General features: G+C 36.3%; 1 pseudogene; it reads right to left on the bottom strand.

The window, feature by feature from the left end:
* Positions 1-48,458: 48,458 nt before the first annotated feature.
* On the bottom strand, positions 48,459-69,558 carry LOC132639763 (uncharacterized; annotated as a pseudogene).
* Between the last annotated feature and the right edge of the window lie 2,531 nt (positions 69,559-72,089).

Genomic DNA, 72,089 nt, shown 5'->3' with positions numbered 1-72,089 from the left:
AAAGATAGGGTTAGAAATAAAGCCGTTTGGCTTTTTAGGCGAGGCCATATTGAGCCAGATGATGCTTTTCTGCCATGATTGATAGACCTGACTGTTGATCTCGCGGTCTTAAGTTCCTGCACTCAAAGGAAAATTCTTAGTTTGGGAGAGGGAAGTTGATTCGTGTTGACTCGAAGCTTGACGTGGTTGGCGCTCCATTCGTCTTGTTTGTTTGGATCTTGTGATCTCCGTTCAAACCTCGGTAGGTGAACAGTAGTGAAACAATTGCAAGAAATTATTTGATTTGAAAGGTAGGTATGTAGGTGTATGTATAAGGAAATGTGACTATATGTATATAAGTTGTGAATATATATATATATATATATGTAAATGTAAATGTATGTATCTAAGGAAAGATATATATGTATGTAATGAAAGATATATATGTAAATATATGTATGTAAGTTGTAAAATATTTCTGCCAACTTCAGATTGTGACACTTCCAAAGTAATCGATCTATAATACTTCCGGTCTAGTAGCCTTAATCTTGTCGATGCACAACTGTTCTTTTGTCTATATCCTTTCAAAATATGCCCCAGTTTTGATTCTGAAGGGTGTACTAAATTTATGTTATGTCGTGACCGAACCTTGTATAGGTTGCCTACGTATCCGCCAAGGAATCAGGTCAGAACGTAGTTCGTGAGTTCATAACAAAAATAGTCTGAAGTTTTCTAATAAAGGGACCGAACCCGATGTGGACTGCCTACGTATCCCACCAAGGGAATCAGGTCAGCGTAGTTCTATTATATAAATGGTAAAAGATTTGTTGGATTTTATCTAGGTGTGACGGATTTGTACGTTAACAGTCTATGAATTCCTCCAGGGAAATCAGGCCCTGTGTGGTTTTCTTTGTGTAAGGATTTTTTTGGATTTTTCTGTTATAGCGCAATCGAACCCTATGTGGGCTGCCTACGTATCTCACCATGAGAATCAGGTCAGAACGTAGTTCGTACGCATGTAAATGGCAAAAATTCTAACCTAGTATGACCGAGTCCCTATGTGGGCTGCCTACGTATCCACCGAGGAATCAGGTCAAGCGTAGTTCGCACGCAAATGGGAAAAATTCTAACCTAGTATGACCGAGTCCCTATATGGGCTGCCTACGTATCCACTGAGGAATCAGGTCAAGCGTAGTTCGCAGGGTACATAAGAAATTTTTGGATTTTTTGTTGTAAAGCAACCGAACCCTATGTGGGCTGCCTACGTATCCCCCATGGGAATCAGGTCAGCGTAGTTCTACTACGCAATATTTTTTTTTTTTTTTGTTCTAAATGCAACCAAACCCTATGTGGGCTGCCTACGTATCCCCCATGGGAATCAGGTCAGCGTAGTTCGTACCTGGTTGTTAAAGGAAAGGTTGCAAGCTAGGTTGTTTTACCTAATGTCGTCCTTTGATCTCTTCTTGGATTGCTAGCTTTCAGTCTTATGTCATCACCTATCGACTATTTCAATTCTTTTGAGCGGAATCTTGTCTTGTCCCCTAGTTTCTTTGTTACTCTATCGGGATGTATGTTGTTTATTTGTTCATTTCATGTCACAATCGTAGAGTTGGCAGATTTGATAATTATAGTAGAAAATAACAATAACAGATGATTAAGGAAAATTAGAAATGCATTCATAGTTTTCACGATTAAGTTTCAAAAAGATGAAGCAAAGCAAATAAAAGTTTTAAGCATGATTCAAGCCTTTAAAAATAAAAGTTCACTACATGTTCAGTCTACCAAGACTCCTGGAGAATCAGGGACGGAGTACAAGTCCAGTTCTTCAGAGTCTCTCCTGGTTCTGCACCCTGGATGGTTGGTGTCTCAGTAGTTTTAGCAGCAATCTTCACTGGCACTTGTTTTCGGATCATCCCCACAGGCGCAACGAACGTTGATGACATGCCTCTCTCCATCTTTCCCAATTGGCGCAACGACCTCCTTCCGATTCTTAACCTTTCGATAATTATCATGTTCACGTTGGCGTTTTCGTGAGTAGGCAAATGGATGGGGATCCATATCGGGTCGAGCTCCAGTGAGCTGGATCGCTCCTTCCTTAATCAAGGTTTCGATTTTGTTTTTGAGGCCATAGCAATCCTCAGTGGCATGCCCAGGAACTCCAGAATGATATGCACAATGCTTGGAACTATCAAACCATTTTGGGATAGGCTCGGGAATTTTTCCTTCAATCGGTTGTATTATACCTGCTGCTTTCAGTCTTTCAAATAGTTGATCCAAAGGTTCAGCGAACTGAGTGTAACTACAGGTGTTTTTTATGACAGGGTTTGGACGGGCTTTATGTGTGGTATGTGGTCGATTTTGGTAGGTGGGAGCTTGAACAGGTGGGTTTTGATAGTGAGGTGCTCGAGGTTGGCGGTAATTTGCTTGAGTATTGTAGACAGGGTAGGGGAATAGCGGAGCTTGGTAGGGTTCAACATAGTGGTAAGGGTAGAAAGGTTGTTGTGGATGGTCAAAGTATGTAATGACTCGGTTTGGTGGGTTTAGAGGAGTAATTGTAGGTGGTGGGTTAGCGTTGGTGGGTAAAGGAATGTGAGGAGTATTACCTAGTAATTGATTTGGTGGGTTGACGGGTGGTGGATCAGGAGCGGCATAGGTAGTGTAGGTTAGAGGTAAGTTGTTGTTGGTAGGTACAGTGTTTTGCGGAGGAAAATGTTCAAGGACTGGAGATTCAAGTGATGGAAAACGAGGCGGGTTTGGTGCGACGTCCCTAGGTTCAGGAGGTGGACTTTGGAGTGTAACAGATGAGTTGGTCATGTTCCTAACCCGATTCAGTTCTCTACGTAGATCCTCAATTTCTTGAGTTAGGCGGGCGATATGTTCATCCCGTTGGATAGTAGTGCTATGTTCAGAAGTCTCAGGGGGATCATTAGAAACCATGATGTTTTCCGGACCAGTTGAAATAGATGCGGCTGGATCGGACGTAATATTTGCCTTTCCTTGAACAACCCAGCTGCGTTGTGATAACGATGATGTCTTTGACCTTGTGATGTAAGGATGGTCGGCCATTGAGTGTCAACACGAATCAACTCTCTTTGGGATTAAATGAAAAGAAACATAAAGTGTAAACGATGTTAGTCTCACGAACATATCTAGGTAAAGTCATGATCACGTAAAGTTTAGTAAGGCATGTAGCAAATAATTCATCAAATAGAGTCAAACAAGTTGTCAAACAGATGTAAACGATTATATCAAAAAATAATAACGCTTCCTAATATGCATTTGACCTCTTTGTGCCAGAGGTAGGCCTAACGTTTGTTTGAAGGGTAAAGTGTGTCATAATACGTCATCCCATTGCTTTGATTGATTAAACAAATTCTATTTCCCCAAAATAAAGTACAAAAGTAGTGTAATATTTATTACATGTCAAATGAGTACAACATAAAGTGTTTCCTAATCTAAGTAAAGTAAATACAATTTCCTATGTCTAAATTTAAGCTCTGTTTTGTGATGTCATTGATCTTCGTCATTCATTGTACTCCAATGTAAATCCATACCTGTCATAGAAACGTTAGTCATTCCCTCCCTCCTAAAGTTTAATTAATTAGAGCAAATAGTCAATATTTAGGCACAGTTATCCTTCAAACGTGCATATAAAGTATGATTATTGTCGCTTGGGGTCGTGAACACGCTTGGACGTTTGGGTAAAGTCATCTAATGGGCTTAATACACCAAGGGTATTAAACCTCCTAGGTCATGAAAAGTATGCTCCTAATAAAGGTGTTGGTATAGCTCTATCTTAGGCTGACTAAGAGTTGTTTTCCTATGACACAAGGTTCCCCCAAGCGGACAACTTGGGAGTGGAAAGTCTGTGGCCGTCGACTGCACCGCCGATCGACTAAATCCACAAGATCAATCCAACTAAAGGGGTAATTTAGTAGTGAACGGGCGCGAACCGCGAAACCGTTTTAAGTGTGTGAATATGTGTGAGTTTTCCAGAAGTGGAAGAAATATGAACGGAATGACAGTTTATCAAAGCAGTAACACATAAACAGTTTATATCAAAACAAACAGTTTATATCAAACAAACAATTAATAGCATGTAAAAAAATAGTTAACAAGTAAATAAAGTGATTTCAAATAAGCACACAAAGCCTATTTAAACTAAGTCCGTTATGGTTAGAACCTAAGAAATTCCCCAGCAGAGTCGCCAAGCTGTCACACCCCATTTTTACCCGGAGGTTAAATTAGGAGTATGACGTATTGGAGATTCCTGTTTTAGTTTGTTTTTAAGGAGTCGCCACCTAATTATTTATGGTGAATTAGGACACCTAAAGTTTATTAAAGTTATGTTTAAAGTTAACTGTGCTTAAGGTCGAAACTTAAGATTCTAGGTAAGGGTTCAATTAGTCTAAAGGGAAGGTATTAGGCACCCTTTAAGACCCATTCACAATGGTTAACCGACCGGACTTATAATTAATTAGGCTAAGCGTAAATATAGTATTATAGAAAAAGAAAGTAGATTTGTAAGTATGGCTAAAGTTATAAATGGAAATAGAATGTTATTCAAAATAAAACTTGTAGGAAAGTAATAGTTGCATAAAAGAATTTAGTTACTAAAAGAAACGAGATGTGTAATGTTTTTATGTATTTGGAAAAAATGACCAACAAATTTAAAAGCTATTTAATAAAATTTTAAAGGTTGTATAGAATGACTATTAATTCAATGTATATTATGCAAAGACTGTTTTAAACAAAAATGTGTTTTTGAAGTGTTGAAAAATGACTAAAGTGAAAGAGTTATCGGTGAGAGCTAGTTTACCTTTTATTCCCTAGAGTAAGCTAAAGTTAGTATAGGATTTGTGATGTTTTAAATTTTTAAAATGGTAAGCATGAATTATTATTCCCTTAGCCAAAAGATATAATCATGCTATTTTGAAATACGACTTACAAATGTTGTTAAAGTTTTAAGACAGAAGTATAATAACGTTGTTTAAAATAATATTTGTAGAAAATACCAATTGCGTAAAAGAGTTTAGTTAAAAATAAACTAAAAGAAAGCGAGACATGTAATGTTTATATGTGGAGGAAATGACTAAAATTTAAAGTAAAATTTTAAAAGTTGTTCTAGATAAATATGTATTTCAATATGTATTTTTTGAATGTTGCAAAAAAAGAACTTAAAAATGAAAAGGTTGTTTTGTTGAATTAGCTTGCCTTTTTATTTCTCAACTGAGTTAGCATTAGTGTCAAAATATGTAATGTTTTAAATTTCTTAACTAAAATAGGTGGTCATGTTATTTGAAAATCTATTATTCTAATAAAATAGATATTGTAGATATTATGAATAATCTAACAAAAAGAGGATGCAATCTTAAGGAATTAACCATTTGGTATTCTTTGAATTAACCACCCGTTATTCCCGAAACTATCTATACTAATTTTCTTATAATTCATCTAAGCTAAATAGAAACAAGAGTAAGATAAAGTGTTAGTCAAAACAATACAAGTTAAGCATAAAATAAAACTAAAGCACGAAATAAAATTAAATGGGATTAATCCATTTTTTTGGACTGCTGCTACAGTTTGTTTTGCTGGTGGGCTTTAGCCCAAATTTCATTCTTCTATGGGTGCTGCAGGCTGGGCTGACACGGGAGGGGATTTTGTTGGGCTTTTTAGCCCAACGCCAAATGCGGAGAAAAGACGACGAGCCGCTTGGACTCGTATGAGATGTTCATGCGTAAGAACAAAAGAAAATGATTAGTGTATTGTCAATGAATAAGGTTGAGTATATAAAAGGTAAACTAAAACAAAATCAGTAGCTTGTGTATATGGTGTATATGCCATGTATATCGCATAGCTGTAGCATAATAGCAAAGAGGAGGAAGGAGAGTAGAAGGGTTTTGCATTAGTTCAATATCAGTGCACACTTTGACATAATACGAACATTTATCGACGGTGAGAAACTCATGACCAATATAAAAATGACATGCAATGAACCATTTGCCTCGTTTTAGTCATGAAGATGTTTAAGCATGGATAAATTATAGTCTAAACTATCCAAGAGGGAAATGATTCTCTAATCCCTTAAATTGCAGGATGGGATAGCCACAAAATAAGAGGCAACACAAACACTAGCAAATAGGCAAGCTTGCACAGTAATGGCAGTATACTCTATAAAACTAATGGGCTGCATCCCATACCAATGCACAGAAAAGAACTACCAATGAACAATGCAAGAAAACCTGCACAATATGTCATGGCAAGCTGTATCTGTACAGCAGTGTCAATGAACAACATTAACTACAAACATGCCTAGGAGACATCAGCTATTAACAGTGACACCGAACTTCGCAAAATTGACCACGATATTAACCATACAACTTTCAGATAAAAGAAAAGACACCAATGCTTGCTTCTGCCCAACAGCAACTGTCATCATATTTTTTTACTAAGCTAAATTCCCAAAATATCAAGCGACAGAGGGGCAGGACAGAGAGGGCGATATCATTCTTCCATATACACAAATACGCGAACAGTACCAGCAGAATTAATGCGGGGAATCAATTAATTTGGGCTATTAACAGGGCAAAGCACAAGTAACAATTGTATCACTTGAGTTGACAGAAATTTGAGAATACAATATGATCTTAAGTTTAAAGGTTAAACTGTAGCAATCAAACAAAATTTCAGATAGCTCCTACGGTTTGCAACACCTTTAGTCTAGCCTATGTTTAGTTCAGAGGTTTAGAAGGAGACAGATTTGCACAGAGAAAATCCCATTTCAAAACAGAAGAATACCATACACATGTTCAACACTTATACATTAGCATAGTCTTGTAAGTGATCAAAGTAAACTGGAGTACAGGAAAATATTATGTCAAAATTCAGATCCACTCTTATGTATTAAGTATGGATGACATGAGCACCTTAAGAGGAAAGGGAGGGAGGAGGACCCTGGTGCAACAGGAGATAAGTAAAACAAACAACTCATGAGAATTGGGGAGAAGATTCAGCAGTTTGTGTTCAAAGAAACAAGATTGAAGAAGAATCATTGGAGAAAATTTCTAAACATAGGATGCATGATCAAAGCAGGTCATAACACTAAGCAAGATGATTGCACAGAACAAACATAAAAATGTGTCTTAACTAGGACAAGAAGCAGGAGAGGAAAGAATACATAAGGAGACAAGTTTTAAAAAAAATAAGCAGGAGTGTCATGCAAAAATCAGAGGGAAACAGTAGCGCAGAGTATCCTGGGTATGCAGCAGCCAGGATGGAAAAAGGCAGGTAAGTTACAGCATTTTTGAAGGGCAGGAGTTATGCAAAATTCATTCAATGACACATGATGATATATCTAGAACAGGGGAAGTGGTGAATCATAGTCAGTAATGCAGAGTCTAAGGAATAAAACAGGACACTGATAAGGTTTGGTGTTTATGATCAGTAGAGGTGTCTAAAGTGAGATGCAATGCTGCAGTATTCCAAAGGAGGAAACTAACTATGCAAGACTAATGAGAATGCACTATCAATATAGAATTCAAGTAGTCCAAAAACAACTCCTCAAGGTATTATGGGCATACAAAACCAGGCTCATTGCTATGATTATATAGTGGTCACATATGAATTGAGTTGAGAAAGCACTAAATCATATCATGTCACCAAGGCAGTAATTCAAGTAGATATAGTTGAGTATGAAGTTATTAGAGAGGTATTTGAGGTGTGCAAGGCACTTCTCAAACATTAGTAAATTACTAAGCATTATGAATTTGACATAGTTTGAGGCAGCCACACCAAGTTTCATGTACACAATTCTGAAATTCATGTAATCAGTTGAAACTTCATCAATCTAATAGCCATACAATAGGTATCTTATAAGATATCATGTTGGTCTAAGCTTCTCTCACCCCACAACCCCTTTATGACATATGTGATCCTGACACTAATCTAAAACAGGCTTGCATAGCAGATTGTGGTTAGTACGCTAACAAAACATTCACAATACATCCATGGGCAACCAAACAGCAGATTTAACTAACGACTAGATGGACATGGACAGACACAGAGGAAAGTAAATCACCAAATGTTCTCAAACTACATACATATCTTGAGAAACACAGAATTAGACCCAAAGGTATCAAGATACCTAGACAGGTTGCCAAACTTACATATTACACAAATACAGGCAATGCTTCAAGGATACACATCCATTCATATATATTACTCATGGTGTCAACGTACAAAGTCATATAAGATAAACAACCGAGGTCAGGTCATACGCAAGAGATTTAAAGCTGGTAATAGTAATTCAGACTCGATGAACATGATCTTCGATTACCATGAATCCGAACATCCATATAAACATTATTTAACTAATATAGCCAGCAAATAACTCAACAAACATCGTCGACTAAACAAAATTACCACTAAACTAATTACTCAGTTCAAGCCAAATCAAATCAACTTGATAAATATAATTAAACACATTAAGCTTAAACTGATACTGAACTTAGCAATGCATAACTAGAAATCCAATAGAACAATAAACAGATAGGAAATTTACCTCTTGTGGTCGCAGTGAAGTAGGTGTCGATGTCTCGAATCTACACTCGAACGCGACGAACTCGAAATCGATTAAAGAAACTAAAGTTTTCAACCAACAGATAGAGTAATCGTTGGCTGCTTTCTTGGAATCTCCCTATATTTGATGATTAAACTTGGGTTTTGTAGGGAATTTTTTGTGGTTCCACAAAAAAAAAACGTTGATTCGGGTTTCTTGCTAATCAAATCCTCTCTCTTCTAAACAATCTCCTGTCCCCCTAAATGATTCCACCCCGATTCCATTTATAGGTTTTTCTTTTGTATAAAAAAAAAAAAGGGGAGCGTGGGAGAGAGACGAAGGACAAGCGTGGGGGAACAGGGAGGTGTGGAGATGATGATGGATGGCAGAGGCGTGGGGGACAAGGGAACGTGAGATGGCAGGGATGAAGTGGGTGGAACGTGAGGAGAGGAGAGAGGAAGGGGGAGAGGTGCGGCGGTGAGAGTGGGGAGAAGAGAAAGATATGAGGCTGAAGATGAGAGTAAAGAAAGAGAAAGGGAGGAAGGGTTAGGGTAAAGGAAAAGAATAAGTGGGCTGGACCGGGTCGGGTGAAAATGGACTGGACCGGGTAGTTTTGGGCTGGATTGAGAGGGGAAATTATTTGGGCTGGTCTGAAATGTTGGGGTGAATTAAAGTATGGGCTAATAATTCGGGTTGGGTGTAAAAATGTGGGTTGTTTATTTGGATAGGGAAATAATATTGTATTTGTATTTCGGGTCATTAATTTGGCTGAAAATTATTGTTCTTTCCTCTACTATTTTAATTATTTTTTTGGGCTTCTAATTTAATAACTGGTATAATATATATTATGTAAAGACAATAAATAATTAATATGTAGAAGAAATAAATACTTTGTAAAGTGCTGTCTTGTAATTAATTTAACGATTCCAAACCCTAAAAATGAAACGATGACGAACATTAAAAATTTGTGATAAAGTAACGCTCGTAATGTTTAAAAATAAGAGTAGTGAAAATAATAGTAGTGAAAATAAAGTATTTAGTTTGTCAATAAATTTAGAAGCCCGAGTAAATAAAATTGAATAAAGGAGGGACAAAATTGGGTGTCAACACTTAGCGAAAATGAAGACTTCGAAAACATTGAGCACTAATTTTCTTTCAAAATATGCATTAAAAGGCTTCTATGGTTGTGTAGAAATAATGTCCATAAAAAAAATATAATAAGAACACTTCGTGAGATAAAAAAATAAGACATTTTATTATCTCAAGCTACCATCCGTTTTTCTTTTTTATAGATATACTAAAACATTTCGCGAACGGAACTAAAAAAAGAAAGATTTCCATTATTGTGTGAACTAACGTCCCAAGTTAACCCCCACTAAATTAATTATTCTAAAGTAGCTAAATAATAGTCTACAAACATAATTTAAACCAACACATAAGATATACTAAAACGCAACGGCTTTCTCAATCATTTTTAGCCGAATTCTGTGGACCGGGAACACGGAATGGAGCAATGAGATCATTTGATCTCGCGGCGGAATCGAGTCTCATTTGAGACTCCTCGCAACCCCGAATGTCATGCAAAAGAAAAGAAAAAGAAAAGAATTAGAACAATGATATAATTTATAGTGTGCAAGAAAGAGAAACTTAAAGAAATAAGGAAGCAAACCCGAACCAGTAGGCCTAAAAATAAATGGCGGTTTCAATTTTCAGGACAAGACAAACTACATGTTATACGATTATAACATATCGCAGATTATGAGCCCATAAAACTGCGCAGCAGTGGCAAGGAGCATCGCAAAAGTAATTACAAAATATGTTAAGGCACAGAATCTGCGTGGCAGTGGCAGTGAGCTTCATCTAAAACTAACTAAAAAATAGGCTAAGGTACAGACTCTTCATAGCAGTAGCAATAACAGGGATTTGCAAATTATGAATGATTCGTGAATCATTTAATACCACACATGAACATACAACAAACAACGAGCAGGGCTGGATTCCAAATCCCTTTGACAGATAGTTACCCAAAACAAAGATGAAATTAGAATGTATTCGCATGTGATGGAACCAGCAGGTTGTATGTTTCAAGAAACTTTAATCATATATGACTGGATGTTCATGCGGGGCTACAGTTGCCTGACTTAAACATGTCAAGTATTTAACACACAAGACCCAAACAGCCAACATCGGAAACATAGGCAAGTTCACAAAGGAAAGCACCAGCAAACTTTCCACAGATAAGAGCAAAAAATGTGTTCATGTTAACCAAAAATGACGCTGCTAGCATGATCAAGATGAAATGAGCAGTCTTGTTTTTAGACATGCTTTAAAAAAACGAAACTAACACACAACCGAATCCGAACATCTATCACCCCCAATATTCTCAACAAACAACTCCAAAGACATCAAAACCAATCTAGATGACTCAGATCTTACTAGTATTTCAGCATATAGGATCAGGTTCACAACTTGACATTCATCTACCATTGCTACTTGGTCAAATTTCAAGTTTAAATTTAAATGAGACAAAAATATATATAACATTTCTTCTAATCAGCTGATCACTTAGCAAAAAAAAAAAAAAACAGATTCTATACTAGTCTCATGATGGCTCACAACCCCTTTTACTATCATTAATCCAACTTACATAAACTACCAATAACATATACACCACTATCGACCACTATTAATGAATTTAACACAAATAAAGTTTTACAGGAAAAACATACTCTCTAACATGGCCTAAGAGCTACTGGCACCACATTTTTCGCATAATGGGGATTGGTTCATTAAACAAAATGATGGAGAAATGCAGCTAACCAAGATTTTAAACTAATCGATATATGAAGCAAGAGCTAAAACAGGCATAATGCTGATGAAACTAATCATTTAGCATGCTTAAATAAAAAGAAACCTAAACCGATATTAGCATGTAAGTAGGAATTAAAACGCTTTTTAACATGGCTAAAGTTAGCAATTAGGACAACATAACCAACAAGATTAACACTTAGCATATATCTGCCCGATTTGTACTAACACTTATCATAACTAATCAACTTAGTACAGATAAACAAAAACAATTAAAATGCTAAAAATATACTAAAGGAGGGAAGTATGCTGACCTTCTTCGGGTGCAGCGAAGTGAAGCGCGAGGGTTCTCGGATCTACACTCGAATCTAAAGCAAACTTGTATGCGAAAAACAATAGCAAACAGCGAATTCCAGAAAGCAAAAGAAGAGAAGCAGATCAGGAATTTAGTTCCTCTTTTTAGAACACGGGTGGCAACTTCGATTTTTTTTTTTAGAGAGAGATCGAGGCGGCTGAAAACCTCTTTTTTCTTAGGGGGAATTTTTGTGACTCGAAAAAAACCACTCTAAAACGACCACAGAAGACGATTATTTATAGGATTTTGGTTAGGGTTTGGGCTAGGTTTTTTTGAAGTTCAAAGATTTGGGCGGGACTTCTGGTCAAAAAAAAAAAAAAACAAATCGAACGTTAAGGCTTTTCTATTGTTAAATCAGAAACCACGAGGAAAGAAAAAAAAACCATTACAAACTCTTCGTACCCGAAAGTAAAAGGAACGGATAAAAATAATTTGAACTCGCAAAAAATGACAAAACTCATTAAGGGCTGCTCAGATCGAACTGAGAAAGAACGAAGAAGACAAACCTTATATGGTTGAATCTGGATGGGGAGGTACAGGGCATTAAATGTCTTCCCCGAAATGGCCATGGCCGGCCTGGGGAGATTGAAAGACGACTGCGAATTTGTTGTTTTCGTTAAAGGAGAAAAGAGAGAGAGACGAGGAGGAAGAGAGAGGGAGAGGTGAGCGGCTGAAGGAGAAAAGAAACCTAAGGGTTTCATTTGTTTAATAAGTTGGGCCGGGTCGGGTTTAATGGGTAATGGGCTGGGCGGATGAAAAAATATGGACTGGGTATTAAATGTGGGCTAGGTGAAAATAAAAAATAGGCTGGTCCGAATGTTTGGCTAATTGGGCTCAGATTTGGATTCTAAATTAAATAAAAGCCCCTTTTTCAATTAATGTATGCTAAATGTTATTTAGTACGTATTTGCTAGCGCTCGGATAAAATAAGATCATATGATAGTCGTGCAATAATATCCTGAAAATTCAACAATAAATAAACGCTACTATTTAATTGCGCAAAATAAATGCTATGCATATGCGTAAGATGGTAAAATGATTATAATGTGAATTGCAATGATACCGGTAATAATAATAATAATGAATAAAAATAATAATAATAACAATAATAATAATAATAATAATAATAATAATAATAATAATAATAATAATAATAATAATGATGATAATAGAAATTACAATAGCTGGTGAATGCAATGGAATAACGAAACGCCGATTTTAATAAAGCTAATAATTATAGTAAATTATAAATAATTATTTCTTAAATTTCCAAAAATACTAGAAACGTAAATAAATATTTAAGGAAGGCGGGACAAAATTGGGTGTCAACAATTATCCATTAACATAAACTGGTTTAATATCACAGAATATTGAAATTGACAATTTTGAATGAAATCTGATGAAAAATTAACAAGGAACATACAGAAACCAAAAGAAAAAGGATAAATAAAGAGTTGATAAGAGGTTTTGATATTGTTATTATTATATTGAGATAAGGTTGCTTTTTGAATGGGAATCTGAGATATAAGGAATGAAAAAGATTTTGGATAATTTGTGGGACTCCGAAATTCTCCGTGACTCAATTTACCTCTTTTTGTTTTGATTTACTTGTCAACTTTATTTAACTTTCCTTTTCTTTTTTTGGCGGACCCATTTGTTCACCAAGCAATTGCTTGTAGGCTATGTAATTTGGAGATTAGGGTTATAGTGCTCTTTGAATAGTCTATCTATGGTAACAAAAATATTTTTGTTGACAACTGTCTTCTTTCTTGTAGTGTCTCATTTTACCCATAATGAAATGGTCCACAGCCATACAAATATATATGACTTATTTTAGACCACAAGTTTTAAATCCTATCTGTCTTAAATATCGTGGTTAATCAAATTATATCACTTAAACTAAGACAGAGGGAGAATTTGTTTTTGACGAGTTGCACGCATGTAATTTGCATATTTTGTGAGCTTGTGGTGCTTCGAAAGAAAAAGTAGAGTAAATTATATCTCTACCCTCACCTGTCCCTTTTTATGCAGAACAAGATCTTCTACATAAAGTGTCTGCTTGGCTACTTTCTAATTGGTCAAACACACAGAATGCTAAAAATACATTTGAAAATAATGAATAACTCACGTTCTCTCATGCTCAAAGTTTTTTATTTATAGGAACTAAATGTCGAATTATTTTTTAAGTGAACTAGTAGTATTTGCTACCTTAGACAATCATCATTTAAAACTTATTATTCTTATGATTATTTCATTAAATTGCTTTTTAAGGTTGCTTATATAAATATTTTTACAATGATCGAAATGACCAAAAATATTTCGTTCATGAAATTTGTTGATATGAGACCGGGGCGGTTCAATGATGTTGGAGCCTAAAACCAGACTTCAATGAGGGGTCTTAATTTATTTTTATCACAAAAACGAGAATAGACATATCTGTAACCTTGTAACACCATTGCTTTTCATTTCCAACCAAAGAATGTACTCCCTCTGATCCAGAATAATTGAGGATTTAGCGTCTAAAAGTTGATCCAAAATAATTAAGGTTTTAGTATATCAAGAAGGTATTTTATTCTTTTTCCAAATTTATCCTGGACACATTCTTAAATCAGTGAATAAATTTAATGCTTGTTATATAGTTTCGAAGTCCCTCTTGATTAAGGGTATTTTAGTCAATACACCTCTAAATTTTTAGGAGTAAGTGAATTTCTTAATTCATGCGCTCAAGTCTAAAACCTCAAATGTTTTGGACCGGAAAAAGTATGTATGAACATGATCTAAATGAAGGCATCTCTGTTGTCTTTATGTATTCAATTGTCACGACCCAATTTGGGATTGCGCGGGCACCTACCTTTCCGACCTCGGTAGGCGAACCCTCTCATTAATAACACATCAATTAAACAGAATGATTCATTCAAACCATTAGATATTTAGAAATACACCAGAACTCCATAATATATTCAATAAAACTCATGTGTTTATATGATTACAACAATACATGATTACAGACTCGAAACAATTTCCCATGACCTAGTCTAGACTAGTACAAGAGCGACTAATGATTTCAGAATTACCACTACATTCTAAGACTCAACCTCCATCCCAGAATGAAGTAGGAGGAGGCCTTCTAGATAGCCACTGCACATTTCCGCTTCGTATCAAAATCAAATACCTGATACAATTTACACCCGAAAAAAGTGTAGCAAGTGCAATATCAGTACAATCCACGCGTACTAAGTAAGTATCATAGGCCGACAATGGTTAGTAACACATATTGGTAAAAGAATTCACAAACAACCATGATAATCACTAAATCAAGTCATACGTCTATATATCACACATCACAACATCAATACCTTTAGATCAAAACTGCTCCCTAACAACTATAAGTCAAATATCACCAGTGCAAATTCCCAATACATAAATCCTCAGATCGTTCATTTTAGTCTAGGAGTCAACAAATATAAATCATATGTAATCGAACCCAAATACGCATCATCGCTTAGGTAAAACTTCTAATCCTCAACATGTCAAGTTTGAATACATCCAATCCAAATCCAACATCACGAGTACAACACCAATGTTGACACCTAATTTTAGCTCGATGTGCTTAAAATTAACGTTTTAGGGGGGGGGGGGGGGGGGGGCTGATTCGTTAAAGAGCGTGAAATACATTTTTTACACATTTTTACATTTTTCAACAATTTATTGATGATTTTCCTTATTTTAGGAATTTTATCAATTTGTTGTCATTTTTCAAGAATCATTATTTTACACATATACAGCGTAATACTGCCATTTTTATGCAACTAATAATTGTTTCTCTATTTTATAGTAGTACATTTTCATATCTTATACATTAATAATTACATTTTATACTTACACATGTATTAATTAACTATGTTTTAGTACAGTCCGTCAGAGAAAACTGGAGCTATTAATTTTTAACGCAAAGCAACATTCGATCAAGTCAAGGTCTCATCACCTTTTTTAAAGTTGACATTTTGAGGTGATGGATTGGGTTCTTGATCTATTGAATAGTAAATTTTTATACATTGATTAAAAGGGTGAAATACCCATTAAACAATAACCCAAGAATTAAAATGTGCATTAAGGGGACAAGAGGGGAAAGATCATTAATTTTTGGACAAAAGGGAGTGTTTGTTTATATTATAAGAAAAGAAAGGGGGTTAATTTAATTTTCATTCCACACATATCTACACAACACACACAAACACTCAGATTTTTAAAACCTAAACATTTTTTTTTTCTGTCTCCCCTCACACAAACAGCCGCCGCCGCCGCTCCATGCCGGAGCTCCGAGCTCCGGCGAACACCAACCCACACAACCACGAAACCCAGTCACACCCCTCTCCACCAGCAACCACGAACCACCCGCGAAACATCCACCACAACGACGCTCCAACCCACCAACAACATCAACCCCGTCTTCTTCCTCCCATAACTGTCGAAGCTCCGACGAGCTGGTCCATATCCGTCAAACACCATCAACACCACCACCGCGAAATACAGCCCCATTCTCAGTAAATCTTTTCCTTAAGCTTTCTCTTTGTTCTGTTTTTGTTTTTGTTTGTTACATATGCAAATCCCATTCACACCCTTTTGGCATTTCTTTCTCTTCACATCTCCTCTTAATACCCTTTTAACAGGTTCTTGATTTAGTTACAACTGGTGCTTTTTTTTTTTTTTTTTTTTTTGAGTTTTTGTCTTTGCTGGAGAAAGGGAGTTTTTTTCGAAAATGTTGTTGCATATATTAACTGTTTTATCCTTATCTGTGTTTGTTGTGGAGTGCTTGGACCCTGCATTTAATGATGATGTTATGGGTTTAATTGTTTCCAAAGCTGGATTTACTGACACACAATCAAAGCTTACATCTTGGTCTGATGATGATGCTACTCCTTGTAATTGGGTTGGTATAAAATGTGATCCTCAATCCAATAGAGTTTCTCAGATTTTGCTTGATAATTTCTCTCTTTCTGGTCATATAGCTAGAAGCCTTTTGAGGTTACAATTCTTGAAGGTTTTATCTTTGTCTAAGAATAACTTTACAGGCAGTATTCATCCCATTCTTACTCAAATACCTAGCTTGAGGGTTATTGATTTGAGTGAGAATAGTTTATCAGGACCAATCCCTGATGAATTTTTTCGACAATGTTCGTCTTTACAATCTGTTTCCTTTGCCAAGAACAATCTTAATGGCGATAAAAAGTTTCCGTCGATTTCCAAGGCCTCCCATATATAAAAGGCGTGTTTTTTATTTTAAGTTTATTCATTATTTCTTTAATTCATTCGATAGTCATTTATTCTCTTACTAACACTTTTATTAAGTGTTTATACAGGTACCCGGAGATACATCTCGAAGACGATACTCGGAAGGAACTTGAAGACTTCATCGAATCACTGTTTGTATTTACTTTCCGCATTTTTTTATAACTGTACAAAACATAAACTCATAATATAGTGAAAACTTTATTTTTGGAATGACGAGTTGATATATTTATTTACTTGTCGCCTTGTTTGTTAAACTTAAAATTGTCATTCGCTTTAGGCAAGACTTAGGCCGTCAATATTTTCATAACTAGATTAAATTGACTTGGTATAAATATTTTGTTAAATAAATTCACACTTTTGACGATTACGCAAAAATATTAGTCCATCCTTTAATTTAGATTCTTTATACACTCTTAATACAACTTACATTTTATATTGTTTCGTGTACACTAATACATTTTTTAATTAAGTTAAATTCACATTTTGACGCTAGACAAATATTAAGTTGTCCATTTACAAATCTTTTATTCTCTAGAGGCATTACACATTTTCACTCATTTTTTATCCACAATTCCTTATACTTATTTTTTACCAATACTTTTTACAATTATTTTGTTCCTTATTCTTTTGATAGGATATTCATTAAATAAACACTCTTTTTAACTAAACGGTAGAAACAAGTCAAATAAACTTCACTTTTCTAAATAATTTCGTTATATAAAATCTTTACACCAATGAATATTCGTAAATTATTTTTTACATTTTTTATGCACTAATATACCTAGTTATACAATTCTTTATACATTTTAGATTTGGCGTACACTCTTTTACACTTGAAATATGTTCTTTATATGTTTAATATACATACATTCTTTTAATATATATAGACACACATTATATAGACACACATTCTTTATATCCTTGATATATTTATTTTTACATAGTCTTACATTTTTTTATATTCTTAATATAGTTATACACACACACACACACACACACACACACACACACATATATATACACTCTTTGTACTAACAGATATGCTTTTATACTTACGAGGTACATTCTTTTTATACTCATTTATATATTCTTTTTTACAATACATTCTTTATGAATACTTGATACTTGATATAAATATATTTTTTATACACGGTATATACTTAGTATATTATCCCCTAGTGTAGTTTTCCATGAGGTCATAATATTTTGAAAACAGGTAATAATAATGATAAACAGATAGATAATCCCCCTGTAGTGTTCAGTTAAACTAAGTTCAAAGATTGTCTTCGGACAGGCTCTGAGGGATGCTTAATACCTTCCCCTCAGAGTAAATAAAACCCTTATCTAGAATCTCATATGTTTCGTAAACTAAAATGGAGTAGACACACAAGTACATATAGGTTTTCTATTTTTCCTTAAAAATTAGGTGACACTCTAACCCTTTTAAAACCAGTTAGAAGAACTGTGAAGTTACAAACTATCTTGGACCCAGTGCAAAATAGGGCGTAACAACCAAGCATCTCATAATCAAGTTATAATGTAATGCAATGCGATAATGGTATGAATGTAATGCAATGTCATGCAAATGTAGTGTACACATGTACTCCGAACGGAAACATTAATGTCTCGATAGCACAACCCAGTGTGACTCATGAAGTCTAAGTGCCACCCGTTCCGGATCTTTGCCCAACAGAAAAACGGGACCCTAGATCTTCGCCCATGGGACGTTCTCACTGGCACCACTCTGGGGGACCCGCAGAGTCAATGCACTCACTCAATCCACGATTCCGGAATGGTCATCGGACATCGAACTCTCACGTCACTTAAGTAAAAGAGTTTTCATCAAGTATCAACTCACTCAATCCACGATTCCGAGACGAACATCGGATATCGTACTCTCACGTCACTCAAGTAAAACTGAGCCTAGCTCATCAAGCATTTCAAGTATCATCAATATCTCAACAGTGTATCATGAAAATGAGAGTGCATGCAATGCATGAATCACATTAATAATCATGCTTAATATCACCCATACCAACAGTGGGTACGCCAACTATATATCCAAATCGCAAATACCAACAGTAGGTATGCCAATAATATAACTGAACCACAAGTACCAACAGTGGGTACGCCAACAATACATCCGAGTACAAATACTAACACTGGGTATGCCAAGTATATCATAATCTAGATGATAACACATAATTTAACATCTACCAACAACTCATGGCATCACGCTGGCACAATGAAGCAACCAAAGCACACATAACGAGGTGGTTGGCCACAAAACACAACAGGTTAAACAATCGGTACATATGATTACCACTCCCTCTAACACAACCTGATAATTTAGAACAAATAAGTTCGACTCCTACTCCCAATCAATCCTCACAACTCATTCTAGAACTCAGTCATAATTTTTGATACATTTTACCCTTCCATTTATCAACTGGGTTCGCCATTAATGGTATAACACAATTAACCACATATTACGGAATTACCTATTGTAAGGCATAAGTAAATTACATGTCATCCAATACTCCCAAGTCACATAAATCCACCAATATTCAAGAAACCAAACCAAACAACCTAAGTAGTCTATAGGCCACAAGCCCGAACACACAAATCGCACATCAATATCATCCTAAGGTTCCATCCCAAATCTCCAATTCCTATACATGCATTCTTCGTTCCTTGTAATATACGAATATATAAAAACTAATCGGAGTCTACCAAAAAGGAAGCCATAACCTACCTCATAGCCGAGCGGGTGCCACGAACATCCGTCGACTCTTCCATTAAAACAGCACATTGAAATCTGTGCGAAAGAGCTTGGAGACAATCGTGAGGCCCAAGAATAGAAATACCAATTATAATCTCCATAAGAGACTTTGGATTCACAAGGAAGGTTTTGGATCTTAATCCACATATAGATTCCATCTACAACAAGGCTACGTGACTTGCCAATTTTAAGCTTATTTGAGAAAGACACATTTCCAAGATCCATGGAAGAACCCATTTGTGCTTCAATGGGGGAAAATGAAGGATTAGGTTAGGAACCATGTTAGGATAATGAACAAGGGGCAAATAACCCAAAGATTTTATATCAAGAAGAACAAAGAATTCATCTTTTTGGAACTTAAGAGATTGAGGTACCCATTCTTATGATTTCTAGATGAGGGGTTATTGATAGGAGTCTCTGATGGGAAGTAAGAATGGGGAAGGTTAGAAGCATTACTTCTTCTAAGAGAATATCAAGTTTTGTTCCAAAAATACTCCATGGGCGGCTGGACTTTTTAGAGTTTAGAAAAATGAGGTTAATTCTCGAAATGTTACTTATTTAGGGAAATTAACTACTCGTCACCACGGGGGGGGGGGGGGGGGGTCAATTAACCGATGCAGCGGCACCGCTTCTGCGCCACCGCTGGGGCGGCCTAGAAGGCGCTGCAGCGGTACAACTGGACCCAGATGGCCCGAATCCAATTCTTTACACGCAACTCGTGTGATTTCCTGATCAAGTTAACGGTTCCCCAACATATAATAGGGTTTTAGTTTGTCTCCAGATGTCAGCATCATGAATATTTCAGAATTCATAGTAACGACGAAACAGGTCGTTACATCAATAAATCTCATCTCAGGATCTTCACTAGATCATCATGCATTAACACCAAATCGATCTTTCTAGGCTTTTGCTTTACCACATTGTATATCAGTTGTTGTAGTATCTGCAAAATGTGCTTGCATCCATGGCAAACAGAGGCAAAACAATTTCTTGATCAAATATTTAGCTTACTAAGATTATGGTGTTTGCGCACCAAAATTTCCCCCTATGCTTAAAAAAAATCTGTTTGCAAGCTCCGAAGTTCATTTATGGCTTTAATTCAAGCCTTATACTGTTGCAGTATATCTGTCGAAATTCCAAAACGTTTGCCTTTACAGCAAGCTATATGGGAAGAGTGTCAAATGTCAAGTTGATCGGAGCAAATACACATGCGATATTTGACGTGTATCCACCCTTGCAGATGGGGTAATTAATTTATATATACAACATAAGTACATTTCAAAAGTAAATACTTATCTAATGGGAATGAACAGCTGTAAACAATTTTGTGGCAGGGCTGAACGACTACCGATTTAAATCAACTTTTATGCTATCAAGTAAAAAAAAATTGACAATCACACCATTCCTGCTACATAAATTAAACAAATTCCAATAATAAATAAAAGAAGGGTTTTATGTACATAACTCTTCCCAAAGTTGTTACCTCTAAACTCTATCCTTTATCTTCCCTATGTGTTTCATTTTTTAGGAAAATCTTGTTAGTTTGCACAAGCTAAGCTAGGAATTAACAAGATTGAAAGAAACTTGACTATTGTATATAGGAGACAACAACGTAAGCTTCCTAGGCTTTATTTTTCAGCAAAGTACTTATCCTTTCTTTGGTAGAGTATAGCAGCAGCCCTCAAATTTCAGAATCGCAGGTTTGAATATAAAATGGTGAAACAAAGTTTGTTTCAAGGGCTCAAAAATTTGAAGTTTTGCTTAAAATGACATGAGGTGCAAGATCAAAAATTATAATGGAGTCCCTATAGATTAAGGGTCCTATTGATTCATATTTCATCATAAGCATCTCCAAAACACATTTCTCCACTTTCAAAGTCATTTCCTTTCAAAAATATGGATATTGAAAGTGATAATTCTACACAAGGTGAAATACCTAATATCTTTCATAATCCCGAAAGAATACTTCCATTGCCTCGTGAATTCGGTCAAGAAAACAATGTTCTTCCTACTTTCATCGGTGGTGATGGACTCGGTAATATTAACTCTCTGTAATTCCATCAACATTTTTTTATGCTTCAATATCGCACCCAATTTTTTATTTTTCTTGGTGAAGCAAGTTCTGGTAAACGCACACCATTCTTTATAGTCTAACTCTAAAATTTCAGCTTCAGGATATAACTTCACAACAGAAGAAGCAACCTTTGGACATGGCAAAATAAACCTTCTTCACATAATCTTCGTCATTGTTGCTTGCCATGATTAAAAATAAAGATAAAAATATTATGGTAAAAAATTGTTAAAAAATATTTTTGTGTTACTTTTAAAGATGCAGCAGCAGGGATGTTGAAAATTTGGTTGAAAATTCATCTTCACATGTAGTACTCTGGACAAAATCTTAAACCTATAAATGGGCCGGTCCAGTTCCTTAATTTCTCAACCCGTCCTGTTCAGGGGCCGGTTCGGTTCCGGGTTTGGCTAATTGGGTTCAACCAGGCCGATTTCCGTTAAGTTTCTATGGAACTCGTGCGGGTTCGGGTTAAACCGGTTTGGGCTGGGTCGGGTTTCATTAAAATGATATTTGTTTTTTGTTAAGGAAGCAAAGTAAAAAGGTAGACAACCCAAAGCAATCTTTTTTTCTAACTCGTCCCAATCCTTCATTTTATCATATTTATGGTATCCTCCAGTTTGCGGATTTAACGTTGTTTGATCATCTTCTAAACCACCAGCACCATTCCTCTGGGTGTTTATCCCTCATGTGTCTAGCAAGTGTGCCCGTTCCCCCATTGTTACCTCTGGTGGCATGTTTAAAAGGTTGTTCACATAAATTACATCTAACTTGATCGGTATTTTCAATGTCAATAAAAAATTTCCAAACCCTACTTTTTTTACGATTTTAGATATCTGTGTGTAAAGATGGCCTAGCCCCACCATGACCGTCACCCCACTTACTTGATTTTGGCCGACTCCACTAGTAGGTGTAGGTGGTGTATCATTATTAACTAATTCAATGTCATCATTTTCATCATCCTCTATGCCATAATCTTCTTGCATTTGTTCATAATCCTCATTATTATCGGGCGGCGTTTCTGAAACATGTGCAAAATGCTCATTTATATTATTAGTAACAGTATTAGAAGAACCCCTTGATTTCTAACTCCGCCCCTACTATTACTAGTACTAGTACTACTATTACCCCGAACTAATTTATAAGCTTTTTTAACAAAACTCAATATGCAAGTTGAAAAATAAAAACACTAGAATAATATGAAAATGGCGAAACAAAGTTTGTTCAAAGGCTCAAAAATTTAATTTTTTTTGCTTAAAATGACATGAGGTGCAAGAGCAATATTGTAATGAAGTCTCATTATATTAAGGGTTCTGGTTATTCATCTCTCTTTACAAGCATCTCCAAAACGCATTTCTCCAATTTCAAAGTTATTTCCTTTAAAAGAATATGGATATTCAAAGTGGTAATTCTACGCAAGGTGAAAGCCCTAAAACCTTTTATACTCCAGAAAGAATACTTTTGTGCCTCATGAATTCAGTTAAGAAGACAATGCTCGTCCTACTTTCATCATTGGTGATGGACTCGATATATTATCTCTTTTTACCTTACTTCCCCCCCCCCCCCCCCCCCCCCCCCCTCTCATTTTGGTTGTTATTTAACTTAAGTTCAACTTCTTCAAGTAGTGATCCACTGACATAAATTGGTTTAATATCACAGAATATTGAAATTGACAATTTTGAATGAACTCTGATGAAAAATTAACATGGAATATACTAAAGCCAAAAGAAAAAGGATAAATAAAGAGTTAATAAGAGGTTTTGATATTATTATTATTATAAGGTTGCTTTTTGAATAGGAATCTGAGATATAAGGAATGAAAAAGATTTGGATAATTTGTGGGACTCCTAAATTCTTAGTGACTCAATTTACTTTTTTTTTTGCTTTGGTTTACTTGTCAACTTTGTTTGACTTTTCCTTCTTTTTTTTATCAGCAGACCCATTTGTTCACCAAGCAATTACTAATTGGCTACATAATTTGGAGATTAGGGCTCTTTGAATAGTTTATAGCTTTGGAAAAAAGAGGCAAAGAGCTTTCAAATTCCTCTACAATAATTTAAGTGCTTTTCTTGTCCTTGGAGACTTGCCTTTTTTCAACTTGAAAAATTTAACATGCGGTTTAGCATGAAAAATCTTCGAAATGTCCATGGTTTCTTTTATTATCAACTTTTTGCGTTCACGAAAATTAGCCAAGGTAAGATTTGTTATTATAGATGACAAAAGATTCTCTATTGATAACTCATGAGAATTAAGTTTATGAGACAGGGGACTTAGAGAAGTTGAATTGATGAAGGCAATTATTGATACTGATCATGCGAATAGAGTTGGGGTTCGAACTGATATTGAGGTTGCGTAGTAGAATAACTAATCAAGAATAAAAGGTAAACAAAAGTAAGCAAAACAATAAAGCCAAATAATAGAATGATAAAACTACCTCATCCTTCTGGTTCAGTACAAACCAACCAATAAGACGACACAGCTAAGAAGAATAAAAAGATTTAGGAAATGTAAATAAAGACATATTTGTTATGATTTTTTTAGAGATAGAAGCAAAAAAAAAAAAAAGGTACAAAATGTGAAAAAAACAGTCTAATATTAATTTTATTAATCATCAACCTTTATATAGGCACATAAATAGAGTAGTAGACTCCTCCTACAACAAAAGTATTAGACTTTTACTAAACTACAAAGCTGAATATTATACTAAATCAACTATTAGACTTCTCCTACAACTAAACAACTACTTATTTTAGAAAATTATAGCACTAAAAGATGCAAAATCTAACACTCATTCTTGTTCCGTTGCTGCAATCTATAAAAGTTGTTCCTACTTAATTTCGGCTCTAACAATTCGTGCTTTTGCATTTTTTTTAGTATTTTTGAACTTGCACACATCGGTAACATGAACCTTTTTTCTTCTTATTCTTGAACTCAATTTCCTTGTATTTTTTCGTCACATGCTTCAAGTACTTCTCAGTGACAATTTTTCTATTCCGTCGATTGAAAATAATTGTGTAACTTTTCTTTTCAAACGGAAGAGAATTATTTTTACACATTGTAAAATTGCTTCACATTATCTTCACAGACCAAATATGAAAGTTTTCACCAGAGAAGGTGTGTGAGAACTTTAAAGAGAGACTATTGCTTATCATGGTTGAAAAGATAAGGTTAAAGATAGTGTGAATTCAAAATTGGTTTAAATTAACATTGGTTGAAAATAGCCCTGAGCGTTAAAAATAAGCACTGGTTAAAATGGGTTGAAAATAGCTCTGAGCATTAAAATAAGCACTAGTTAAAATAAGTTGATAGCCCTCAACGTTAAAATAAGTATGACTTAAAATTTGTTGAAAATTGATATATTTTAAAAGTGGTCGAACGTATTTTTTCTTCAATAAATGCACATACCCATTAAGATCAATGAAGGCACTGATACCATTTATTGTGATAGAATTAACATGGTGTCATGCGAAAGCTAATAATTAAAATTTGATAAACGATAAATCAGACTACAAAGAAAATGATACTAAAAGAGGCATAATACTATAATATGGTTTGGACAATTGACCTACATATTAGAAAATTAATATTAGAAGCATAAAAAACTATTGCTAGAACAATCTCCACCTAAGCGAGACTCTTTAGTGACTACATTATGAATATTATTATGTTTTTTATGAGAAGAGAAAATCTCTTATTTATAGAAGTCCAATATTTCTCCTCCAAGAAAAGGATAGATATGGTAGAATACTTTTCCAGAAATATGACTTTTTCCACCAAGAAACTTTGTTGTAGTATTATGGCAAAATTCAAATAAGATAGGAAATTTAGGGAAAACCCATACAAATCTCCCTTTGACCTGAATTTTCTAGAAAAATAAATCTTTTCACATAATATTCATCACTGCTGCTTGCCATGATTAAAAATTGATAAAAAAATATTTTGTGTTACTTTTAAAGATACAACATTACAGATGTTGAAAATTCTTCTCCACATGTAGTACTCCGGATAAAATCTTCATTAACATGGAATTAGTTGTGGCTTGACTTGAATCGACCATGAACCCGTCTTCTACACGATTGAACATAGCTCTGATACCACTGTTATGATTTTTTTTTTATAGAGATGCAAACAAAGGTAGAAATTTGAATGAAGCTTTAAAACTAAAACATAAAAGCAATTTATCCTTTATTTAATAGAGTATACCAGCTACATCCTAATTTTTGTCTAATTTATTCAAAATCACAAGTTTGACTTAGGCAAACAAATAAGACAAAAATAATATGAAAATGGTGAAACAAAGTTTGTTGAAGGGCTAGTTTTTTTTTTTTTTTTTTTTTAATTTTTTTACTAAAAATGACATGAGGTGCAAGAGCAATATTGTAATGGAGGATCCCCTATATATTAAGGGTCATGTTTATTCATCTTTATCTGCAAAACACATTTCTCCAATTTCACAGCTATTATCTTTAAAAAACATGGATACTGAAAGTGATAATTTTACACAAGGTGAAAGCCTTAACCACTACAAAAAAAACACCGTTTAGCGACGGATTTTAGTGACAAAACAATTCCGTCACTAGATAGCGACAGATTAGCTACAGAATTGTGATTTTGTCGTAAAATATGAAAATAAAAGAATAGGCATGTAGTATAGCTACGGATTAGCGACGGAAACTAACATCTGTCGCTAAATAGCGCGCAAAAGTTTAACGCCCACTTTTTAGCTGCGGATTTAGCGACAAAATGTTGGACGCTAAATTTATTAAATTTTAACGACAGATTTAGCTACAAATATTTTGTCGCTAATTAATTTTAAGTTTCAAAATACTTTAAAAGCAATTGCTACGGAAAGTATCCGTCGTTAGTGTTGTAATTTTTTATTTTAGTATCATCTAATACAATACACAGTGGCTCACTCCTAAATGTTAAAACATATTTGTCTCTTTCATCTCTGTCTAGGGTTTGGTCTTTTCATCAATTTGATCTCTTTCATCAATATCTTCATAATTGATTTTGGTGATGAGAAGATTTCACGGTATAAATCACTTGCTTAAACTCATAGTTGAAACACCCATCTTCTAACGAATCTTGTTTTTGGGCGAAGGGTTTATGGAAGCCGATTTTGGGGTTATGGGTGCGGATTTCTTCACATATGGTGATTTTGGAAGCTTCAAAATCTGGCATTAGGGTTTAATTCTCGAAATTCTTGCAGAATTAGGCCATAACTCCGGTGGACTTGTCTCTGAATCTAAATCAGTACTATCTTAGTACTAATTACTCCATGGGAGAGGTATTTGTAATTACTCTTTTCTGAATTCTTCTATTTAATTTTGAAACAGTTGATTGAACGTGTTCAGATTTGTACCATCTTTGCAAAATTAAAAATGTGAAAAAGCTAAAGATTTCAGTCTAAAGGAGTGGTTAGAGATACTCTAGTTTGATTTCTTTGTGGTATCCGTGTGTTTAATCGGATTCTGTTGTGGTCAAATCTTTAGTCTTACAATTTTTGCAGTCTAAAGCAATGATTTTAGGGCAAAAAATTATTGGAATGTGAAATTGGACAATTAGATTTGAGAAGAAAAAAATTATTTTCATTGCAAAATAAGCAGAACAGTGAAAAGGAATACAAGCCAAGCATGTTCTGCTCCTATGCTTGTTGTTGGTGTCAATGAGAAGGAATACTAGTAAAACCCCAACATTATTTATGATGCAAGTTGTACTACTAACTACCTTGCTCCTTTGGTAAAGGTTCCCTTTTTTGTTTCTTGCCCTGTTCTTCATTTTAACATTTGAAAATTTAAGTGAAATTTAATTAATTCCTCAACTTGACGCAACTTTAGAAGTTATTCATGACAAATTCGAAACTATTAGAGGGTCTTATGACCATAGTCCACTCCATAACAGTTCAAATAGTTCTACACGTATGTTAACTTTAAATACAACTTATGTTGTTTCCATTTGTATAATTCATCACTTAGAGAAAATTGTTGGACCATCATCCGAGGATGGGAGGGGTGGAAGAACTACTTCATTCAACATTATTCCTAGTAGTACTAGAGCTATTAAGGTTGTCGGTAGGTGAAACCAATGGAATGTTTACTTGGATGTCTTTCCAAGTTACAACTATCGATGTCCCTGTGGTTGATCTCACTGTGAGGATGTAGATAGTAACATATGATATCAAGTAAGATTGTGTACTTTACTTCTTTTACCCACCCCCCCACCCCCTTCCCTGAAAAATATCAATAACTTGTGTACTTTATTATATATCCTGGCATGTGTACATTACAAGCCTCCCTCTGTGGATCTAAGTTTTGCAAACAAAGGTGTAACAGTGATGGGAGAAATAGTAGTGGTGGACTTATGGCCATGTGAGCTGCTCTTTTATATTTCTGCGTTGACATTTTATTAGGGAGGAGTTTGAAAGAATCTTGAAGGGAAGTCTAGGTTGCACTGAAATTTCCTTTATTGTATTGACCCAGCTTGTACCACACTAGAGAGCTGACGTGTTTATGACTGAACTGATTATCGCTCACTTTCTCACTCCATGGAAGACACTTGATTTAGTTGCTGCTATTTTCATTCTTTTTTTAACTGCTGCTCAAACTTATTTCACAGTTTTTCCTATAAATTGAAGCTTGAGCAGGAATTATGCCTTCATGTGTCTTGATCCATCGTACATTTTTTAGCACTATGTCAGTAATGCTTTTAAAGTAATCTCTTTTGTTTTTCAGATTTGCATAGAGAAGGCACAGTTCATTTGGATTTGTTTGTTGTCTGAAAATAATCAATCATTCCAATCTTGACAAATAAAGTGCAATTGTTTCTTTTCTCTCATTACTACATATTTATTGGTTTGATTCCTTAAAATCATGTAAATTGTTCATTTCAATAAAGGTGACCCTTTACTAGTATTCCCCACTACCATAACACAACAGGTTTGTAATTTAAATGAAAATGATATGCAAACTGGTAAACTAGTTGTCAGGTAGCTAATAGGTAAAAGTATCTACAATTAATCATCAAACTTTTGTTTCCTGCAAGCTCAATTTAAATTTTTTAGTTTTCTTTAAGGTAAGACCCGTAGAAAGATCAAGACTAGTTATATATGTTTAACTGATCTTACATGGTTAAGTCATTTTGTGACAATATCTATTGTCATATAAAATGAAAGAGTGGAATACATAATTGGAACCCCTATTCACAAACTTTAAATTTGTAGAATAAAGCTATATTTTGTGAATGTGCACCCTTCTGGTATGTTGCTATTTTAGCAGGTCTTCTTTCCGTTAAATACCTGTGTTGTGCTTGTGCATTTTTAATATTTAGTAAAGCTTTTGAGAATAATTGCATTTGTGGTGACATGAAAGTATATAGGCTGTTATTTTCAAGCTTTATTCATCATTTTTACATAACTAGAGGTCATGTGACTGTACATTGAGATTTCTGCTAACTGTATGAGCCAAACTCGAGCATTGCCATGTGTTTATATTGAGTGGCCTTGTGTTTCTTATTTTCTTTGGTTGTATGTCGGTAGAGTACCTTATCTAAAACTTTCTCTTCTATGCAATTCGGATAAAGCTGAATGAAGGCGAAGCACTAATTGGAGCAATTTTCGAAGCCCCCAATTTATTGACATGTAATCAATGTTGATTGTCAACCCTTTGATTCACCAATATCTTTCTCTTTCATTATTTTTCACATAAGTTGAAAATTAAATGTTTGAGTCTTTTAAGTTAGATCAGTTTCTTGGTTCTATGCAGTTAATGTTTAGTTTGGTTGTTGAAAATATGTTATGTTATTTGCAAAGTTTGGTTGTAGTTGTCGTTTACCATTATAGCTATCTGGTGCATTTGGATTGTGATTTCTGGTGCATTCATTTTCAATTGTACTGCACTCATTGATGCAGTTTTTGTTATAAAAAGTCTGGTGCATTTGAGTGAAAAGTCTAGTGCATTTGGCGCATAAACTGGGGGGGGGGGGGGGGTGAGAATTTGGTGCATTTGAGTGAAAAATGTGGTGTGTTTGGCGCATAAATCTAATAAGCAATTAGTATCAAGTACTTTGGTTGGGCGAGCTGCAATATATTTGCATGCTTACACAGATGCCATGGAAAATCATTTCGTGCATGGTGATCGATCTCGAGTTATGCACATACGTAAAACATTATGTGATCTTATTGACCTTTATAGATGGAATATTCATATTCATTTATCAGACATGAAAGTATAATTTTTTTTTTTAGGTTTTCATTTACTTTTATTTACAGGATAGAAGTCCGGAATTGTTAGAGCAACAGTGATCACAACAATAATTACATTTGATCAAAGGGATGTTGCAACTAGAATGTATTACGAGACCATGGAAGGAAATATGAAGAGAAGACTTTATGATCTTGGATCTCAAGGGAAACTCTATTATGAACTTGGTCCTACTTTCGATCCTGATGAACATCACTCTCCAGCAGCACATTAGTTAGCTTTGTCTTTCAATTCTATCAGTTGAAGAGCAATTTTGAACGTTGATGCTTTAGGATTTATGTATTTTTGGATCTACTTGTTAATCTTCAGATTACTATTTATATGGAAGCAGCTTCTTGTAATGCTTATGATTATCACTACATTTAATTTAATATGTTTTCTAGGGATTTTGAACAACATATTAAAATATATAAGAAAAAAAATAGCATAGCTAAATAACTAATTAATATAAAATTAAAAATAATATTATACAAATTGCGACGGAATAGCTACAGAATTTTCGTAGCTAACATTTCTCTGCACGAAATCAACTACCAAATTAGCGACGGTTTTATATGTATTAGCTATGGAAATGTTTGTCGCTAAAGGTAGCGACAGAAATTATTTGTTGCTAATCCGTAGCTAAACTTAGTGACGGACGCCAAATTTTCGTCGCTAAAGGCTTAGCTACGAGCATTTTAGCGACAGACGAAATTTTGTTGCTAATCTGTCGCTAAACAGCTTTAGCAACAGATTTGGGTGGTTTAGCAACGGATTTCGTCTGTCGCTAAAACCAGTTTTTTTTGTAGTGAACACCTTTCATACTCCCGAAAGAATACTTTTGTTGCCTTATGAATTCAGTCAAGAAAACAATTCTCGCCCTACTCTCATTATTGGTGATGGCCCTGGTATATTATCTCTCTTTACCTTACTTTTTTCCCCTCTCATTTTGGTTGTTATTTAAGTCAAGTTCAACTTCTTCAAGTTGTGATCCACTACCATAATATGGTTTACGATCACAAAATATTGGAATTGGTAATTTTGAATGAAATCTGATGAAGAATTTGTTGGGATTTAAAGTCACCAAGTAGTTAGCTTTAAAGGTGAAATGTGAATTGGGAAATGGAGGGAAGTGAAATTTTGGAAATGTAATTTTTTTCAAATAACCAGTCTCCCACATTGGTGGTGGAAAGTGATATGTGTGTGCTTATATTTAGAAGCACATCTTCTAGCTCATAAAGGGTTAAGAAGAGGACATTCCTTCGCGCCGTCGTCGTTGCTCGGCTTGGCTTCGGATTTGGATTTGGTGATCCGATTGATTGATAATATTTTTGGACCAAATTTATTTTCTAAATGCCATTATTTATTTTCCTAAATTCTGATATTTCCGCACGATAATTTAGATTAAAAAAATTTACGGTAATTAATTTTCCCAAACGGTGCCTGTTACGAACAGGCAAGTCTTCCCAAACTATGGTTGTATATTCCGAGGCTCTGCCTCAGTTTTTCAAAATACTGCAAAAAAAAAATCAGAACACTAAAAACGTTTTTACTCCTCTCTCTTCTGCATTTTGCATACTTTTCAAGCAAAAAAATAGTAAGTGTCCAGTGTGATTTGCTGCCAATCTTTGAGTTAGCTGAAGTTCTGTAATTTGCATTGCCGCTATTACAGAATAGTTTTTTCGTTCTATCCTGAGAGAAATTAATCTTGTAACCTGGGCAACTGTGAGGGGATTAGATTTCTTAAGGACACACAAGAAACTTGTGGGATCGGAAATTCCTTCTCCTTCTATTTTCTGTCCTTAACAATTTTTCTGTTTTACGTTCTTACAACAGAAACTGATTTTGTTAAAATACTGTCTTGAACACATAGAAATAACAAGCTTAATAAATCTAATATTGTTTAATATTGTGTATTCTCTGTGTGTTGGAGATTAAAGTTTTCATAACTTTCTACTCCGCGTTTGAGATTAAGTTTACATACTTTGTACTCACTTGTTTACACGATTCGAAGAATGTAAAAACTTCATCGAGTAATTAATGTTTGGTTGTCAGTTCGAAGATATAAAAACTTCACTGATTTATTAACGTTTGGATTTCGGTTTGAAGATATAAAACTTTCACCGATTTTGTTTAATTCTATGTGTGTTTGTCAACAGAAATGGGAGACCCAACTTCAAATCTGAGTGCTACTGCTATGGCCACATCAATCCCCGGGGTTGGTTCTACAAGCAATGTTGCTTCCTCCAGTCGTGTTACGCCGACACCCGCTCCGGCAGAGAAACCTGAAAAATTCACTGGGATTGATTTCAAACGATGGCAACAAAATATGTTCTTTTACTTAACGACTTTAAGTCTACAAAGGTTAATTAAAGAAGAAGTTCCGGTTCTACCCAAATCAACTCCTGAAAATGAATGCTTTGTTGTGATCGAGGCTTGGAAGCACTCGGATTTTTTGGGTAAGAACTATATACTTAGTGGACTGCTGGATGATCTTTACAATGTCTATAGTAATGTGGGAACATCGAAAGAACTATGGGATGCATTGGAAAATAAGTATAAAACTGAGGATGCCAGATTGAAAAAGTTTATTGCCGCCAAGTTCCTGGATTAAAAAATGATAGATGGCAAGTCTGTTGTTACTCAAGTTCAAGAGTTGTAGGTTATCATCCATGATCTCTTGGCTGAAGGTATAAGTCTAATTAATACTTCTACCAAAAACATTAAGTGTGCTATTACTTACATATTATTTATTGTAGGTTTGGTGATAAGTGGCGCGTTTCAAGTGGCGGCAGTAATAGAGAAGTTGCCTCCTTTATGGAAAGACTTCATAATTACTTGAAACACAAACGACAGGAGATGACACTGGAAGATCTCATCATAAGGCTGAGAATCGAGGAAGATAACAAGGCCGCAGAGAAGAATGCTAATGGGAGATCAGCAATAGGGGAGCACATATTGTCGAAACTACTCCAATAATCCGAAAAAGAGGAAAAGGGCGTAGGTACCAAGGAACTATCCCAACAAGAAGAGATTCAAGGGAAACTGCCACAATTGTGGTAAAATCGAACACAAAGCTACAGACTGTCATGCTCCGAAAAAGGAAAAGAAAAAGGGTCAGGCTAATATAGTTGAAACAAATGAGGAAGTTGATGACTTGTATGCTATGTTGTCTGAGTCCAACCTTGTGGGAAATCCTAAAGAGTGGTGGTCGATTCTGGCGCCACTTGCCACATTTGTGCTGCTAGAGAAGCATTCGCTTCATATGCTCCTGCCGGACCCAACGAGACCATTTTTATGGGAAATTCTGTAACGGTCAAGATTGAAGGGTACGGAAATATATTTTTAAAAATGACTTCTGGCAAGGTGGTGACTCTCAACAACGTCTTTCATGTTCCTGAAATTAAGAAATAATTAGTCTCTACCAGACTTCTAGTGAAGAACGGTTTTAAGTGTGTTTATGTTTCAGAAAAATTTGTAATAAGTAAGAACGAGATGCACATTGGAAAAGGTTACCTTACAGAGGGCCTTTTCAAACTAAATGTAATGGTCGTTGATAATAATAATATTTCTGCTTCGTCTTACTTGCTTGAGTCAAATGATGGCATTATCATTTAGGACATGTCAATTATAAAACCTTGCGAAAAATGATTAATTTGGATGTATTGCCTAAATTTGAATGCGATAATTTTAAATGTCAAATCTGTGTGGAAGCTAAGTATGCTAAACATCCTTACAAGTCAATTGAAAGGAATTCAATTCCTTTAGACTTAATTCACACGGATATATGTGACATGAATTCAACTCCATCTCACGGTGGAAAGAAGTATTTAATTACTTTCATTGATGACATCACTCATTATTGTTATATTTATTTACTTAATAGTAAAGATGAAGCAATTGAAGCATTCAAGCAATGCAAAAGTGAAGTTGAGACTCAACTTAACAAAAAGATTAAAATGACAAGGAGTGATAGGAGCGACAAATATAAATCACCTTTTGAAGAAGTTTGTTTGGAATTTGGCATTATTCACCAAACAATTGCCTCATACTCTCCACAATCCAATGGTATTGCAGAAAGAAAAAAATAGAACATTAAAGGAGATGACGAATGTCTTACTGTGAAGTTCTGGTTTACCCCAAAACTTGTGAGGGGAAGCTGTTCTTACGGCTAATAGAATACTTAATCGAATTCCCCATAGCAAAACACAATCAATTCCATATGAGAGATGGAAAGGAAGAAATCCCAGCTTGAAATACTTAAAAGTGTGTAGGTGTCTAGCTAAGGTACAAGTTCCTAAACCCAAAAGGGTGAAAATAAGACCAAAAACTATAAACTGTGTTTTCATAGGATATGCCACCAATAGCAAAGTATATCAGTTTCTGGTTCAAAAATCAGAAATTCCCGACATTCATGTTAATATGGTAATGGAATCAGATAATGTAGAATTTTTTGAAAGTATTTATCCATATAAAGAGAAATGTGAGTCGTCTAGCGAAAGATCTAAACTACCTCAGGAAGAGACAAAGGAAAGTGCTCCTAATGAGGAGAACACAAAACGCAGCAGACGTCAAAGGATATATACTTCCTTTGGTCCAAATTTCTTGACATTCTTAATAGATAAAGTGCCTCAAACTTTTAAGAAAGCAGTGTCTTCTTCAGAAGCACAATATTGGAAAGAGGCGATTAATAGTAAATTTGAATCCATTTTAAGCAACCATACTTGGAGTTGGTTGATCTTTCCTCCAGGAAACAAACCTTTAGGTTCCAAATGGATTTTCAAAAGAAAAATGAAATATGATGACACTATTGACAAATATAAGGCAAGACTTGTTGTCAAAGGTTTCAGACAACGAAAAGGCCTTGATTATTTTGATACATACTCACCGGTAATGAGAATTACATCTATTCCGGTGTTAATAGCATTGGTCGCCGTGTATGGCCTTCAAGTTCATCAAATGGATGTTAAAACAACCTTCTTAAATGGCGATTTGGAGGAAGAAATATACATGGAACAACCTGAAGGGTTTGTGGTTCCTGGAAAAGAAAATAAGGTGTGCAGACTTGTTAAGTCCCTTTATGGACTTAAATGAGCACCGAAACAATGGCATGCGAAATTTGATCAAACAATGTTGTCAAATGGATTTAAGATTAATGAGTGTGATAAATGTGCCTACATTAAGAGCACTCCAAATCATGTGGTCATTGTTTGGTTGTATGTTGATGACATGCTAATAATGAGTAAAGACATTGCCGACATAAATGCTACTAAGCGTATGCTTGCTAGCAAGTTTGATATGAATGACTTAGCAGGTGCCGATTTAATTCTAGGAATTAAAATCCATAGGACTCATCAAGGCCAAGCATTGTATCAATCTCATTATATCAAAATGGTACTTGAAAAGTTCAAACATTTGGACTTCAAGGTATCACCAACTCCAATTGACTTAAACCATAATTTTGTGAGAAATAAAGGTCAAATTAAGTCTCAAGTGGAGTATGCTCGAGTGTTGGGAAGCTCAATGTACATCATGAATTGTACATGGCCAGATATAGCTTACGTGATAAGTAAATTAAGCCGATACACAAGTAATCCCGACCAAACTCATTGGGTGACAATGTAATGAGTTTGGGGTATATACAATACATAAAAGATGTCGCTTTGCACTACAACTCATATCCCGCAGTAATAGAGGGATATTGTCCGCAGTAATAGAGGGATATTGTGATGCAAATTGGATCACCGGTTCAGCTGAAACTAATTCCACAAGTGGATACGTTTTTACCATTGGTGGAGTAGCAATGTCTTGGAAGTCATCCAAACAAACTTTTATTGCCCTCTCTACAATGGAGTCTGAGTTCATAGCTTTAGACAAAGCTGGTGAAGAAGCTGAATGACTCCAGAATTTCTTAGAAGTCCATTTTGGCCCAAACCTGTGGCACCTATATGCATACATTGCGACAGTCAAGCGGCAATAGGAAGGGCTGGGAGTGTTATGTATAACGGCAATTCTCGTCACATATGACGAAGACATAATACCGCTAGACAATTACTCTCAAGTGGAATTATCACAATTGACTATGTAAGGTCAAAGGATAATGTGTCAGATCCACTAACAAAAGGCCTAGCTAGAGAGGCGGTTAAGACGTCATCAAAGGGAATGGGACTGCACCAAGGACAAGTCAACATGGCGGTAACTCTACCTAGAAGACTAGAGATCCCAAGATTTAGGTTCAAAGAGATCAAACAAAGTTATGATTGACAGTTCAACATTGTCAAACACAATTTTGGTCCATTCTCATGATGAAGACAATGTTCAGTACCAAGGATAAAGCATTAAGGCTTTCTAATAGTTTCTAAGTTTGATACAGGGTATATCAAATTGTGTTTCTAAAAGATTATGTTTAGGAATCACCTATGTAAGTGTGAAGTGTAAGCTGCTTCAAGGAGAATTCTCTAAGGCCAATTCTCTACGCAATTACGAGACCATGCGCGGTTCATGGCTGAAATGAACCAAAGAATGAGAACCAAAGACGATTAAAGAGTTAATTGTGTGACATGTGGTTGTCTAGGTATACACCAAAGTTCTACGGTTCAAAGATATCAAATCTACCGATTGATCGAGTATATTCGACATGTGTGCACTATGAAAAGTTCAAAGGGAAACCTACTTATCCAGATGCGATTAACCTTGCTTGAAAATCACACAAGTTTTTCATGCATGTTTTCATGATATAGCCATTCCTCATTCATGTAGGGGATTGTTGATATTTAAAATCACCAAGTAGTGAGCTTTAAAGGTGAGTGAGCTTTAAAGGTGAAATGTGAATTGGGAAATGGAGGGAAACAAAATTGGAGGGAAGTGCAATTTTGGAAATGTAACTTTTCCAAATGAACATTCTCCCACTTCGTGGTGGAAAATGATATGTGTGTGCTTATATTTAGAAGCATATCTTCTAGCTCATAAAGGGTTAAGAAGAGGACCTCCCCTCGCGCCGTTGTCGTCCCTCAGCTCGGCTTCGGCTTTGGATTTGGATTTGGATTTGGTCAAATTATCTGATTGATTAATAATCTTTTTGGACCAAATTCTAAATGCCATTATTTATTTTCCTAAATTCTAATATTTCCGCGCAATTAATTTAAATTAAAAAAAATTGCAGTAATTAATTTTCCCAAACGATAACATTACCAAACAGACACTGCCTGTTACGAACATGCATTTCTTCCCAAACTATGGCTATATATTTCGAGGCTCTGCCTCAGTTTTCAAAATACTGCAAAAATTTTCCAGAACACTGAAAATGTTTTTACTCCCCTCTCTTATGCATTTTGCATACTTTTCAAACAAAAAAACAGTAAGTGTCCAGTGTGATTTGCTGCCAATCTTTGAGTTCGCCGAAATTTTGTAATTTGCATTGCCACCATTACAGAATGGTTTTCCATTCTATCCTGGGAGAAATTAATCCAGTAATCCTGGCAACTGTGAGGGGATTAAATTTCTTAAGGACACACAAGAAACTTGTGGGGTCGGAAATTTTTTCTCCTTCTATTTTCTGTCCTTAACAATTTTTCTGTTTTACGTTCTTACAACAGAAACTGATTTTGTTAAAATACTGTCTTGAACACATAGAAATAACAGAATTAACAAGGAATACACTGAAACCAAAAGAAAAAAGGATAAATAAAGAGTTGATAAGAGGTTTTGATATTGTTATTATTACATTGAGATAAGAGTTTCTTGTTGAATAGGAATCTGAGATATAAGGAATGAAAAAGATTTTGAATAATTTTTGGGACGCCTAAATTTTCCGTGACTCAATTTACTTCTTTTTGCTTTGGTTTACTTTTGAACTTTATTTGACTTTCCATTTTTTTTAGCAGACCCATTTGTTCATCAAGCAATTGCTAGTAGGCTACATCATTTGGAGATTAGAGCTATAGAGCTCTTTGAACAGTTTATAGCTTTGGAAAAAGAGTCGAAGAGCTTCCATATTCCTGTACAACAATTCAGGCGCTTTTCTTATCCTTGGAGCCTTTTCATTTTTCAACCTAAAAATTTAACATGAAGTTTAGCATGAAAAATCTTTGAAATGCCCATGGTCTCTTTTATTATCAACTTTTTGTGTTCATAAAAATTAGCCAAGGCAAAATTTGTTATTTTAGATAGGAAAAAAGATTCTCTATTGACAACTCATGAAAATTTAGTTTATGAGGAGGGGGGGACTTAGAGAAGTTTAATTGATGAAGACAATAGTTGATACTGATCATGTGGCTGGAGTTGAAGTTCGGGCTGATATTGAAGTTGCGTAGTGGAGTAACAAATCAAGAATAAAGGTAAACAAGAGTAAGCAAGTCAATTAAGCCAAATAACAGAATGATAAAATCACCTCATCCCTCTGTTTCAGTACAAACCAACCAATAAGACGAGGCAACAAAGAAGGAATAAAAAGGATTAGGAAATGTAAATAAATTATAAACCTTTATATAGGCACATAAATAGAGTAGTAGACTCGTCCTACAGATAAAGTATTAGACTTTTGCTAAAACTAAAAAGCTGAATATTATACTAAATCAACTATTAGACTTCTCCTACAACTAAACAACTAATTATTCTAGGAAATTGTAGCAGTAACAAGTGCAAAATATAACACTCTTCCTTGCTTCTGCTGTGCAATCTAGAAAAAGTTGTTCCTAAATTTCGACTCTAACAAATTGTGCTTGTGATTTTATTTTATTTTTTGAGCATTTTTGAACTTGCACACATCGGAAACATAAGCCTTTCTTCTTCTTCTTCTTGAACTCAATTTGCTTGTATTTTTTCATCACATACTTCAACTACTTCTCAATGACAATTTTTTTGTTCGGTCAACTAAAAATAATTGTGTAACTTTTATTTTCAAACGGAAGAGAATTATTCTTACACATTTTATTTTCAACTTTATTTGACTTTCCCTTTTTTTTCGGATGACCCATTGTTCACCAAGTAATTTCTAGTAGGCTACGTAATTTGGAGATTAGAGCTATAGAGCTCATTGAATAGTTTATAGCTTTGGAAAAAAGAGCCGAGGAACTTTCAAGTTCCTGTACAACAATTCAAGCACTTTTCTTGTCCTTAGAGCATTTTCTTTTTTCAACCTAAAAAATTTAACATGCGATTGAGCCTGGAAATTTCGGAATGTCCATGGTTTCTTTTATTATCAACTTTTTGCGTTCACGAAAATTAGTCAAGCAATATTTGTTATTCTGTATAGGAAAAAAAGATGCTCTATTGAAAACTCATGAAATTTAATTTATAAGGCGGGGCTACTTAGAGAAGTTGAATTGATGAAGACATTTGTGGATACTGATCATGCGACTGGAGTTGGGGTCGGGCTGATATTGAGGTTGTGGATGCCAGCGAGGGTGAGTTGATGAGCCGGTATGTATTTTTTCATCGAACTCAGACTATTGTGGCCTCAGAGCCTCTTAAGGGATTTGATGAAAAACGACAAAAATACGAGAAGCGGTCATATTATATAATGGGATTTATTCAATTTTTCATTGTGGTATTTATATTAATTAAGTGAAGATTCTAAAAATTAATATTGTTGTATTTGTCAGCATTTTGGTGATGGAGAAATGCATGTGCGACATGGCAGGATCAATTGGCATTCTGTAGTGGGTTTTAATAATTTGATTTTCAGGCATAGCTAAAAATAATAATTCATGCTATGTGTAATTTATTTTTGGGGCTGTCGGGGGCTACTTTTGTTTTCTAGATGTAATTGTTTACAAATGTTATTTTTGGGTTACAATTGTTCTCTGTTGTGTTCCTCATTTTATTTATCTGTTCAGTCCATAATATATTTTCCTCTTCCTCTCCTATATTCCTTTATCGTAGGTTGTTAACGAGAATAATGGTGAATAAGGCAATTATGGTTTTCTCACTCTTCTAAAGGATTATTTCGTAAAATATTTCATCATATTTCTAATTGATGTTCTTGAATTTTAAATTAATAAAGTTGGGTTAACCTGTCAACCAAATCAGCACGTTAGTTCAGCATTGATACAAGATTTTCCTAAAAGATGGAACATATAGGCAAGATAAAGGATAGAGTTTGGAGGCCAGAACTGTATATATGGGAAAATATAGCGTTATACGTGGCATGAAGGAAGGAAGACATGTGACAAGCAAGGTCAAAGATTGGCATCATTGATTTAGTTAGGAGGGAAATGCAGATCCGGAGCGAGTTCTATGAAGCAATTGATACGGGACATTTATGAACGATAGACATTATACGACCGGTCCAGATTTAGAGTTGGACATTACACTTCTACATTTAAGTGACATTTATTGATTATTATTGCTTATTATTGGGCACGAATTACAGCTCAATTCTAATGATTACCGCCTATAAATGGAGTTTAAGCTCAATGTAATGACATCATCTTTCACATCATAATAGTCTAAATATTCTACTATAAGCAAAACTGTTCTTTTTTTATTCTTTTTGTACCGAATTTTACAAAAGTTCTTCAAGGCTAAGCGTTCAACTGGAGGGATATTCACTAAAGGATTTCTACAGAGCTCATATAGCCCACGCTTATTTTATTGTTTTCTTGCATTATAATTTTCTGATTTCATTACTTATTTCTTAATCCTAATTTATATTCATAGTAAATTAATTCACCTATCCTTTAAACCACTTACAAATTTAATTGTACCTTTTAGGGCAAATTGTTTGGCGCCCACCATGAGGCTAAGTATACTAGTGATATTATTTTGTTGCTCTAATTTCATTACTAATTGTAATGACCCATTTAGTTATTACCGTAATTTCAAAAGATTCGCAACTTGGACATCCTGGACATGTTCGATTCGTTACGTATTCCCGCTGAACATCTAGCCTAGCTAGACCATCGTGTGTGTAGAAGTTAAAATATTGAATTTCGTCCCTCAGACCAAGTTAGACAGCCTCAGTGCTAGGGTGACCGCCATAGCGGTCACTCCTCAGTGACCCATGCCCCGCTAAAGCGAAGGCGGGAAAGATTTCAGTATACCACTTCCGTGGTATAGATGCCGCTGAAGCGGTAGCCTAACCGCTGAGGCGTTAGACGACAAGTGGTTGACCTATTTAAAGCCCTATTTATGGACTTGACCTAATATTTCATTTCCCCAAGTTGCAGCTGCCTCAGGGAGAAATTTTCAGCCTAGAGACTTGAATGCTTGGGATGGTAACATCCTTTATTTCCCCATTTCATCTCTCATTGATTCTTCCTCCCTTCTTACATGATTTATGGTTATAGCAAGTCATTAAATGGAGATTCCTTCTCCTTTTCTAAAAGGCTAATTGAGATAAAAGAGGTATTCTTGACCTAGACTAATCGGTAACTCAAAGATGTCTTATTTATTGCAAGACCTAGATTAATAACAAGTTTTAAGTCTAAATCTTTCTATTTCTCAAAGGGGTTAACTTGATGGGTGTTAATGAGAAATTTTATTTAGTGAGTCACGTAACCAACACTACTTATGTGAGGTCATCTCTTTAGTTGACAAGTGGATACTTACTTGTTTTAAACATAAAACACAAAAGGCAGTGTTAAATTTAATATTTTTCCTTCCCTAATTAAAATGCTTAGCTAGAAACATAAAAAATAAAAACTTAAAATGTTGTAAAAAGTTTGAAAATTCGATCATGGTATCAAAACTTTTCATTAGGTAGAATTTTAATTGCAATGTTTAGAACCTTTGCTTTCACTATTCTTTTATTGAAATTTTGAAATAGATTATTTCTCTAAAATTTTAATTATTTGATCGAATATTCAATTGCCAAATATTAACAATCATCGACAATAAAATCTATCTATATGTTTATAAACTAGTGTTGGTTCGTGATCCTGCAAACGTCCTTATCTATAACTTTATTTAATTAAAAATCATATGTACATTTAACATTTATGAAAAAAGTGGAAAAAAGCAACTAGAATTTAATTTAACAATAGAAATTCACACGTACAATACTACCTGGGTGGTTATTAAAAATAATAATTAAAAATAATAATTAATAATAATAATAATAATAATAATATCTAAGATCAAATTTTGAGAAATTAACGATGATTATTTTGAAAAACATTTCACCAGTATATAATACATATTGATGATTACATATTATAAAGTAAAAAATAATATAGAAAGATCAATATCATAGAAATCATTCTCTAGTAGCCGATATTTTAAATTTTTTCTTTTTTTCTTTTCGTTTCTAGCTAAGAAATATAGTTAGAGGAAAATGTGGACTTTAAACACATTACATTTTTTTGTTTTATGCTTTAAAACAAGTAAATGTCCACTTTTAAACTAAAGAGATAGCCTCGCATAAGTAGTGTTGGATATGTGACTCACAAAATAAAAACTTTCGATGTTAATAATGAAGAATGTGGATTAGTGAGGTAAGTTTCACTTAGACTTAGGTAAACCTTGATTTAAAAAAAAAAAAAAAAAAGAGGTCATATAGCAATAAATTGAGAATCAAGAATGTTATTCGAGAATGACGATTTTATCCCTATGAACCCAAAAGTCCTAAATTGTTGCTTACTTGAAATTATCTATTGTTCCTAGACCTCTCGGATCTACAAATTCCCTACAAAGATGGAAGATGGAGTCCAAGCGGATGTTCACGCACTTGTTCGGCCGTAAGCTATCGACTTGTCCAGAACTCATGTCATAAAAGGCTAGGTGGCATAGGAGTTAGCCCCAAGCAGGTCCTTAACAGTCCTGTGGAACCTGCTACACTTATAATCTGCCTGACACCGAAGATTTTGATAATTGGGGGAAGGGTGAGACCGAGAGAGGTAGGCACCAAAAACGGAGTTCGGAACCAAAATGCCTCAAAACAAAACATTTTGAACCAAAATATTCCAACAAAAAAAAGTTACTATAGTACCTATAGCGCAGTATTTTACTGCTCTATAGCACTAACGGATACAGACCCGTTAAGTCCTATAGCGCAGTAAAATATTGCGCTATACGAAATACGGTCCGACCTATAATGCATTATTTTACCGCGTTATAGGAGGGAGAGAAAAATCTATAACGCAGTAAAATAATGCGTTATAGGAGTTCCCATTTCCCTTTACTCCTTATTACGTAATTTATCTTTTTTACGTAGTTTAGCCGTATATTAATCATGCTTTCAGACTCCGAAACTTCAATATTTTATATAGAACTCTAGTTATATTTGTACAACTAATAAAATAGGCTCAACACATCAAGAATACGTGATACTTTGAATTGTCGTTTTAATAGTTGAAAAGTGCTCGAAGTCCTTTTTTGTTTGAAGACTTGTAGTCATTAGCTTTAAGTTATTTATCTTTTAGGGTTTCGTCTTATTTTTAAATTAATGCTTAACTTTATTTCGAATGTGTCACGTTTTTTTATTATCAATAATAAAGACTAATGATAATATTTATAAATATGCAAAAAATATATAATATTTACGTTAAATTGTACAAAACTAATGTATATACACTATCGAGGATGGGTCCCACATATAGTATGCCGGAGACTATCCCTAGGCCTAAGGCTCATACCATCCCCACCGCCCTCGCCATCGTCTCCGTCACCCTTTTTCCTCTTAATAACCGGGCGCTCCAAATCGTGATCATCTCCTCTTCCCCTAACCCTTGCGCCCTTAACTAGAACGTGCTTCTTCTTGAGACGCTAGCACGCTCAGAACCTCAGGCTGAGCTGGGTCTGGAAACTCGACCTCTTCCTCGTCGGGAGTCGCCACCGCAGGCGCCGAAGGATGAACCTAAAAAATATATAAATATTAGTACCATTTCTTATTTATGTTGAATACATTAACGTTATTTATTTAATCAAACCTGTGTGTCAACGGGCGCCTGAGAAGGCTCCTGAGATGGGTCTGTAGCCTCCTGAAATGGGTGTGATAGTGAATATGAGGTAGTCTCCTGGACGAGATGTTGTTCGAAGTCCAAGTAAAGGTTATAAAAATTAAATAAACATTTACCTTATATTGAATAAAATTAGTTTTAAGTAAAAAACATACATGCGCCTTGATAGTCTCATGAGAAGACACCTCTGCCTCGGCAGGCTGATGAGAATGCTCTGGAATGGGCAACTCCTGTGGATCCACTGTCGCCGAATCCTAAAATATGAAAAAAAATGAAATAATAAGTACTTTAAATGATCAAATATGTCTATTAAATATTAACCTTCTATTGAATAAAATAAATTTTAATAAAAAGCATACCTGTGGCTCGGTAGTCATATGGGAAGACACTGCTGGCTCGGCAGACCCATGAGAAAATGCCTGAGTGGGTGGCTCTGATGGACCCGCTGGCATTGAATCCTAAAATATGAAAAAAAAAAAAAAATAAGTACTTTAAATGATCAAATATGTGTATTAAATATTGACCTTATATTGAATAAAATTAATTTTAAGTAAAAAAATTACATGCGCCTCGGTAGTCTCATGAGAAGACACCTCTGCCTCGGCAGGCTGAGTGAGAGGCTCTGATGGACCCGCTGGCGCCGAATCCTAAAATATAAAATATTACTAAATAATGAATAACATATATATATATATATATATATATATATATATAAAATAAATAATTTAAATGAACAAATAAGTATTTTAAATACTAACCGGGATCAAAAACACATCAAAGTCAAGAATCCGGGCTCCCTCTAAATTCCTCACAGGCCGCTCATTAGCTAATGAAGCGCGTAACGCCGCCCAATCAACGTTATCACGCTCCTCTATGTATGCATTATGGCTCGGCTGTGATGAAGACCCGGGTATCATAACAAGTAAGAGTGCCGGCGTAAACGTAGGTGTGCCACCGGCCTGGAAGGGCTGCAGATGGACTAGACCGTGAACGCCCTCTGGAAATGGATCGGCCTCATCTACCAGTCCTCCACCACCAGGTCCTCTAGCAGCAGCTCCGCGTCCTCCGGCAGCACGGCGTCCTCTGCCAGCACGGCCTCCTCCTTTGAGAGCCCCCGGTGCTGCCTGATATTCAGCCTCCGGAACAGGCTCCGCCATGCGCCTAATCTCGCCTGCCTAGCGGATACCATCCTCGTAAATCCTAACCATCTCCGCGGCAAGCCCAGGGTAAGGCATATGCTCTAACCCTAAGATGCGTAAACGTTGTACGGCCACCAGCTGCATTTGTGTTTAACAGAAACAAAAAAATAGTTTACTTTTAAAATGTAACAATTAATGAAATTAGATAAGTCTAAATACGATAAACTTACCAATGCCTCGTACTGCCCCGCGAGTGCTGAATATCCTACATCCCTAAGGGAACGCAAAGATGGGTTGTCGATCAATCGGCGTGTGATCTGATGATACCAGCGCATGTAATGCTCAATGGGAGTCAAATGGCCGACCACCGCTAAAGTGCCCAACCTGTTCTCCCAACGGTGGAGCTGGACATCCATGAAAGCCAAAAAATTATCATCAATGGCAGCCCGATCGTCCCGCTGGTAGTGTCGAAGCTCATGACGGACATCAGGGGGGTATACTCTGTGTATGCCCAAACTGTCGTAAGACACGCTCGGGTATGTGATCCTCTACGATGTCCAGGTGTATCAATGGACACCAGGACCTCCAAACCCCTTGACCTGCCCTACAGAAGGGGGGCAAACCATCTAATATAGCAGCGTACGACGTCCATATAAATAACTGCATAACATATAAATACAAATAAGTGATCACCATGTAGAAAAGACATTTAATTAAATTATTAATGTAAATTTAAATAGTTTTACCGCATCATCCGTCATGTGATCAAGCTGGTCCCGGAATGGAAGAATATTGTGGTGCGTATCGACATCCCGGTCAAAACCCGCTGTCCACCTCCTCGCATAAGGCATGTCAATCTCGAGGTAATGCCTAGGTACGGGCTGAAAAGGCAGCATCCTCTCCCACGCCCATAACTGTAAGCGATATTAGAAAATACGATTTTTTAGTCGCCCTTTCAAGAGGTTTGTTGACATTATAGGAACACACACTTAAATACTACCTGGAGAAGAGCAAAAAATCCACACACATCTCTGACAGCACCAATAGACGCTCGGCACAGACATCTGTAAAGATACGCCAAAAACAGCACCGCCCCAGCTGTAATCTCCCAAGCGGTCCAGATGCTCCAAAAAAATCAAGTAACGTAAACTGACAAAGGCACCCGATGAATTCGGGAACAAGATGCCCCCGAATATGATAAGCAGGTACAAACGAGCATGACGATCAACATCGTCCTGCAGGGTGTCGTTGTCAACCGGATCCAGACCCTCCAAATAAGTGCAGAGTGTACTAAGCTGAACCCGACTCTATCCGGATATCTAGGCCACGGCATCAGGCACGAAATGGGTGAGCCTAGTCAACTCTGTCACCCACGTCCGACCAAGAGGAGGCTCGTACCAAGTGTACAGTGGCTCTCCATCAACCCACAATCCAAAGAGGACCTCTACATCCTCAAGTGTAATCGTGGCCTCACCAGTGTGAAGATGGAAGGTATGTGTCTTTGGCCTCCACCGCTCAACCATGGTTGTGATGAGCGCCCAATCATGTTGTACCCGACCAACGGACACGCAACGGTAGATGTCGCCCCGAAACAATATCTCCAACACGCGAGGGTGTGGGGGTGCTCGCGTAAAAGAGTCCACACTCTCTGCAGCCTACGGGGACGGAGCCTAGTAAATATCCCTATAGTACCGGCCCATGATAACTCTAACCTATGATTGTCTTGCAAAAACAATACTGATCTATCAGCGGGCCCCGGGTGAACAGGGGGCCCCGGGTGATCATCGGTCCCAGGGGGAACATTCGGATCCATAAAAGAGTCTGGTCTGTACAAACTAAATTAATCATTATTCTTGAAATGAAAGATAAATTATATTAACTAATCGAAATATAGCAGTAATATTTGTTTGGAACTCTATTTTGAATATGCGATATATTTTAAGTTGACCAAATAGCCAACACAACTACGATAAAATTAAACTAAGAGTTCATATTCGTCGACTACATATTTTCCTATAAACTTTACATTTTTATCGTTAGCTTATGTATTTATGAAAAGAAGAACTTTAACTATTCTTTTTAAGATAATTTTTTTATTTAACATATATATTCATGCTTTTAAAATTGTACAGATTAACATTTCATAATCGTTTACAACTTGTTTGGATGGTTATTACCTATTGTATTATATTATGTTGTTAGTATAAATAAAATGTTTTCTTTGATTGCTACTTTAATTTTATTGTTATGTAACGACGAGAGGTTCTATTTTATGTAACCACTGATTTGGTCCTATATAATACAACATAATACGATAAATGTCAAAACAATACATAACAATCATCCAAACAAAATATTAACAATATAATAATTCATTACCAATCAACTTCTTTCAATTCATAAAGAATATTTAACAAATACTCAATTAACAAAATAATAATTCATTAACAATTCATAAATAATTAACCAAATTCAACTCATAAACATATAACAAATTAACAATTCATAAATAATTAACCAAATTAACAACTCATAAACATATAACAAATTAACAATGCATAAACATTTAACAAATTAACAATTCATAAACATTTAACAAATAATCAATTAAACCAAAAAAAAAAAAAAAACAGAACAGTGGCCTGAGCCACTACCCAGCCGATCAAACCCAAAAAAAAATGAAATTTGATTTTTTTTAAATTAATGACGATTAAATGTTAAACATGCATGCAATATAATGTATATAACAAAATAATAACAAAAGTTCATAGTAGAAAACCTTAATCGAAGATTTTTTGTAGAGTTATTTTAATCGAGTTGTACGCCGCTTTTTCTCAAAATTCGAATTTAGAATCTTGCTCCTTGACTTGAATATACCGAGAATCTAAACTTTCCGGATGAAATTATATAGAAAACGACGTTTTTAATGCGCGGGGACCACCTTGGCTCGCCTCCAATGGCGTTTTTAATTTTTTTTTGCCACTGGAGGGGTCAGTGATGGAACCCGATTGGGTTATAGTGGAGACCTATAACGCATGATTTTACTGCGTAATAGGAGTTTCTCTCTCTCTTATAACGCAGTAAAATCATGTCTTATAGGTCAGAGCGTATTTCGTATAGCGCAGTATTTTATTGCATTATAGGACTTAACAGGTCCGTCTCCGTTAGTGCTATAGCGCAGTAAAATATTACGCTATAGGTACTTTAGTAACTTTTTTTTTTTGAGGCATTTTGGTTCCGGACTCCAAAAAACGAGGGACAACTGAACATCTCTAAGGTACTTCTTTATTTGGCATATCTTGACAATTCCAATGTAAGTGCAGCTAATTCAAAGGGCTCGTTATTCCAAACCCAGTTGCTGATAATTCGCGTAGTCAATATCATTTAACCGTCTAAAACATAAAACCTGCCCCGGCAATTCTTCAGCTTTGTTACCCTGCTTGGAAAGTGGGAAAATTACCTAGATGAAAAAAATGATATCCGAGGCCAAAAAATATTCTGGAAGAAAAGAAAAAAGAAAGGGACATTGAAGACATACTTGCCTGAATTGTTAGGCCCAACATCCAAGCAACAGAGCTTTAGTCTATCTAGGGATGTTTTAAATCCCTTCCTAGAGATGTAACTGAATCTATGCATATTTATGTCAATCTCAAAGTAATTCACTCCCTGCATGAAGATCATTAACAACCGAAGTAAGAATCAATAGACAAATCAAAACCTAGTTATATATTTCTTTCTCAATCCAGAGATTGAGCAATAGTCTAGATACATGCAAACTGAAACAATTGATCTTAAATATTGGGCGAAATAATTTTAAATGAAGATATCTTATGCTTCTGTAACAAATGTAAACTCCACTACTTGGAAACTATCTTCATTTACTACCGGACGTACCAGATTAGTTTAGGATATTTCCCGGTTCAAAACAACTTGTTCGCCTTTTCCCTAAAAGTAAGTGCTACAAGGGATTGAATTCCCTCATCATTTCAAAAAAAAAAAAAATCTTAAAAGGCAATGACAGGGACATTAAACATTTTTTTAGTAGAAAACGATGTGTAGCCAAATCGTACTCAAAATTAAAAAGAACAAATCTTGGACAAATTTACCTTGTAAAACTCATGTTGTGGACGTGAAAGAGCAGGGGTTTTCATTGTAGGCATGCACAAGCTTCTTTTCTGCTGCACTTAATGGGAGTTCCTCCATATTTGCTACACGACCTAATATCTTCAATCGTTCCCTAAAGGGAGCGGTATGTTCCACAGGAAAAGCCCTTACTTTTTCCACTTCATCATCAATCAGCCTCTGTCCAAGATAAGACAAGGGGAGGAAAGTGATAATTATTTCAAATAGGAACTCAACTATTCACAAAAGAAAATCTGACTAGAGTAAATATGATGGTCTATCCTGAAACATGGAAGAAATTATACCAAAGCTATAAAATACCTAGTGAAATGACTCAACGCTGCAAAGGATGTTAAAAAAAGTAGATAGAATTGGAAAAGAAGCGAGAAACCAACCAGTCATATACGGAAAAAGAAAATAACATACCCTGATACTCTATTCAAAAATGAGGAGGAAGTTCCTTGACGTAACTTTCTAAAAGCTTAAAATACAAGACAAAACTCATCCCTTCACCATCAGTTTTACCTTGAAAAATTGCGGTAGGCTATAACGGGATCTGCAGAAGAAAAACAGTACCTCCCCAACATCAGGGAATAATTAAGATTTAAGTAGCTATGCTGCCACTATAGAACGCTAAGAAAGTTGGCTAAATAGAAATTGCATGAATGGGAGCACTTTGGTACATAGAAAAACTAAAAGCAAAAGGCAAGGTTAAGCGTGCTATGAAATGGCTAAATAGAAACTACATGACTTAAATGACTACTTAAATAATGAAACTCTGTATGATTAGGAGTTTAGGACACACCATGAACAAAGTAGAATTAGTGGTTAGACCATATTCATTTACTCAACTGCTCCGTGAGGAGGCCAGAAAATCCTACTAATTTATGCATCAGAGTACTTTAGACTTTGAAGAGAACATATGTTGCATCTATACTCTATAGCATGGAGACATTACCTATCTTTAATTGAAAAGTTGCACAAACAAACTTAAAATGAACAAAGCAGATAACATTCAAAACCACTTTCAGAACCTTGAAAGCTTTTATGAAAGTTCAATTAAGAAAAATATGACGTAAATACTCATTACTATAATTTCAAAAATCAATCGTACATAGACTTTCACAACAAGAATGGGAGGAAGTGTTCGAGAATGTTCAATGAAAGGAAGTTCCACATGTCGCGCAATATGAAATATTTTTCTCTGGCTTAAAAACACATCAACCCTAAAAGGATAATATGCTGAATAGTTTGGAGCAAACACCTTGTTTTTATCCCTGCACAAAAACAAATGTGTGAAATGAAATACCATATACAGCACATGAACTAGTGCAGTGGCAGCTGGCACATGTATCTGAGTGCATGTGAGTGCTAAGAGAGGGAAGCACTTTACCTGAAATAGTGATAGAAACTAAGCGTCCACCAAAACAGATAAGGGATCAGGTACCTTATTTGTTCCCTTAAGTAAAAACAGAAAGTAAACAAGACATGATGTTTACGTGGAAAACTTCTTGCTCGAGGGATTAAAAACCACGATCTACACTGGTAGGATTTCCAACTTCACTAACTGAGTAACTTCTTTCAGATTACGAGCCTTTTGCAACCAAGGAATTAGCCCACTAATCCCTTCCCTTACAATACCTCTATTGCAAGCACTTACTTGACTGACTCTAACCAAGAACCAAACTAATTCAACTACCTCTAGCTGAACTTCAACTCACCATAACTAACTATAATTAGGCGTCTACACAAAAAGCTTAATAAACCAAAAACCTACAAAAGCCCTTCTTAAAAGAAGTGTAGATTTACAATGTTTAGTCCAAAAGATAAAGACTAAAATAACCAAGGACTTAAGATATCTTCAGTATTGGGATCTAGTCCATGGAGTTATTTAGTCCTGATCTTGAAAGCTCTGAGAAAACAGTGGCGGCTACTCTTTTCAACAATGAGAATAATATGTTTTGAGTTGCTAGGTCAAACAAATGTCAACATGTTGTTTACATAGGGGGCCAAGTAAGGATCATGTGAGACACATGTGACATAGATAGAGACATTGCAATGATTCGTCTGTCCTACTGTGGCTCTGCAAGTCGAACAGTGTCACAGTTTTACAGCTGTCACATTCATACAGTGCCCAGGGGACCTGATCAAGGACCTGGTCCCTGATGCGTATGTCGATCATCAAAACTCATAACTCATCAATTTCCCCCTTTTTGATGATGACAAACTCGTAAGTGATGTTCCCTTGGAGAACCAGGTTCCCCCTGCAGATTTGGCCCCAACAACATAGTTGCATTTTCAATCAGAGAATCAGGTTCCTTTTGCGACTACTAAAACTAACACACATCTTCCCCCTTTTGGTATCATTGAAAAGAGATAAAGATTGGCACAAGAAATAAGAAGTTCAGAAACATTGACCCAGGCCGCTTGGGCAATGCAGTATGAGGACCAACAGAAACAGCAAAGCACCAAAAGAAACATATACAAAAATCAGAGAATGTGCCAAGCATAAGAAAATTTTAGTATAAAAACATTATAATCAACGTAATACAAACATACTAACTTAAACGTCAAAATGCCAATATCAAAGAGAAAGTTCAGAAAATGTGAAAGTTCAGAAAATGTGACGGAATAGAGGATCAAGATTGGCAGAACTGGCAGGGTTGAAAGCTTTGAACATCATGTCTAGTCAAGCATCCGCAGCTTTGTGATTAGCCAGGATTTGCTCCTGGAGCTTGGCAACTTTCTTCGTGAGACTAGAATTAACCTCTCGCAACTCTGCAACTTCTGTCGTTGTATCACCACTAGGACCATGTACCTCCAGTTTTAGTCTGGTGATTTCTGCCTTCAACAAGGTGTTCTCAACCTGCAACCTCTCAACATCAGCCAATATTTTCTCATTTGCTTCAATCAGGCCAGATATGGTGGTTGTGGTCCCTGCTCCTCCTTTCTTTGGAACACATTCAGACTCTTCCAGAGTGGACATAGAGAACATCTGCTTCTTGTTCCCTTTGGAAGCTTTACCAAGAGGCACATTGAAATGCTCAAACACTTTGGTAAGAAGAGAACCATAGGGCAGACCATGCTTACCATCCTTGACATCCACTACCTTGATCATGTACTGTAACATAATTCCAGAAAAGCTAAACGAATGGCCACCATCCAGAATTTCCATAAGGACCAGGTCCGTTCGGGAAGCAATACATCTTTTCTCAGTGTGAGGAAGCATGACCTTGTTCACAAACTCAAAGAGCAATTGATACTGAGACTTCATTTGTTTCTTACAGATGGTCTCAGTGGTCACATGCTCGCCCTTTTTAACTATGTGAAGCTTGAAGTCTGTAGTAGCCTTGTCTCCTTCCTCCAGTCGACTTACTCCAGCAATTGGAACACCAAGAATTATCCCCAGTTGTTCTTCATTGAGGGTGAACTCCACCTGACCAACTTGGAAAACCAATGAGTAGTCATCAGTGTACTGAAGATTTACAAAGAAATCGGCTACTTCTTTCTCATAAGCCACTGCAGGACCTTCCATTAGGTGCTCCCATTGTTGAGATTTGAGCACTTCCATTAAATCCTCTAACGCTTTGTGGCCGATAATCTCTGGATCAATTACTTTTCCCAGTAAAAATTTTCGCCCTTGTAGATTACGTTGGCTTTCCTTCTCCAGTGCTTGCGTGCTTTTTGTTGAGGAACCAGGTCCTTCGATACTAACTCTTCTCCTTTTGGAAAAACCTCCCTCCTTACTAAAATCGTTTTTTTTCTTAGGGGATTTTGACACCATCCTCTCCTTTGCCACGGCTTCATCCTTTTCACTTTCCTCACCTTTTTCAGCCACAATTGTCCTTTTACTTTTGGAGTTTTGCCTGACCAATGGGGCTTCCCCCTCCTCTTCTTCTCCATCAGACATAACAATTACTTCATCCCTCAACTTATTCAAATTTTCAAAATGTCCTCTTCTCCATCTCTGACCAGTTGTTTTTGCTTTATTAACCAGTAAGGTAGAGTCTAATCTTGCCTTAGACTTATGCTTTGTAGTCGGAGGTCTCTTTCTTTGCTTAGAAGCAGGCCTTCTATCGGCGAAATATTTTCTCCTGCTTTTCCCCTTTCTCATCTACTTAGCACCCCCAGACCTTTGTCTATATACAGTTCTCAATATGATATGATCATCAAAGTTAACTCTCTCAGAATGGTTAGATGAACCAAGTTCCTCCTCTGAAGAGGCTTTCCGTTCAGGTGAGGTTTCTGTACATGGAACTGCAATTGTAAACATTGGTTGAGAGGCAGATGATATTTCAGAGGGATCAGGTCCCACACTCACTACAGTATGAACTAAACTACTCTGTTCCCCCTGAGGTGCTTCACCCACTCCCTCAGTTTCCATCCCCCCGCTATTTCCATGTTCATTAGCAATAACATTTTTGACACTATCTTTTGTTTCACCACCCGTTACCACACTCTTAATCAAAACCCCAGAAATATCCATATTTGCAAGAGAAGTTGGATTACTTGAATCTAGAGGAACTTCCCTTAAGTCCCTCTTTTCAATTACAGTGTCTGTTTTCACTCCTTGACTTGTCACTTCCATATCGTCATACTTTTCAGTAGTGTCCACAGATGTCTCAAGATTGTGAGAGGTCGGCATAGTATGAGTGCTTTCTTCCGAATTGGGTTTCTCATAGGACGTGAAAGTAGGCAGTAACTTCTTTGGGATTTGGTTTTTATGAGTCCTAGAGAAACCAGCAGGTTTTGGAGAAGATGTTGTTTGGTTTGGTTCTTTGGGAAGGAAAACTGTTGGAGATGGTATACTCATTTGTGGGTTGGTTAAAGTAAGCTGTTTGGGAGAGGAAGGATTGATTTCTGAGACACTAGGAGGTAAAACTTCATTGTTTGACATAGTCAAATTGATGGGAGAAGATGGGGACAATGAAAACTGAGTGTTGAGAGTAAAGTGAGAGAGAGAAAGGAAATTTATGGTTGGGTTTTAAAAGAGGGTGAAGGAACCGGTTCGTATTGGCAAACAAACTGTTTCATTTAAGTCAGGTCGATTCTGAAAAAGTATGATGATTCGACGTTGGATTTTGAAAGGAGATGGGGACAAATGATGACATGGCATTTTGACAATTTAATAGCATATAAGTATTCAAAAGACTACTAACCGGAGTCAACGGGACCAGGTCCCTTGACTAATTTGTTTTGATAAAGCTTAGGGAAAAACTTCTGAAATATGCAATGGCTTCAGTGCTTTGGCTGTCCTGAGAGTGCCATATGAGTATACCTGTAACAGTATAAGAGTGAGTCAGATGTCTCCAAAAAATACTTTGAGCATTTTACCTTTTTTTCTTGACATAGCCAATCATTGGGAGACAACTAGTGGAGCTAGATCAAGCCCAACCCCAAACGATTTCTTTCAAAATAGCCAATCATTGGGAGACAACTAGTGGAGCTAGATCAAGCCCAACTCCAAATGATTTCTTTCAAACTGTTCTCTGCCCAGTGCCTTGGTGAAAATATCTACAATCTGATCTTCTGTGTTGTAGAATTTCATGCAGATTTGCAGAACTTCATGCAGATCAACCCCTTTTCCACATTGTCCCTTAGGAAAAGATGCCTCACATCAATGTGCTTGGTTCTCTAGTGATGCACTTGATTTTTTGCCATATTCAGGGCACTGGTATTATCACACATTAGAGGCACACAAGCAGTAAAGACACAAAAGTCCTCAAGTTGTTGTTTGATCCACAGCAATTGAGTACAACAAGAGGCAGTAGCCACATACTCAGCCTCAGCAGTAGAGAGAGCCACAAAATTCTATTTCCTAGTACCCCATGAGATCAAGCATGACCCCAGGAAATATGCCATCCCAGAAGTACTTTTGCTATCCACCAGGTAACTAGTATAATCAGCATCAGCATAACCAACCAAGTCAAAATTTCCTTCAGAGGGATAAAAGAGGACCAGGTCCTGTGAACTTTTAAGATATCTCAAAATTATTTTTGCAGCTTTCAAGTGAGACTCTTTAGGACTTGATTGGAACCTAGCACGCAGCCCTACACTGAACACGATGTCAGGCCTGCAAGCAGTTAGGTATAGCAGTGACCTAATGATACCTTTATACATGGTTTCATTCACAGAGAGACCAGGTTCATCCATATCCAGCTTAGTAGTAGTTCCTATAGGGGTATCAATAGGCTTTGCATTTCCCATTTCAAACCTTTTAAGCAGCTCCTTGATGTACTTTTGTTGACTAATCATGGTGCCCTTTTGAGATTGCTTGACTTGTAGACCCAAGAAAAAATTTAGCTCACCCATCATGCTCATTTCAAATTCACTCCTCATGAGCTCAACAAATTCTTCACATAAGGAATCAAGAGTAGCACCAAAGATGATATCATCAACATATACTTGCACAATCAGCAGATTCTTCCCTCTCTTCTTTAGGAACAGAGTGTTATCAATTCTTCCGCTTGTAAACCCATTTTCCAAAAAAAACTTTGACAATCTTTCATACCATACTTGAGGAGCCTGCTTTAAGCCATGGAGAGATTTGTCAAGTTTGAAGACATGCTCAGAATGATCATGACTTTCAAAGCCAGGAGGTTGCTTGCCAAAGACCTCTTCTTTTAAGTATCTATTGAGAAATGCACTTTTGATATCCCGTTGGAACAATTTAAACTCCATATGGGATGCAAAAGCAATTAGAATCCTTATTGCCTCCATCCTTTCCACTGGTGCAAAAGTCTCATCATAATCAATACCCTCTTCTTAATTATACCCTTGAACGACCAGTCTTGCCTTATTTCTGGTAGTGTATCCAAACTCATCAAGCTTGTTACGAAACACCCACCTAGTCCCAATCATTGTTCTGTCTGCTAGTCTAAGGACCAGGTGCCACACCTTGTTCCTTTCAAATTGATGAAGCTCTTCTTGCATAACACTAATCCAGTCAGCATCTTTCAATGACTCCTTGATGTTCTTGGGCTCAATTTGGGAAATAAATGCGGAGTAGGCAAATATGTTTCTTGCCTTAGATCTGGTTTGGATGCCAGAGTTTAAGGGAGTGATTATACTTTCAAGAAGGTGAGATTTCTTGTGTTTCCCGTTGGATACTTGAATTTCACTGCTTGAGGGACCAGGTGCCTCCGCATTGGAACCATCATTTGCATCTAGAGATGTTGATCTCCACTTTTCTGATCAGCACTAAGATTGTTTGACACAGGATCAACAACTCTATCTTCAGCCTCAAGTGGAGTGATGGAGGGACCTGGTACCTTTGCATCAGCGGGATAATCTGTTGCATCTTCTTCATTGCTTCATCATTTCAGCCTTTCCACTTGTGATTTCCAAGACCTCATTTGGAATTGAGAGGTCTCCATTATTCATTTTATCCCTTTGTATCCCTTTGCTTCCCAACTCATCTGTCTCATCAAAGATCACATGCACACTTTTTCCACAATTTGAGTTCTCTTATTGAAAACTTTATATGCCTTGCTATAAGAAGAGTATCCAAGAAAGATTCCTTCGTCACTCTTAGCATCAAACTTCCTAAGGCTTCCTTGCCATTGTTAAGAATAAAACATTTGCATCCAAAAGCCTTAAGGTGAGTTAGCTTGGGTTTCTTTACATTTAGCAGCCTGAAGGATCTGATCATGCACCTGTTGATCAAATAGCAAGCAGTGTTGACAGCCTCTGCCCAGAAACTTTTGGCCACATCACTTGTAATTAGCATTGTTCTTGCCATGTCTTCAAGAGTCATGTTTTTCCTTTCCACAACACCATTTTGCTGTGGTGTTCTGGGAGCAGAGAAATTGTGACTAATCCCATTTCCAGCACAGAATTCATTAAAGTTTGCATTGTGTCAAATTCTGTGCCATGATCAGATCTTATGCTTGCAACTTGATATCCCAACTTCACTTGAATCTATTTCATAAAGGCTACAAACACTGGGAATGTTTCATCCTTGGTTCTTAGAAACAAGATCTAAGTGAATCTTGAAAAGTCAACTTTTTTCCACCTCTGCTTTGAATCCTCATAGGCCCACAAAGATCCATATGAAGAAGCTCAAGTGGCCTAGAGGTGCTTACTTCCTTCTTTGGTTTAAAAGAGGTTCTGACTTGCTTCCCTTTTATGCATGCACCACACACCTTGTGATCTTTAAACTTGAAATTTGGTAGCCCACGGACCATGTCCTTTGCCACAAATTTTTTCAGCAACGTGAAGCTTGCATGTCCCAATCTCCTGTGCCACAGCTCAGCAGTGTCATCCACGGCACTGAGACAAGTTAAATCATTATCATCAGATGAGCCAAAATCTGCTACATAGATATTCTTGTATTCAGTTAGTACCACTTCTCCAGATTTGAGATTAGTGATAGAGCACATATGAGACAAGAACTCCACTTTGTTTCCTCTGTCACATATTTGTGATACACTCAGCAGACTGTAGCTTAAACCCTTCACGTAGTAAACATTTTCAATAGCATAGGAGAGTGTCTTGTCAATTTTTCCAATGCCAAGAATATGTCCTTTCTTCCCATTACCAAAGGACACACTCCCACCTTTCAAAGCCTTGAGTGAGAGAAAAGTTTTCATCCTTCCAGTCATATGCTTTGAGCAGCCACTATCAACAAACCATTTTTTATTGTTCCCTCTCACTTTGTCCTGCAAACAAAGTTATTTGTTAGTCTTTGGAACCCAAGCTAACTTGGGTCCCTTGTAATCATAAAATGGGTGAATAAGAGATCTATTCGCCCATGCAAGTAGCACAGATTTCATTTTATGGGGACCAGGTCCCGCATTCTTGGGTTTGTTATCAATATAAGCTCTGTTTTTGTGCATAGACTGAAATCTTGCTTTGCAGGAGTCTTTGTAATGACCAGTGTTGCCACAGTGGGTGCAAAGCCAATTATTAGTTACAGAAACATATTTCCTGTGAGGATTGAACGGGGCCTTGGCCTTTTTATAACCAATGCCTTGTCTACCATCATTACCCTTGCACATAGCAGCCACTTTGTCAGAAGAGCAGGTCCAATGAAGAGACTTATCAAGTTCAGATTTCACATGGCTTAGATCCTCTTGAAGTTGCCTATTTCTTTCTAGCTCAATAGAGAGGTTCATTTTAACCCTTTTGAGTTCACTATCAAGCTCAAAATAAATCTCACTTCCCACTTGTTTTCCCTTAGAAGGGGTATTCACCCATTTGTTCATCTGACTAATCAACAAAGCATTATCCCTAGTTAACACTTCAACTTGTTCCTTTAAATCCACAATGTTTACTACCATATCATCCCTTACTTGTTCTAACACTTCAATCTCTTCATTTAAGACATTTTTCTCATTGATAATGCTATGATAGGTATCAACTAGCACATTTGCAAGAGATATTAATTTCTTTTGAGAGTAATTTTTCAGATTTTTCTGAACATCAAAGAAATTTACCTCTTCATTCTCATTGTCATCTTCAACTTCCGACTTGGTCATGAGTACACAGATGGACTCATAGTCGCAGGTTCATCTTCAATAGCTATCATGGAGGTACCCCCTGTATCTTTATGTTCAGACTCACTAGAGGAGTCTCCCCAAGCAGCTAAAGCCTGCTTTACCAAGTTGTTAACCACATCTCTTCTGTTGAACTTCTTATCAGGGACCTGGTTCCTCTTCACTCCCTTGTCAGCATTTTTGTAGTAATCTTGCTTGTGAAGAGGACATTCTTTGATGTAGTAACCAGGCTTCCCACATTTGTGACATAAGTCATTCTGTTTGAAGTTCTTGCTAGAGCTTTCTATATTGGAGAATCCACCATTTTTACTAATCATCTTATGGAACCTTTTTGTAATGTAGGCCATATCAAACTTATTACCACTTGAGTCACTTTTGGACACCTTCAGGACCAGGTTCTTCTCTTTCTTTGGCTCCCGTCTTTCAAGCTCCTTCTTTTTCTTCACCACATAGGTTTTGAGACTTCCAATCAAGTCATCAATGGTCATTTTCTCCAGATCTTCGGCTTCAGTTATGGCATTAACTTTACTTTCCCAAGACCCTGGCAGAACACCAAGTATTTTTTGAACTCTCTTGTTGATTGGAATGACTTCACCTAGAGAATGCAGCTCATTGATAATGGAGGTGAAACGAGTGTGCATATTGTAACACTCCGTACCTTTAACCTAAGCTTTTACCATGATCCCAGACTTAGAAAATCAGATAAAGAATGTGGGAATTGGAATTTCCCTGTTCAGTTGTAAGATGGGGGTTTACGCCCATGAATAGTGACCGTATTTCAGTATACGGCCGTAATTCAAGTCGTAAACTGGTACCAAGGATTTCTGAGCATTCTGAAATTTGACATTTGGATGTCAAATGGTTAAATACGGACCGTAATTTCAAAATACTGCCCGTATTTCAGAACGTATTTGGAATTTGGGAAAACTTCCTTGATGAAAGTTGTAGATCTTTGAAATACCATTCCAACGATATATTATGGGGGTCACACAGACATCTGTGCAAAGAGTTATAGCCATTTTACTGAAGAGACGCAGTGCAGTCCGTATTTCAAAATACGGCCAGTATTTAACTGGGCCGAAAATTTAATTTTCCAGAACAGTATATATTCGTCCATATTAGTTCAAATCATTATTTTACATTCCTTCAAACCCTAGAACGACCTCCTACCCTCTTCCATCTTCAAGAACACCAAGGTAAGCCTACTCTAATTATTCCAAGTCAATTCTAATACATATCCTTGTAATCTAAATAAGAAATCATCATTCCAAAACTAGGGTTTTCAAGAAAACCCATCTCAAGGTTCAAGAATTCAAGATTTTGGAAATCTTCTTCAAAGTTCAAGTCTTTAATTCAAGTTTTGGAGCGACTAAGGTATGTAGAGTTACTATCTACGTGTGGGAACATCATTGTTCTTCCCACGCCTCCTAATCCATAAAGTATGAAACTTTACAAAACTAGGGTTTCTATTTTATACTATGCTCATGATAACCCTAGATCCATGTCCATGATTATATTATGTATGGATTGCTATGATTCTATCACTGTGTTCTTAATAACTCTATATGATTATTGAGAATCAGTCCGTAATCCATGAAAAACCCATATCTCGTATTCCATGGGTTCTTGCATGCATGTTTTTAAATAAAAATGATTATTTCATGAATATCCAACATGTCTACAAGTTTTCATGCAACTATATTATATAATTACTTTCATGCTATTATACAAGATACATACATACTAAATACAAGTTATTTCATGAAACCATGTTTACAAGTTATTTCGTGGAATCATGATTACAAGACAAGTACAAGTTAATTCACGAAAATCATGGGCTTCTTAGCCAACTATATTATGTTCATGTTTTTGGGAGTTGCACGAATTACCGAGAAGGCTCAGATAGCCTGAAACTACATAGCCACCGTAGGACAAGGATCGCTCCGCCCAGATAGGACGATACCTTAATTTTACACTGAATAGATCCATCAGGCACGTTACCACCTTATACCCTGGTAAGGTATGAGGGCTCTGCTGGTCCGGCGAGGTACCAGAATCCACGTACCCACGTGGTGATATCACATGTCAGCTTATGAAATGCTCTCCCTACTTATCATGTTTTTCTTATGTTATATATATATGTACTCATGCTCATGCTCATGTTCATGTCCGGGTTTTCAGTTTCAGTTCTTATCATGTTATTCCATGTCCCATGTTATTTCTTTTAGTTGCTTTACATACCAGTACATTCAATGTCCTGACGTCCCCTTTTATTGCCCGGGAGCCTGCATTTCACGATGCAGGTACTGATATACAGGACGACACATCTTCTCAGTATGACAGCATTCGTATCAGCTTATTGGTGAGCCCCATCTCATTAGAAGTTTAGTCAACTTTTATTTTATGATTAGTTATGCAACTAAGGTATGCTGGGGGGCTTGTCCCAGTAAGTATGTTTTCCAATCAGACTCATGATAGAGGTTTCATAAACTAGACAAGTCGGTTATGTTATGTCAGACATTCAGAGTCGTATAGCCATTTTGGCTCATTCATTTTATTTCCGCACTAATGTTTAAACAAGTATTTTTAATAAGTATTATGACTTACTACGTTTTATAAAGGCTCATTATGCATTCACGTTATATCCCGCTCATGTTATGCCTCATGATAATTCAGCAAGCCATGTGCTTCGCTTGGTCGCATGCAGTAAGGCACCAAGTATTGTGTTTCGCCCGGGCCATGGTTCTGGGTGTGACAAAGCTTGGTATCGGAGCCTTGGTTCAGGTGTCTTAGGGAGTCTATGAAACCGTATCCAGTGGGGTCACTTTTATATGTGTTTGCGCGCCACACATATAAACAGTTGACCACCAAGACATTTAAGATTGTCTCACTTCTTTCAACTCTAGATCGTGCAATAGAGCTGTGTTCTCAGAAAGCACTCGAACTCATGTGTTATCGATGTGTTGCTTTCAGATAGAGTCATCATGAATTATTCTAACTCGTGCCATGAAGTTTAGAGCAGTAAGTAACATTCTTTTTCCATCGAATTCTGAACGTATCAAATGTGTAAGCGGCAAAAAGGAAATTCGAGACCCAAGACTTGCCAAATAGTGCATGGTGTGTTTATCAGGTGTTAGTACCATTTGAAAGACAAGTTTTGGTATGGTAGCACACGTAAGTTATATACCCTATAGAGTAAGTTTATTTGGACTCTTTGACCATGGAGCTGTAGTATAAGGGTGATTGTTCATATTTAAGACCCCACGAGGTAGGATGTTATGAAGTTAACCGCAACATGCATAAATTGTCCACGATAGTTTTGAGCAGGAAATAGCCTAAGAGCCAACCACCTGTAATACTAGAAAGTCTCGATCTTTTCAAGGATATATATATTTTTGCCATATGATCTATGCATATGACTAGGAAGGGACTGATGCGATAAGAAAACCACAAGCAGACGCTATTGAATTTTTTTAGTATTAGTTTCAAATTATTTCAGCTTATTCAGATTAGATCTGGAGAGTATGACGTTAGTAAGTTACTACAAGAAGCAGATATTACTATGAGATAAGAGATATAGTAATTCCCTCTTAGGTTATGTGATTAAATATTTATCCCTGATGTGTATAGTATGATATAATTTTTGAAAGTGTATAGGGAGTTTGGGGTTAGTTGTTCCAATTCCTTATTTGAGACAGATGAAATTTCCCTAAGTGTGATCTATGTCTATAGTTCAGAAAGATAGTATACAACCCCATAATAGAATCAGATGAGGAGGAAAAGTTAGAAATAACCTTATGTTTCACTTTAGTACTCAGAGAAGAATTAGATAATGTGATGCTAGCAAGTGGTTAACAGAAGCATAGTAAGTAAGTTTGAATAGATTCAGTGAATTAGAAATTTTCAGCAGAGTTAGTAGAAGTACGATTTGAGTACTTAGCCAAGTTAGCACTACTAAGTGGGTAATTGTCTGAATACACCGAAGGCGTGTTAGAACCCAAGGGATTTAAGTTAAATTCGAGGTATAGAAATTGGTGAAAGAAGAAAACCATCTAAGCTTAAATGCTATCAGAAAAGAGTTTTTCCCCAAGGCTGACAAAGCTAGTATGCTAGTCATGTACATTAGAAACCCATTCATTTAAGTAATCCAGTTTTCACAGTAAGTAAGACTTGCTTGAAGTAAGCCGAAGAAATGGGTCGTCAGTATTTTAGAGGAAATTGGCAGAACCACTAGATGACCACTTATCGCTAACTCGAGAGATCCACGGGCTTTAAACGTCAGCTATTGAACTAAGGGGGAGATCGTGCAATAAGGTGCCGATATAAACTATGTGTTTTGTAAGTTGATAGGTGTTAAGGAGATTATGTCAGAGGGTCACAGTTTTATGTAGCCAAGATAAGGTGCGTAGAATGTGATCTTTGTCATGCTGTTGAGAGCAAGTACTAGGTAATTATGTTATGAGATAAAGTTCTAGATCGAATAGCGAGTTTTAAGGGTATAACGGTTCCAATTCCCGAGTAATTCATGTACTATGTGGTACTGATGCCCAGACGTACTCTACTCGTGCCTTTCGTACCCATATCATGCCCATGTTAGAGATTGATACTCCGCGTTTAAGATACAAGAAATAAAACTTCATACGATAGTAAGTTATGTAAGGGAATGTCCTTTCATGTCTGGCACTTCTGGTGTGCTCATGTCTAAAGTTAAAAACCGCATTCAAGTCTCACGTATCTATCATGCTTTTATACTCATGTCCATGTTCTAGCATCTAAGTGCTTTTCAAATCTAATGATGATCTTGACCCCTATGATTATGTTATCCATGTTACCACATACTCGTGCCCCAATTTATTTCGCTATGCATTCCACTTATAGCGGTATCGTAACAATGATTTTATGAGATAATAACGAAGGTGAACCAAGATGGATGTCCTACTCATGATTCTATGTAATTCGTGCTTATGTTCCTTTAGCTAATGTTTTACGATCATGACAACATGATTCCTTTTTCCTTTTGCTAAGTATCTAGGCCTCGTTATGTTCAAGGTGACATTCTATCCATGTCTTAGATGCTCGAGGAACGAGTTATACATGCCTATAATCCATTCTTTCGTGTGTCTTATCTATAACAAGGGCATTTACTCACGGTGATAAGAGTAAGCTGTGTTGAACCATGTCCTATTCTTTCGGTATATCTAAATCCTAAAGGTAATGCTTTTATCCATGCCTTACGTCTCTGAGTACCCAAGAGTTAGCCTACAATTGTACTCCACGCAAGTCACACTTATGCCTTAGTCTTACTTTAATGCTCATGAACTCAAGTCTATACGCCATGGTATGCAGATACTTATGTGAACGCCATGTTTTTCATGTACCCATGTCCCGTGTCATGCTATTCACGTATTCACGTTTCATGCCATATGAATCACGTTCCCATGTACGCATGTTCCACGTTACGTCCTCCATGTACAATGCATCATGTCATGTCTGTTCTCTAAAGCAAAGTATCTTATATGAATAGTACCAATAATTCCTTTTCTCTCAGTCCTCTATAATTCGCTCACGAGAATGAGCAAGATGAGCTAAGGTATTCATAATCATGATTAACAGCTAACAAGATAATCAGAAGTAAGGTGCATTCCTATATTCAAATAGATATATTTTTATGTACCCTATGGTACTTATCTCGGGAGTATTCTACTCAGATTCGACGTATTCATGTCATGCCTATGCTAGAGATTTATGAACACCTATGTTAGGGTCATATTCTTGTTATACGACTCAAGTCTGTCGCATTCACATCGAGTTGCACTTGCATTCACATCGAGTTGCATTCAAAGCCTAAGTCATACTCATATCTCATATTACCATGGTGACATACGAACGTCTGTGATTAAGTCTCTAAGTATCCAAATCCTACACGCACTTAGTAGTCAACCCACATGTTGTAACAATTATGTTTTGACATTCAAATCCCATGTTACGATATCCATTTTCACACGTATTCGTATCTCATGACAGTTTAGCACTCATGTATTCATGTCATCCAGTCTTCGTGTATTTATACCCCATGTCATGCTCCTCACGTCCAGGTAATCATGTCATGTTCGTGCCTATTTTCCAGTACTCATGTCATTCGTGCCTACAAATTATCTTCCAAACCCCATGTATAGTAATCATGCAATCATTCAGCCAATAATCATGTGTTCAGGCCAGCTCAGTATTCATGTTAGCCACATTCAAGATTCAGTAATTAAGATTATGCCGCATCATATGTATTAAGATACCCTGCGAGGTTTATGTTGATACTTTAGTTAGCTGACAGGCGTTTGAGAAATGTCATGAGAGTCCGAATTACGAAGGAAGTCCTGCCGTAATTTTCGTAAATTCTAGAGTTAGTAGTAACTCTTAATCATTATTATGAATCGAGGACAATGGTGTCATGATTCTCATTCATGTAGGTGCTACTCAGTTTCATGTTCCCCAACATGTTTCCATATAATCACGTATTCAGTTCTCATGATCCATGACCATGTTCCCATGTAACCATGTCAAGCTCTTATGTTTTACATCATGTTTCATTCATGTTCACGTATTCAAGCCATGCCCAGGCCATGTCCAGTCATATTCTTAACCATGACCCATCATTCGAGGACGAATGATCCCAAGGGGGAGATATTGTAACACCCCGTACCTTTAACCTAAGCTTTGACCATGATCTCAAACTTAGAAAATCAGATAAAGAATGTGCGAATTGGAATTTCCCTGTTCAGTTGTAAGATGGGGGTTTACGCCCATGAACAGTGACCGTATTTCAGTATATGGGCCGTAATTCAAGTCGTAAACTGGTACCAAGGATTTCTAAGCATTCTGGAATTTGATATTTGGATGTCAAATGGTTAAATAAGGACCGTATTTCAAAATACCGCCCGTATTTCAAAACGTATTTGGAATTTGGGAACACTTCCTTGATGAAAGTTGTAGAACTTTGAAAAACCTTTCCAACGGTATATTATGGGGGTCAAACAGACATCTGTACAAAGAGTTATGGTCATTTTACTGAAGAGACGCAGTGCAGTCCGTATTTCAAAATACGGACCGTATTTCAAAATACGGCCACTATTTAACTGGGCCGAAAAATTAATTTTCCAAAACAGTATATATTCATCCATATCAGTTCAAATCATTATTTTACATTCCTTCAAGTCCTAGAACGACCTCCTACCCTCTTCCATCATCAAGAACACCAAGGTAAGCCTACTCTAATTATTCCAAGTCAACTCTAATACATATCCTTGTAAACTAAACAAGAAATCATCATTCCAAAATTAGGGTTTTCAAGAAAACTCATCTCAAGGTTCAAGAATTCAAGATTTTGAAAATCTTCTTCAAAGCTCAAGTCTTTAATTCAAGTTTTGGAGCGACTAAGGTATGTAGAGTTACTATCTACATGTGGGAACATCATTGTTCTTCCCACGCCTCCGAATCCATAAAGTATGAAACTTTACAAAACTATGGTTTCTATTCTATATTATGCTCATGATAACCTTAGGTCCATGTCCATGATTATATTATGTATGAATTGCTATGATTCTATCATTGTGTTCTTAATAACTCCATATGATTATTGAGAATCAGTCCGTAATCCATGGGTTCTTGCATGCATGTTTTTAAATAAAAATGATTATTTCATGAATATCCTACATGTCTACAAGTTTTCATGCAACTATATTATATAATTACTTTCATGCTATGATACAAGATACATACATACTAAATACAAGTTATTTCAAGAAACCATGATTACAAATTATTTCATGAAACTATGTTTACAAGTTATTTCGTGAAATCATGATTACAAGACAAGTACAAGTTAATTCACGAAAATCACGGCTTCTTAGCCAACTATATTATATTCATGTTTTTGGGAGTTGCACGAATTACCGAGAAGGCTCAGATAGCCTGAAACTACGTAGCCACCGTAGGACAAGGATCGCCCCGCCCAGATAGGACGATACCTTAATTTTACACTGAATGGATCCATCAGGCACGTTACCACCTTATACCCTGGAAAAGTATGAGGGCTCTGCTGGTCCGGCGAGGTACCAGACTCCACGTACCCACGTGGTGATATCACATGTCGGTTTATGAAATGCTCTCCCTACTTATCATGTTTTGCTTATGTTATATATATGTACTCATGCTCATGCTCATGTTCATGTCCAGGTTTTCAGTTTCAGTTCTTATCATGTTATTCCATGTCCCATGTTATTTCTGTCAGTTGCTTTACATACCAGTACATTCAATGTCCTGACGTCCCCTTTTATTGCCCGGGAGCCTGCATTTCACGATGCAGGTACTGATATACAGGACGACACATCTTCTCAGTAGGACAGCATTCGTATCAGCTTATTGGTGAGCCCCATCTCATTAGAAGTTTAGTCAACTTTTGTTTTATGATTAGTTATGCAACTAAGGTATGCTGGGGGGCTTGTCCCAGTAAGTATGTTTTCCAATCAGACTCATGATAGAGGTTTCATAAACTAAACAAGTCAGTTATGTTATGTCAGACATTCGGAGTCGTATAGCCATTTTGGCTCATTCATTTTATTTCCGCACTCATGTTTAAACAAGTATTTTTAATAAGTATTATGACTTACTACGTTTTATAAAGGTTCATTATGCATTCACGTTATATCCCGCTCATGTTATGCCTCATGATAATTTAGCAAGCCATGTGCTTCGCTTGGTCGCATGCAGTAAGGCACCAAGTGTCGTGTTTCGCCCGGGCCATGGTTCTGGGTGTGACACATATCCTGAATTGACTCATCGTCCTTCATTCTAAATAGTTCATACTCAATGGTGAGCATGTCTATTTTAGACTGCTTGACTTGAGAGGTTCCTTCATGAGCCGTCAAAAAGGCTTCCCATATTTCCTTGGCAATTTCACAAGATGAAACATGATTGTATTCATCTGGTCCAATACCACACATTAAAATCTTCTTTGCCTTGAACCCCTTTTCAATGGCTGTTCTATCAGCTTCGACATATTTTTTTCTGGGTTTTACCTCTAGCTTTCCAGACTCAATATCAGGGTGTTTTCTTATATTGTTTAAAAAAAGAAATCGAGGAACCTAATGGATCGAACTTGAACTCCGGGTGACTGGATCGCCCCGGCGGGGTCACTCTGACGCAGAGGGCCCTGAGAAGCGTAGCAGTCCAGTAACTGATCCTTTAGTAGGTGATGGGGCTCCCCTGGCAAGACTTTCTTTCTGCCTTGATGTATGGGAGAGGTAGCCGAATTAGGATATCATTACTGGCATGTAAGGACAAAAGGACCATCAAGAATGATGTCCTAGAGCTCGGAAACTTCAGCCATCAAATAGTCGTGCACTCTTGTTTTCCATCATCCATAATACTTTCCATTAAATCTCGAAGGCCTCGTGGTTGACTGTTCTTCCTCAAAGTTTGGTGGAGCAGCCATAATGAGAGATCCTTTCTAGGTGTTACCCTTTTAGAAAGAACCTGTTCTGATACCAATTGATAGAAACTAAGTGTCCACCGAAACAGATAAGGGACCAGGTACCTTATCTGTTCCCTCAAGCAAAAATAGAAAGTAAACAAGACATGATGTTTACGTGGAAAACTCCTTACTCAAGGGATTAAAAACCACAACCTACACTGGTAGGATTTCCAACTTCACTAACTGAGCAACGTCTTTCAGATTACAAGCCTTTTGTAACCAAGGAATTAGCGCACTAACCCCTTCCCTTACAATACCTCTATTGCAAGCACTTACTTGATCAACTATAGCCAAGAACCATAATAATTCAACTACCTCTGGTTGAACTTCAACTCTTCATAACTAACTATAGTTAGGCGTCTACACAAAAAGCTTAATAAACTAAACACCTGCAAAAGCCCTTCTTAAAAGAAGTGTAGGTTTACAATATTTAGACCAAAAGCTAAAGACTAAAATAACCTAGGACTTAAGACATCTTCAGTATTGGGAACTAGTCCTTGGAGTTATTTAGTCTTGATCTTGAAAGCTTTGAGAAAACAGTGGCGGCTACTCTTTTCAACAATGAGAATAATATGTTTTGAGTTGCTAGGTCAAACAAATGTCAACATGTTGTTTATATAAGGGCCAAGTAAGGAGCATGAGAGACGCATGTGACATAGATAGAGACATTGCAATGATTCGTCTGTCCTGCTGTGGCTCTGCAAGTCGGAACAGTGTCAAAGCTTTACAGGCTGCAGCTGTCACATTCGTACAGTGCCCAGGGTGCCCGATCAAGGACCTGGTCCCTAATGCATATGTCGATCATCAAAACTCATAACTCATCAAATAGTTTTCTCCCCGAATCCTGAAAGTAGCCGGTTCAATATGGGACCAACTATCAGGCATTTTCTTCTCCAACCGGCAAACTGGTCTTTGAAGCAGGGCTTTAGACGAAACTGTACCACAAAAAAGGATAAGAACAATTTGTTTTTCCTCAATTCCCTGATCTGTTTAGTTGCCAGCATGTACGCTTCCCACGTAAATGTAGCACACATGTGTGACATCATATTTGGCCATGATAATCTTTTAACATTAGAACAAATGACACATGTTAAGGTTTCAATCCACCTTTAGCAGGTCAGACTCAGCTACTCTTGGCACAAAGTGCACAGCTATGAGCTCATGTGGATAACATTTGGCCTTCAATCTTTCAGAAAGTGAAGGAGCATTAAACCAACAGAAGTGCACACAACATGAATCTCCTAACCACAGCATCAGAACAGGTTTCTATACCCAACATTTGTCCACTGCCTCATACTTCAGTAACTACACTTTTACACAAATTTTGGAGCATTTTGCTTATTTCTTAGAAAGAAGAATAAACAGCTCAAACATTGTCCACGACTGTCTGCAAGTAATATTTCTAGGAAAGCTGAAGATAACTTAATTTCCTAATAATATTTCTTCTTGGCATCAGATGGAACAAATTTTTGACAGTTACACAGGAGGATAGTTGAATATAACAAGTTCTTTCAGAAGAAAAAGAATGCAATGCAACTATATTAAACCCTGTAATAGGCTAAGGTCAAAAGAGCAATCTATTCTTTATTCTTCCACGTTGCTGATCGAAGCATAAATCAATTGATTCATTCTGCGAAATTAATAAAAGTAGTCATTAAGAGTTTTAGTTTGTCTTATTCTCATTTCAGTTGAGCAAAGACAAAGAATCGACAAGTAAAACAAAAGCTTACTTGGACACTGGTTTCGTTAAATGTTTGAATGCGCGCGTTGATAAGATTACTACAAACCGTATGTAATATTGTGCTCGTATTTCATTCTTTGAGTATGTGAAATAAGAATAGAACTATTGTAAACTAAAAATGACTTTCATTAAATTAAAAGACAATTACATCTGGTAGACAAAAGTAGACTCCAACAGCCCCAAAAAACTTAAACTAGACATAGCATAATTTTATTTTATTTTTCCTATGCCTCAAAAACAAAATAATAAAACCCACTACGGAATGCCACATTGATCCTTCCATGTTACACATGCATTTCACCATCACAAAAATCCTGACAAAAACAACAATATTAAGAGTTAGAATTTTCACTTAATTAATATAAAGAACTAAAACATAAAAATTATCAATAAATTAAAAAAAAAATATATATATATATATATATATATATATATATATAAAAACATACCTGATACCACAATACAACACAGCGGTAAGAACGACCACAATGCAAAGTTGAATAAGTCCAGTCATATAATATGACTTCCTCTCCCATTTTTGTTGTCATTCATCAAACCCCTTAGGAGGCTCTGAGTCTACAATAGCCTGAGTTCGACGAAAAAATACATTTCGCCTCACCAACGCACACTCACTCGCATACGCAACCTCAACATCAGCTCGAACCCCAACTCCGGCCGCATGATCAATATCAACAATTGTCTTCATCAGTTCAACTTCTCTAAGTACCTCCGCTTCATAAACCAAATTCGCATGAGTTGTCAATAGAGCATTTTTTGTCTTATTTAGAATAACAAATTTTTCCTTCCCTAATTTCCGTGAATGAAAAAAGTTGATAATAAATCAAATCATGGACATTCTGAAGATTTTCCATGCTAAACCGCATGTTAAATTTTTCAGGTTGAAAAAAGAAAAGACTCCAAAGACTAGAAAAGCGCTTGAATTGTTGAACAGGGAATTTGAAACCTCCTCGCTTCTTTTCTCCAAAGCGATAAACTTTTCTAAGAGCTCTAGAGCTCTAATCTCCAAATTACGTAGCCTAGTAGCAATTGCTTTGTCAACAAATGGATCAGCTGGAAGGGGAAAAAAAAAAAGTTAATGTTGACAGGTAAACCAAAATTCCAGAGGTAGACTATAAAGGTTGATTCTTCTATTGTAAAGTTATATCCTAAAGCTGAAATTCCAGAGGTAGACTATAAAAAATGGTGTGTGTTTACCAAAAGTTGCTTCACCAAGAAAAACAAAACATTGGGTGCGATATTATATTGAAGCATAAAAGAATGTTGATGGAATTAAAGAGAGTTAATATTACCAGGTCCATCACCAACGATGAAAGTAGGAAGACCATTGTTTTCTTGACCGAATTCATGAGGCAACGGAAGTATTCTTTCGGGAGTATGAAAGATATTAGGTGTAGAATTACCACTTTCAATATCCATGTTTTTTAAAGGAAATGACTTTGAAAGTGGAGAAATGTGTTTTGGAGAGGCTTGTGATGAAATATGAATCATCATGACCCTTAATATATAGGGACTCCATTACAATATTTGCTCTTGCACCTCATGTCATTTTAAGCAAAAATTCAAATTTTTGTGCCCTTGAAAGAAGCTTTGTTTCACCATTTTCATAGTCAAACCTGTGATTCTGAAATTTGACTGCTACTGTTATACTCTACCAAAGAAAGGATAAGTACTTTGACAGCGTAGTCTTTCAACCCTGTCACAAAATTGTTTACAGCTATTCATTCCCATTAGATAAGTATTTACTTTTGAAATGTACTTATGTTGTATATAGAAATTGATTACCCCATAGGCAGGGGTGGATACACGTCAAATATCGCATGTGTATTTGCTCCGATCAACTTGGCATTTGACACTCTTCCCATACAGCATCATGTAAAGGTAAATCCACATTTTGGAATTTTGATAGATATACTGCAACAGTATAGGCTTGAACTAAAGCCATAATGAACTTCGGAGCTTGCAAACAGAAATTATTTTAAGCATAGGAGATAATTTTGGTGCGCAAACACCATAATCTTAGTAAGCTAAATATTTGATCAAGAAATTGTTTTGCCTCTGCTTTGC

This window comes from Lycium barbarum, chromosome 5 (genome assembly GCF_019175385.1).
Source record: "Lycium barbarum isolate Lr01 chromosome 5, ASM1917538v2, whole genome shotgun sequence".
Lineage (NCBI taxonomy): Eukaryota > Viridiplantae > Streptophyta > Magnoliopsida > Solanales > Solanaceae > Lycium > Lycium barbarum.
This window is presented reverse-complemented; position numbering and strand designations above follow the sequence as displayed.